Consider the following 60,948-nt stretch of genomic DNA (forward strand, 5'->3'; position numbering starts at 1 on the left):
GTGTGTGTGTGTGGGAGAATGTGTGTGTGTGTGTGTGAATGAATGTATGTGTGTATGGGAGTATGTGTATGTGTGTGACACCAGAGGTCCCCCCCAGTCAGTAACCCCCCCCCAGTCAGTAACCCCCCCCCCAGTCAGTCACCCCCCCCAGTTAGTAACCCCCCAGTCAGTAACCTCCCCCCAGTCAGGTCAGTCACCTCCCCCTGTCAGTCACCCCCCAGTCAGTGTCAGTCACCCCCCCAACCCCAGTCAGTGTCAGTCACCCCCCACCCCCAGTCAGTGTCAGTCACCCCCCCCACCCCCAGTCAGTGTCAGTCACCCCCCCACCCCCAGTCAGTGTCAGTCACCCCCCACTCCCAGTCAGTGTCAGTCACCCCCCCCACCCCCAGTCAGTGTCAGTCACCCCCCCACCCCCAGTCAGTGTCAGTCACCCCCCCACCCCCAGTCAGTGTCAGTCACCCCCCCACCCCAGGTCAGTGTCAGTCACCCCCCCAACCCCCAGTCAGTGTCAGTCACCCCCCCCACCCCCAGTCAGTGTCAGTCACCCCCCCACCCCCAGTCCAGTGTCAGTCACCCCCCCACCCCGTCAGTGTCAGTCAGCCCCCCACTCCCAGTCAGTGTCAGTCAGCCCCCACCCCCAGTCAGTGTCAGTCACCCCCCACCCAACCCCAGTCAGTGTCAGTCCACCCCCCCAACCCCAGTCAGTGTCAGTCACCCCCCCACCCCCAGTCAGTGTCAGTCACCCCCCCACCCCCAGTCAGTGTCAGTCACTCACCCACCCAGTCACCCCTGCCCCACCCAGCCACTCACCCAGCAAACCACTCAACCAGCCAGTCACTCACCCAGCCTCTCTCTCTGTTATCACCCACCGCTCTGTGTGTGTCACCCACCGTTTCTCTCCTCTGTCTCCCCCACACTCTCTCTCCCCCCCACACACTCTCTCTCCCCCCCACTCTCTCTCTCCCCCCCACACTCTCTCTCTCCCCCCCACACTCTCTCTCTCCCCCCCACACTCTCTCTCTCCCCCCCCACACTCTCTCTCTCCCCCCCCCACACTCTCTCTCCCTCTCTCCCCCACACTCTCTCTCCCTCTCTCCCCCACACTCTCTCTCCCTCTCTCCCCCACACTCTCTCTCCCTCTCTCCCCCACACTCTCTCTCTCTCTCCCCCACACTCTCTCTCCCTCTCTCCCCCACACTCTCTCTCCCCCACACTCTCTCTCTCCCTCTCTCCCCCACACTCTCTCTCTCCCTCTCTCCCTCTCTCCCCCCACACTCTCTCTCCCCCACACTCTCTCTCCCTCTCTCCCCACACTCTCTCCCCCTCTCCCCCACACTCTCTCTCCCTCTCCCCCACACTCTCTCTCTCCCCCCCACTCTCTCTCCCCCCCCCACTCTCTCTCTCTCCCCCACACTCTCTCTCTCCCCCACACTCTCTCTCTCTCCCCCACACACTCTCTCTCTCCCCCACACTCTCTCTCTCCCCCACACTCTCTCTCTCTCCCCCACACTCCTCTCTCTCTCCCCCACACTCTCTCTCTCTCTCCCCCACACTCTCTCTCCCTCTCTCCCCCACACTCTCTCTCCCTCTCCCCCACACTCTCTCTCCCTCTCTCCCCCACACTCTCTCTCCCTCTCTCCCCCACACTCTCTCTCCCTCTCCCCCACACTCTCTCTCCCTCTCTCCCCCACACTCTCTCTCCCTCTTCCCCACACTCTCTCTCTCTCTCTCCCCCACACTCTCTCTCTCTGTCACTCACACTCTGGATCTCTTATTTACCCTATATATCTTAACTGCCCTATACTACACCGAAATCTTAACTACCCTATACTGCTTTCTTTCAGATCTGCTCAAGCTTCACACGGAAGACATCGGAACCCCCCCCCTAACCCAGAAGACAGGTAATGAACACCTCCCCAATGTATAACATTGCGGGAATGAGGGGTACCTGGACATTGAGGGACTGCGGATCAGGTAAGATCCCAGGTGGGATTGCTGCTTTAGATATTGTGAAGCGGGGACGTCCAGACACTGGTTAAGGGGTTCAGGAAACTAGTCATTCACATCTGGCTTTTATTTCTAGATCTGACATTTACACACACACATGTAACAAGGACTAATTGTAGTATAATGTAATACAATAAATACATTTATGTCAAAAACGAATGTTGTTCTGACTAGGAATTTATTAAATGTATTTTATCTATATATTTTATTTTAAAGCGGGGTTGGGGGCGGGACTAGGGGCGGGGTTGGGGCGGGACTAGGGGCGGGACTAGGTGGCGAGTAGATTTTTTGGTTGGGCGAGTAGATTTTTGGGTGATTTGTCGAACACTGTATATATATATATGTAACGGTGTTCCCCCCCCCCCCCCCCCAATCTCATATTGGCCCCTTACGTGAGGAAACTGCCCGTTGTACTACAGTGTGGTGCACCTGCTGGCTTACAGGACTCCTGAGTCTCCCGCTTGATGGTATAGGGGAATACATTAGGACTGGCTCGTGAGGTAATGCTGAGAACTACTCAATTCTGATACAGCGCCTCCATCTCTTCCAGGTCCCCACGACAGCAGGGAGGAGTCTCTGGAAGAGAACCCCTGGGTGCAGCTTCTCCCTGAATGACTCCACTCTCAGGCAAGAAGGTTGTTTCAAACAGGACATTCTTTATTGGCATCTTGACTGGCAGACTGCCCATCATTGCGGCCGGTCTCTAGCCGCACATCATGAAGGTTGCCCACCTCAAGGAAGTCCCTGGACACCACTCTTAGTCAGGGCCCTAGAAGCAGTCCTTGCTCTTCCCTTACTCTCTAATAGAGTAAGGGGAATAATCTGCCCACCTCTCCCCTAAGGGAGGGCCACAATCCTCTGCCAGAGCCCTGCACTGTGTTGGGTCAGACAGTCACACACTGCAACACTTTCTCTTACACACTAAATTCAGGAAGTGATGCGTACTATATAGCTCCAGTAGGCACCACCCCTGTGTCACTGTAAGTGGACACAGCGCATGATGTCACTTCCTTCACTACACAATACACATCACAGGGGATGAGGGCAAACCTCATGATTACTCCTGGCAAACCTGCCCTCTTAACGGGGATTACTGCACAGGAGGAGAGAGGCATGTAACCCCAAAATTACACAGGGCTACATTTGTGGCCATTTGTTAGATTTTATGTTCATCCAATACATTTTTATTGTGGTAATGCACTAGGTGTGCGCCTGTTTCTTTTTTGTTCTTTTTTCCAGATATCACTAGGGACTGGTGATCCCTTTGAAACGGGCTGCAAGAAACCAAGGACATTTCCACTAGAACAGGACTTTATGTATTGAAGGTTTTTTATTATATTTTTATCTTTTGACAATTTTTTCTATATATTTTTTATTAATAAATACATTTTTTATATTTTTTATATTTTTTCCTTTAGGGTTTTTTGTCAGGAGATTGCATTGCCATTTGTTTATTTTAAAAGTTTTATCATAGTGTACTAGCCCTATCTAGCTGCCCCTTCAAGCCTATCCAATTAGCTATTGTCTCTCCCACTAGTAATTTATAATTAATATTTATAATTAACTGGTTATTTAGCGGCGCTACTTCATATTGTTTTTTTGATATATAAATATGTGTATATATATATCTTTATTTCTATAGCGCCCACAGCTGTACAAGAGACAATACAGTACAGGGAATTACAATACAATAAGTGCAACAAATAAGATCAGACAATAGGAAAGGAAATCCCTGCCCCGGAGAGCTTACAATCTAAGTGTGTTTCTATGTAATACTGCAATTGTATCTTGATTTGTCAGCGTAAATACGTTTATCATTAGGGTTTTAGGTTTTAACTGGTCATTTTTAACACTTTCTTTTAAATAAAATGAAAACACAGAAAAAACACAGAAAAAAAATATATATACACATATACTGATTTCACCAAAAATTAAACACTGAAAAATGGGAATCCATATATATATATATAATATTCTCATTCTGGCACTGTGATCAAGCTTGTTACATAGTTACTAACATGGCAATAAAGTCACTGGGAGTTCTGGGGCCGCTGGGTGATTTACCTACTTGTGATCCAACTCGAGTCTCATTAACTCAAACTATACGTTTCTAAGTTCTAACATTACCCAATATTAGGGGAGAAGTGTCAACAGATTTGTTTTCAGTGATCGTGTTTCACCCTTTCGGTGCCAGAAATGCAGCGCCATGGATTGCCAGCGCCTCAGGCAGTGAAAGGGTTAGTGGACAAGTTCCATGTTATTTTGACAAGCTTCCAGGAGCTGCTTTCCCCACTTCCCATCAATAATCTGCTGTTGTCTGCAAGAGTAAGGGGGTGCAGTGACCTAGATGTAAAAGCTCTTCTGGGACCTTTCACCTCTTTGGCCATGTGAGCTTTTCTAAGCCTGGACAGAATGGTGGGTTTCCCAGGATCAGCGAATCCGCGGCAGCCAGATTCAATAACACCACAACGATTACACTGGAAAAAAGCCTGGCTTCAATAACCGATTAACCCCCCAGTGCCAGAGCACCCCTGACACTGTAGGGGAATGTGTAGGAGTCCTATAATAGAAGTGCTTATTTTAGCTGGCACTGTACATTATTATTATGGTTTATTTGTAAAGCGCCAGCATATTCTGCGGCGCGGTACAGAGTGACATCAAGGACATAAACGCAATGGCATACAAATAAGGACAGGCAATCACAAACAGATACAGAAGGTAATGAGAGCCCTGATCCTGGGAGCTTATACTCTTGGTATAAGGGGTAATGTTGTCACAATGTAAAGTGGCTGCTCATTGTGGGACAGAGTATTTCTCAGGATGGAGTATGGTCCAGTTACACTGCTGATCCAATGAAGGTTTAGGGGTGTGGATGTTGGGGGGGTGTTAAGAGTGGAGTTTGGTCCAGCCGCACTCCTGGTCCCAATAGGGTTGGGCGGGGGATGTGAGATGTATGCCGGATAGGCTTCCTCACAAAGGTGAGCTTTTAAACATCTGAAAGCTGGGGGAGAGTCTGATGGTGCGTGGTAGGGAATTCCAGAGAGGGGCAGCAAGGGAGAAATCTGCAGGCGGGAGTGAGAGGAGGTGAGAAGGCGGATGTCGTGGGCAGAGCGGAGGGGGCGATTAGAGATATATTTGGGGTTGAGATGTAAAGGGGGACAGCATCATTGAGAGCTTTGTATGTCAGAACTAGGGTTTTAAATGTAATTGTAGACGGTATAGGAAGCCAGTGTGGGGATTTCGTAGTGGAGCAGTGGAAGTGGAGCGGTGAGTGAGCTAGATGAGTCTAGAAGCAGCATTTTGGATGGATTTGATTTGGGACAGGCGCACGAGGGGAATGCCAACCAGGAGAAGGATGCAGCAGTCAAGGTGGGACAGGATGAGTTAGTGAATTGGAACTTCATCATGAGTGAGAAAAAGGGCTTACCCTGCAGATATTTTGGAGGTGTCACCGGCAGGACTTAGGTCTAAGGGAGTGGTTAGAGTACGGGGAGGAGCGGAGGGACGGACAAGGGAAGGGACAGAAAGGGAAGGAGGACCTGAGAGGCAAAGCTGATGGGGAAGGGGCGTGCAGGGCATGTGCGTCACGTCCGAGGAGGCGGAGAATGGGAGAGGCGCACCGGAGGGTCCAGGAGCAGACAGAAGAAGGGGAGGAGCAGAGGGACGGACAGGGGAAGGGTCAGGTAAGGAGGGAGAACCGGGGAGGCAGAGCTGACGGGACCGGGACGGAGACACGCAAGGAGCGTGCGCCGCGTCAGCGGAGGCAGGTGCCCGGCGCCAACTAATGGCGGCTTGGGTGTGCGTGCGCCCGTAGGGCTGACGTGTGTGGGCTGGAGGTGCGGGGACAGCAGGCAAGAGCGGGGAATGCCGCCGGGGAGCCTGAACGGCCTATGAAAAAGGTAAGGATGCGCTGGACGCGGGTATACCCGCAGCGTGGATCCTTACACTACCCCCCCTCGAGGGTCGGACTCCGGACGAACCAACCACGGTTTGAGGCGAAATTTTTGGTGCAAACGTCTGAGTAGGGAAGGAGCATGAACATCCGTATGTGAAACCCATGAACGATCCTGAGGTCCGTATCCCTTCCAGTGGACCAAAAATTGGAGTTTGCCCCTGGAGATGCGAGAGTCAATGATAGACTGAATTTCAAAGTCCTGTTGTCCAGGTACAATGAGAGGAGGAGGGCGAAGGGAGGGATGAGCGAACCGTTTGCCTTGAATAAAAGGTTTCAAAAGGGAAACGTGGAAGACGGGTGAAATCTTCATAGAGGGAGGCTGTTGAAGTTGATAGGCCACAGGGTTAATCTGTCTCAGAATAGAAAAAGGGCCCAGGAACCTGGGAGACAATTTAGGGGTTGGGACCTTCAATTTGATATTTTTTGAAGAAAGACAGACCTTCTCTCCAGGGATGACCTTATGGCCCTCCTGACGGAGCCTATCTGCTTGTTTCTTCTGCCTTAACACGGATCTTTGAAGAACTGCTTGAATCCTTTTCCATGACTCCTGTAAGGAAGATATCCTCTCATCTGCTGCCGGAACTCCGGACCTGGAAGGATACATGGGAAGACAAAAAGGTCGGCCAAAGTACTGGAATTGGGTAGGCCCTTGAGGGGAAAAAAAATGAGCTTGCTTAGAGAATCTGTCGACAATTACAAGAATGGTAGTCATGCCATTAGATGGGGGAAGATCCACGATGAAGTCCATAGAAATATGACTCCACGGACGATCCGGTAACGGGAGAGGTTGAAGAAGACCGGAAGGTTTTTGACGGACAGATTTATTTTGTGCACAGACTGGGCACGAAGAGGTGAAAGCTCTGATGTCCTTCGACATGTTAGGCCACCAGAAGGTTCGCTGAATCAAATCATTCGTCTTCTTAAAGCCGGGATGGCCAGCAGATCTGGAGGAATGGCCCCATTCCAGAATTTTGAGATGAAAACGTGGAGCCGCGTAAAGACGACTATCGGGAACTTCCAACCCTTCGGGAACCTGAGTCTGAGATTCCAGAATTTTGTCTAGAATGTCAAAGGAAGCGGCAGAAATAAACAATTGGGGGGATAGAATATTCTCCGGGATGTCTTGTGAATTTTCCTCAGTGATGAACTGGCGGGAAAGTGCATCCGCTTTGATATTCTTTGTCCCAGGAATATAAGAGATGGTGAAGTTAAACCTCGAAAAGAACAGCACCCAGCGAGCTTGACGAGGACCAAGGCGACGAGCGCCTTCAATGTAAGAGAGATTTTTGTGGTCCGTCAGGATCGAAATGGGTTCTTTGGTATCTTCCAGGAGATGTCTCCACTCTTGTAAAGCCATCTTGATGGCTAACAATTCTCTATTCCCCACGTCATAATTTCTTTCTGCAGAAGAATTTTTTTTAGAAAAAACCCACAGGGGTGTAATTTGTCTTCGGGAGTAGTCCTTTGAGAGAGAACCGCACAAGCTCCTACGTCGGAGGCGTCAACTTCCAAAGTAAAGGGGAGGGTGGGGACGGGATGTCGCAGGATAGGAGCTGAGACAAAGGCTTTTTTAAGAGATTCAAAGGCCCGGGTGGCTTCCAATGGCCATGAGGACGGATCGACCCCTTTTTGGTAAGAGCCGTAATGGGTGCCACCAAAGTAGAAAAGCCAGCAATAAACTTCCTGTAATAGTTTGCGAAGCCGAGGAAACGCTGAATCGCTTTTAAGGAGTTAGGTTGAGGCCATTCGAGTACAGAATAGAGCTTCTCCGGATCCATGGTGAAGCCTTGATCCGAGACAATGTATCCCAGGAAGGTAGTAGAGGATTGATGAAAGACACACTTCTCCATCTTGGCATAGAGTTTGTTGGCCCGTAAACGAGAGAGCACCATCTTGGTATGAAGAATGTGTTCTTCGAGGGTTTTTGAAAAAATGAGGATATCATCCAAGTAGATAATTACACAAGAGTTCAATAGGTCACAAAAAACCTCATTCATAAAGTCTTGGAAGACTGCAGCGGTATTGCACAACCCGAACGGCATCACCAGGTACTCATAATGACCGTTGCGTGTGTTGAACGCGGTCTTCCATTCATCTCAACTGCGGATGCGAATCAGGTTGTATGCTCCTCGTAGGTCAAGTTTGAAGAAAATGGTCACGCCTTGCAGCCTATCGAAGAGCTCAGGAATAAGAGGCAAAGGGTAACGATTCTTTATGGTAATCGTGTTCAAGCCACGGAAATCGATGCAGGGGCGAAGCGTCCCATCCTTTTTCTTTACAAAAAAGAATCCTGCTCCAGCGGGAGAACTAGATTTCCGAATGAAGCCTATTGCAAGGTTTTCAGAGATATACTTGGACATGGCCTCAGTCTCAGGCAATGACAACGGATAAGACCTAGCTTTGGGAAATGGAGCACCCGGAATCAAGTCTATCGGGAAGTCGAAAGGGCGATGAGGGGGAAGCTCCTCGGATTTGGCCTTACTGAAGACATCCAGGAACTCCGAGTAGACGTCCGGAAAAGTGACATCTTGTGGGGACGTGGTCTCCAGGACGGCCAATACCGCTGCGGATGGAGCAGACACTCCTACTTGAGAGGATCTCCATAGAACAGGAACCTCGGCCGTCCAATTGATGATGAGATTGTGTAATTGCAGCCATGGTAAGCCCAGGATGATATGAACCGAAGGAGAGTGAATGACATCAAAAGAGATAATTTCAAAATGTCCATCATCCATAGAGAGTTCTAGAGGAAGTGTCTCCAAGGTAATAAAGGCTGGCTGCAGGGGTCGACCATCAATCGCCTCTAATCTGCTGTGATGCTGCCTTTACCATTTATATCTGCTGTGACTTCACTTCTTCTCAAATTATGCACTTCTTTCTACCAGCCTCAGTATGTCTCAAACTCTATTCATATATCTCCATCTCTCCTTCCTTCCCCACTTCTCAGTTCACATGAACTCCTTTCTTACCTGCGTCCTCTGACACCACACAGCTATATCCTCTGCACTAAAAAACACCCCTACAAATCATCCTCACACATCCTCTTTCTATCCATGCTTCTCCTCCTTGCTTCTGGGGATATCTCTCCCAATCCTGGTCTCTGCATTATTCATACATGCGCTCGTCCTCGCCTGCCAAATGCAAACTCTACTCCTTCTGGTGTCAACCCCTCCAACCTCATACCCATCCCCTGCCACCCTCCCTCCTCTCTCCCTTTCTCCTGTGCCCTTTGGAATGCTCGCTCCCTTTCTAACAAGTTCCTCTCTGTACATGACTTTTTTCTCTCTCACTCTCTGCTCCTATTTGCTATAACTGAGACCTGGCTCACTCAGTCTGACTCTGCTCTGGAAGCTGCCCTCTCCTATGGTGGCCTTTCCTTCTCCCACACTCCGCGCACTGATGGCAGGGGTGGAGGCGTGGGGCTCCTGCTCTCCCCCCTCTGCCATTACCGAACCCTTCCTATTCCTCCATCTCTTGCTTTTCCCTCCTTTGAGGCTCACACTGTCCAGATCTTCTCTCCTCTCCCTGTCCATGTGGCGGTCATCTATCGCCCACCTACCTCTACTCATCCCCTTTCTGCCTTTCTCTCTCACTTTGAATCCTGGCTCTCTTTCTTTCTCTCCTCAGACTCCCCTGTTCTTCTCCTTGGGGACTTCAATTGCCACATTGATGACCCCTCTCTCCCTTGGGCTTCCCGCTTTCTTTCTCTAACCTCTTCTTTTGGCCTTCAACAGTGGACTGCAGCCAGCACCCACAAGGATGGCCACTACTTAGACCTGGTTTTCACTAAAAACTCCATTTCCCCCTCTCTGACCATCATCTCATCTCATTCTCCCTATCTCGCTTCTCCCCTTCTCCACCTCCATCTACCCCCCTGTTCTGCAGAAACCTGCGCTCTATTCACTTACCTGACTTTGAGTCCACTTTAAGCTCCTCCCTCTCCTCTCTCAGCTCTGCTACAGACCCTGACAACCTGGTTAGGAACTACAACTTTGTCTTGTCCTCGTCTCTTGATCTACATGCCCCGCTTTCTCTCTGCTGCACTCGCCCTTCTAACCCTAGACCCTGGCTAAATTCCCACACGCGCATGCTGCGTTCCTCCACTTGTTCCTCTGAACGCCTCTGGAGGAAGTCTCGCACTCTCGCACACTTCCTTCACTACAAATTTATGCTATCCTGTTTCAACTCTGTCCTCTCGCAAGCTAAGCTAGCCTACTTTTCTTCACTAATCAACATGCACAAGTTTAACCCACGCCGACTGTTCTCTGTCTTTGATACTCTACTCAAACCACCCTCAGCTGAATCTCCTTCCTCCATCTCCGCTCAGGACTTTGGTGACTATTTTAAGGAAAAGGTGGAATCCATACGGCAGAACATCCCCTCTGTTTCTTCTTCCCATCCTACACCTCTTCCTAACTCTCCTCCTGCCTTCCTTGACTCTTTTTCCTCTGTCTCAGAGGATGTGTCGCTGTTGATTGCCTCTTCTCCCTCTACCACTTGCCCTCTTGACCCCATTCCCTCCCATCTCCTAAAACCTCTAGCTCCTACTATAATCCCTACGCTCACACACATTTTTAACTCCTCCCTCTGCTCTGGAACCTTTCCATCCTCCTTCAAACATGCAACAGTCATACCATTACTCAAAAACAGCAAGCTTGACCCTACCTGTCTTTCTAACTATCGACCTGTCTCCCTCCTGCCTTTTGCCTCAAAACTCCTTGAACGTCTTGTATTCTCTCGCTTGCTCCATTTTCTCAACACCTATTCTCTCCTAGACCCTCTACAATCTGGCTTCCGCACTGCTCACTCCACGGAAACAGCCCTCACTAAAATAACTGACAACCTCCATGCTGCCAAAGACAGAGGTCATTACACTCTGCTCATATTACTCGACCTCTCTGCAGCATTTGACACCGTGGACCACCCTCTTCTCCTCCACATTCTCAATACTCTTGGTATTCGGAACAAAGCTCTATCCTGGATCTCATCCTACCTCTCCCATCGTACTTTCAGTGTCTCTTCTGCTAACACCTCTTCCTACTCTATTAATCTCTCTGTGGTGGTACCCCAGGGCTCTGTCCTGGGACCTCTTCTATTTTCTCTGTACACACTCTCTCTAGGTGACCTAATAACATCTTTTGGGTTTAATTATCACCTCTATGCCGACGACACACAAATATACTTTTCAACACCTGACCTTACACCTGCTATACAAACCAAAGTTTCTGAATGTCTCTCTGCTATATCATCCTGGATGGCCCTCCGACGCCTTAAACTCAACATGGCTAAAACAGAGCTCCTCATACTTCCTCCCAAACCTGGCCCTACTACCTCCTTCCACATTAGTGTTGGAACTACAATCATTCACCCAGTAGCCCAAGCACGCTGCCTAGGGGTCACACTCGACTCCTCTCTCACATTCGCCCCTCACATTCAAAACATTTCTAAAACTTGTCGCTTTTTCCTCCGCAATATTACAAAGATTCGCCCTTTTCTCTGTTGCTCGACTGCTAAAACTCTGACTCAGGCCCTCATTCTCTCCCGTCTTGATTACTGTAACCTCCTGCTGTCCGGCCTTCCTGCCTCTCACCTGTCTCCCCTACAATCTGTCCTAAATGCTGCTGCCAGAATCACTCTACTCTTTCCTAGATCTGTCTCAGCATCTCCCCTCATGAAATCCCTCTCCTGGCTTCCGATCAAATCCCGCATCTCACACTCCATTCTTCTCCTCACTTTTAAAGCTTTACATTCTTCTGCCCCTCCTTACATCTTACATCTCAGCCCTAATTTCTCGTTATCCACCATCCAGACTCTTGCGTTCTTCTCAAGGATGTCTTCTTTCTACCCCCTTTGTATCTAAAGCCCTCTCCCGCCTTAAACCTTTTTCATTGACTGCCCCTCACCTCTGGAATGCCCTTCCCCTCAGTACCCGACTAGCACCCTCTCTATCCACCTTTAAGACCCACCTTAAGACACACTTGCTTAAAGAAGCATATGAATAGCACGGTGGATATTCTGAACACATGATGCATAAAGCTTGGCCCCCTGCAGACGCACTTACCAGAACTCCCTCCTAATGTCTCTGTACATTCTACCTACCTACCAATTAGACTGTAAGCTCCTCTGGGCAGGGACTCCTCTTCCGAAATGTTACTTTTATGTCTAAAGCACTTATTCCCATGATCTGTTATTTATATTATCTGTTATTTATTTGATTACCACATGTATTACTACTGTGAAGCGCTATGTACATTAATGGCGCTATATAAATAAAGACATACAATACAATCTGACCGGAAAGGCCTTCTCCCGGAGAGGAATGTTATGCTGAGTAGCAAACGCCTGGTTTATGAAATTTCCTCCGGAACCGGAATCAAGGAAGGCCTGAGCAGGAGTCTGGATATTCGCGTGCTTAAGGAGTACCGACAATAGGAGACGTTTAGGGAGATGCTGTGAGAGAAGAGAAGAAGCAGAGATGGTACCCAGTGAGATTCCCCCATACCTCACTGGGCGTTGGCATTTCCCGGCTTCGAAGGACAGCGTGGTAGGATGTGCCCAGGAGAACCACAATAGAAGCACAGACCCTCATTCCTCCGACGTAGTTGCTCTGTAGAAGGGAGGTGATGTGTGCCCAGTTGCATGGGTTCCGGGGCTTCCAGTACGGGTGGTACAGGAAGAGGAGATCTGGAATTAGAAAACAAAGAAGTAGCAGTACGAAGACGTTGACGTTCAGCCCACCTCTCCAGAAGTCTTTGATCCACCCAAATGCACAGAGTGATCAGGGCCTCTAGGGAGGATGGCCTCTCACGAGCCGCCAATTCGTCTTTTAAGGTTTCCGAAAGCCCCTGCAAGAAGACGGCGGAGAGAGCCCCATCGTTCCAGTCCGTCTCCGCTGCGATAGTCCGGAACTCCAGAGCGTAACGTGCCACTGATCTCCTACCCTGCGAAATATGTAACAAAGAAGATGCCGCCATATCACTGCGTCCAGGAGTGTCAAACACTAACCGGAATTCTCTTTTGAAATTGGCAAAATTGTAAGTGAGTTCGGGTCTCAGTTCCCAGATTGGTGAGGCCCAGGCTAAGGCGTCTCCGGTGAGGAGGGAATACACGTAGGCTACCTTTGTACGATCCGTGGGGAAGCGAGAAGGTGACAGCTCAAATTGTATCTCGCACTGGTTCAAGAAACCGCGACATGCAAGCGGATCTCCCGCGTATTTACTGGGGGTAGGTATCCGCAAGTCTGAGGGGCCTGATCCTTCACGGGATACTATGGAGGAGGAAGTGGGGACATTGCCCTGGGGAATCTGAAGAGAGAGGGTATTAACTTGCTGGTTAAGAGAGGAGACTTGGTTGTCCAAAAAATTTAAGTGTTTGGAAATGGTGGTTAAGGTATCTTCCACTTCAGGGGGGTCTGGGTCTGTTGGGCTCTGCATAATGTAACGCTCGGCCTGCCCACAAGCCAGATGAGACCCCGGGACTGAGGTGGAAAGGGTAAAACCACACACCTAGCAGCAAACGGGGGCACGGCCGGAGTGTGGAAGTAGCGTAGGTGGTCCGGGTAACAGAATGTAAATGATACCGTACTTGACAGCTCCGGCGTAGAAGGGTTAAGTTCGTATGCCAAGGGTCGTGGGTTGGATAGGGCAGCGTAATCGATTGTCCGTAAGCCTGGGTCGTGGAGTTGAGAGAGCAGCGTAGTAGATTGTCGGTGTGCCGTGTTCAAGGGTTGTAGAAGTCTACAGCGTAGAAAGTCCAAAGCGAGGTCCAAAGGGTTCCAGAAAGTAGCGTAGTAGAGTCCAAAGCAAAAGGTCAAATCCAGGGAGGTCAGCAGAAATTCCAGGGACAGGAGCAAGCACTGAAAAGACAAGAGAGGCCAGGCAAGAGCAGACAGCACCAAGGTACAGAAGCTATGCAGAGCAAATAGGAAATGGTGAAGGGGGATTATATAGGGGGCTGGGACCAATCAGAGAAAGGGGAGTGACAGAGGAGTGGCCCGAAGAAGGACCTAATAAGAGAGCAGAGTGTGAAAGTTTGGGACCAATGGGAGTGGGAGGGGGGAACAGAGGAGTGACCAAGGTAAGACCCAGATAGAGGAGAATTGCTAGAGGCTAAGGGAGTGGTTAGAGTACGGGGAGGAGCGGAGGGACGGACAAGGGAAGGGTCAGAAAGGGAAGGAGGACCTAAGAGGCAAAGCTGATGGGGAAGTAGCGTGCCGGGCATGTGCGTGACGTCCGAGGAGGCGGAGCATGGGAGAGGCGCACCGGAGGGTCCAGGAGCAGACAGAAGAAGGGGAGGAGCAGAGGGACGGACAGGGGAAGGGTCAGGTAAGGAGGGAGAAGCGGGGAGGCGGAGCTGACAGGACCGGGACGGAGCCACGCAGGGAGCGTGCGCCGCGTCAGCGGAGGCGGAGTCAGGCGCCAACTAATGGCGGCATGGGTGTGCGCGCGCCCGTAGGGCTGACGCGCGTGGGCTGGAGGTGCGGGGACAGCAGCCAGGAGCGGGGAATGCCGCCGGGAGCTGATTCCTTTCAAGATCGGTTGCAGGACAGTGAAGCATTGCTGTTTCCATGATACATCAATCGTCGTTCCTTTAAGATAGAAATTAGTTAAAATTAATTTTAATACTATAATGTTTTATTGATTAGTGATTTCTGTGTATAATAATAAAATTGTATTTATAATCCTACTATGATTCCTCTCTTATGTATTTAAAGAGAGAATCTTTTTATTAGAATATTTTATGAATTATATAAAATTTCTTGCACTTAAAACCGCACCTACATATATGGGATAGATATGATAGCTGCCCAAAAGCTAGGGTGTTTTAAACAGTTAACCTTTTGGAGGAGGGGTTAATAGTAAAGTTCCAGTGGGTATAAAAAGACCCCTAGAGCAGGTCACAAGCACTCCTGATGAAGACGTCATTTTAGAGCGTCGAAACGCGTTGAGTGTGACCCTGAGACTGAGAGAGAGAGAACGTTGAGCCCGTGACGTCATCTCCAACCGGCCGGAATTCCGGAAGTGACGTGACGGCTGTTCGAGACACAGTCGGGTGGCGCGCAGCAGCAGCAGTGATCGGTGATGTGAAGTGATCGGAAGATCATATACTCCCTATGCTGTTTATCCTTTTGGATCCTGTAAGCCTCCAATTCATTCGTTTGTGGATAAAAGTGTTTGTTTTATCCCTGTGTTTTGTCTCTACTTGAGATCTTAGCTCCTCCTGTGGTTTTACCACATTGTTTGGTTGGTTATATGTGTTATAGCCTCCTCTTTTAGTTTTCTAAGTTTCTTAGAAACCACTTCATTGTGCTAACAATATCACACTATGTAGATTTTGTTTTTATTTTTAAGGTGCAACCGCTCCCCTGGTTTTTCCTGTGCATACTGTTTCTGGACCTTGAAACAGTCCATCTAAGGGTTTGAGTGATTTATTGTAGCCATACTTGCACTTGTTGATTTTTACCTTATTATCACATTGCACTTTTGTATCTTATACTATATTAGTGAAAGCACTGTATGTTTGCCTGCCTGCCTGCATGCATGCATGCCTGCCTGCCTGCCTGGATGTCCGGTGTCCCCTAGGGGAAATCTCATTGGTCCCTTGGCCCGCCCCCGCACACCTCTCATTGGCCTGTGGCGGAGTGACGGGCCAAAGGACACACAGGGACACACACACACACACACACACACAGGGACACACACACACAGGGGACACACACACACACAGGGACACACACACAGGGACACACACACGGAGACACACACACACACACACACACACACACACACAGGGCTCACCGTGTTAGCAGCACCCGCGCGCACCTCCTCCTCTCCCCGTGTCTCCCGCGCTTTCACACCGAACCCCCCCCCCCTCCCCCGGCGCCGCTACAGTCAGCGGGACACACACACACACTATTATTAGCCCTTCAGCGCCCCCCCCCCCCCACCCAGTGTCAGCGGCTGTGCGAGACCCCCCCCTCTATATCTCCCACCTCTTTTTCCCCCTTTCCCCTCCCACCCCCTCCTCTAACCCTTCCCCCCCTCCTCTAACCCTTCCCCCCCCTCCTCTAACCCTTCCCCCCCCTCCTCTAACCCTTCCCCCCCCCTCCTCTAACCCTTCCCCCCCCCTCCTCTAACCCTTCCCCCCCCCTCCTCTAACCCTTCCCCCCCCCTCCTCTAACCCTTCCCCCCCCTCCTCTAACCCTTCCCCCCCCTCCTCTAACCCTTCCCCCCCCTCCTCTAACCCTTCCCCCCCCCTCCCTCTAACCCCTTCCCCCCCCTCCTCTAACCCTTCCCCCCCTCCTCTCCACCCCTTGCCCCCCTCCTCCACCCCTTGCCCCCCTCCTCCACCCCCCTCCTCCCCCTTCCCGCCGCCCTTCGCCTTCATGCCCGCCTTACCGCCTCCCCACCCCGCCTCTGCCTTTCACCCGCCCTTACTCCGGCCGCCTCTGCCTTTCACCCACCGCCTCACAGCCGCTACACGCACTCAACAGACACCCGCCACACTCGACACATACCTGCCGCCACACACACCTGCTGCCTCCCGCCCCTACGCACCGACATCACTGACCCACCGCCTCACACCCTAGCAGGACCCCCCACTCACAGACAGCACTCACAACCCACGCACCACCCGCCGCCTCACACCCTTGCAGGACCCCCACTCACAGACAGCACTCACAACCCACGCGCCACTCGCCGCCTCACACCCTTGCAGGACCCCCACTCACAGACAGCACTCACAACCCACGCACCACCCGCCGCCTCACACCCTAGCAGGACCCCAACTCGCACACAGCACTCACAACCCACGCGCCACCCGCCGCCTCACACCCTAGCAGGACACACGACTCAGATTTTTACATCACTTATGGCACCAAAATATACATTGTACTGTGGTGTGGTTACAATAAACCATTTTTATACAACATCGTATTACATTTTCTTCCATCTTTCTTTTCAATATTATTATCCAACCTTTACAACAAACAGTCACCTATTGTTCCACGATTTATAAATAATACTACCTATTACGCATTTACATCCGGGCAACGCCGGGTCTCTCAGCTAGTATCATATATATATACTACTAGCTGAGAGACCCGGCGTTGCCCGGGATGTAATGTTTCCCGTTCCTCTCTCTCCTCCCCCCTCTCTCTGTTTGTCCCCCATTCACATCAATCCAGTCCCCCCCCCTCCCTCCCTCCTTTACAGCTTCATGTAGCGTGTGTGCGTCAGTCACTGTGTGTTTGCTCGCGCGTCAGTGAGTCTGAGGCAGAAACACAAACACACACAGACTGACTGACGCACACACAGTCAGTGTGTGCCTCAGTCAGTGTGTGCGTGCGTCAGTCAGGCTTTGTGTGCGCGTCAGTCAGTGTGTGCGTGCGTGCGGCAGTCAGTCAGTGTGTGCGCACGGGGCGTCAAAGGCAGGGGGGGGCGTCAAAGGGAGGGGGGGGGCGTCAAAGGGAGGGGGGGGGGCGTCAAAGGGAGGGGGGGGGGGCGTCAAAGGGAGGGGGGGGGGCGTCAAAGGGAGGGGGGGGGCGTCAAAGGGAGGGGGGGGGCGTCAAAGGGAGGGGGGGGGGGCGTCAAAGGGAGGGGGGGGGCGTCAAAGGGAGGGGGGGGGCGTCAAAGAGGGGGGGGGGGAGTCAAAGGGAGGGGGGGGGCGTCAAAGGGAGGGGGGGGGGCGTCAAAGGGAGGGGGGGGGCGCCTCAAAGGCATGGATTCCCTCCCCCTGCATTTCCTGCAGTGGACAGGAGGGGGGGGGCCAGTGGACAGGAGGGGGGGGGGGGGCAGTGGACAGGAGGGGGGGGGCAGTGGACAGGAGGGGGGGGGCAGTGGACAGGAGGGGGGGGGGCAGTGGACAGGAGGGGGGGGGGCAGTGGACAGGAGGGGGGGGCAGTGGACAGGAGGGGGGGGGCAGTGGACAGGAGGGGGGGGGGCAGTGGACAGGAGGGGGGGGGCAGTGGACAGGAGGGGGGGGGGCAGTGGACAGGAGGGGGGGGGCAGTGGACAGGAGGGGGGGGGGGGGGCAGTGGACAGGAGGGGGGGGCAGTGGACAGGAGGGGGGGGGGCAGTGGACAGGAGGGGGGGGGGGCAGTGGACAGGAGGGGGGGGGGGCAGTGGACAGGAGGGGGGGGGGCAGTGGACAGGAGGGGGGGGGCAGTGGACAGGAGGGGGGGGCAGTGGACAGGAGGGGGGGGGGCAGTGGACAGGAGGGGGGGGGGCAGTGGACAGGAGGGGGGGGGGCAGTGGACAGGAGGGGGGGGGGGCAGTGGACAGGAGGGAGGGGGCAGTGGACAGGAGGGGGGGGGCAGTGGACAGGAGGGGGGGGGCAGTGGACAGGAGGGGGGGGGGTAGTGGACAGGAGGGGGGGCAGTGGACAGGAGGGGGGGGGGCAGTGGACAGGAGGGGGGGGGCAGTGGACAGGAGGGGGGGGGCAGTGGACAGGAGGGGGGGGGGCAGTGGACAGGAGGGGGGGGCAGTGGACAGGAGGGGGGGGGCAGTGGACAGGAGGGGGGGGCAGTGGACAGGAGGGGGGGGCAGTGGACAGGAGGGAGGGGGCAGTGGACAGGAGGGGGGGGGCAGTGGACAGGAGGGGGGGGCAGTGGACAGGAGGGGGGGGGCAGTGGACAGGAGGGGGGGCAGTGGACAGGAGGGGGGGGGGGCAGTGGACAGGAGGGGGGGGGCAGTGGACAGGAGGGGGGGGGCAGTGGACAGGAGGGGGGGGGGCAGTGGACAGGAGGGGGGGGGGGCAGTGGACAGGAGGGGGGGACAGGAGGGGGGGACGCAGTGGACAGGAGGGGGGACGCAGTGGACAGGAGGGGGGGCAGTGGACAGGAGGGGGGGGGGCAGTGGACAGGAGGGGGGGGGCAGTGGATAGGAGGGGGGGGCAGTGGACAGTGACCACACACACACACACACACACACACACCTCAGTTGATGCGCCCTTTCTCAGTTCCGTTTGGCGCCGGAGGTGGGGAGCGACACCTACCTGTACTTCCGGGCGCCGCCACCGTCTGACTCGGCGCCGCGAGGGAGGAAGGGGGGTCCGCCATCTTACGCGCCGCGTGGCAGCTGCGGGAAGCGAGGTGATTTGGAGCGGGGGAGGGGGGAGAGGTGATTTGGAGCGGGGGGGAGAGGTGATTTGGAGCGGGGAGAGGTGATTTGGAGCGGGGAGAGGGGATGGAGCAGGTGAGGCGGGAGAGGTGATTTGGAGCGGTGAGGGGGAGAGGTGATTTGGAGCGGTGAGGGGGGAGAGGTGATGCCGCTGGGGAGGGGGAAAGGTGATTTGGAGCGGGGAGGGGGAGAGGTGATGCCGCCTGGGGAGGGGGAGAGGTGATGCCGCCTGGGGAGGGGGAAGAGGTGATGCCGCTGGGGAGGGGGAAGAGGTGATGCCGCTGGGGAGGGGGAAGAGGTGATGCCGCTGGGGAGGGGGAAGAGGTGATGCCGCTGGGGAGGGGGGAAGAGGTGATGCCGCTGGGGAGGGGGAAAAAGGTGATTTGGAGAGGGGAGAGAGGTGTGTGTGTGTGTGTGTGTGTGTGTGTGTGTGTGTTTTATTTATTTTTTTGGACCTTTGGCCCGTCACTCCGCCTCAGGCCAATGAGAGGTGTTGGGGGGCGGGCCAAGGGGGGTGGTGTGAGTGTGTGAGGCCAATGAGAGGTGTGCTGGGGGCGGGGCGGGCCAAGGGACCAATGAGATTGCCGCTAGGGACACCGGACATCCAGCAGGCAGGCATGCATGCAGGCAGGCAGGCAAACATACAGTGCTTTCACTAATATAGTATAAGATTCACTTTAATAATTTTAGTATTAGAGCGCCATCTACTGTTTGTTTGCTAAATGCCGCCGGGGGAGCCTGAACGGCCTGTGAAAAGGTAAGGATGCGCTGGACGCGGGTATACCCGCAGCGCGGATCCTTACAGTGATGTAAGAGAGGGGGTGAGGGGTTAAGAGTTAGACGAGGGAAATAGAGGGGGTTCGCAAGACCGCCGACATAGGGGCGGGGGGGGGGGGGATTGCCCGGTCATAACTCTAGTCCTGTGCCCGGGAAATCTGTCCTGCGGCCCCTGGCAACAGACATTATTTTCCCGAGTTTAACACATATCCACAAAGGTCATTATATGCAAAAACAAGCACTGCCTTGCATTGGCATTAAATAACATGGCTCCCATTACTCCCGTCTTACTTAAAGGTGGCATTACTACCATCCAGACTCTGAAATATCAGGGGGTGAGTGGGGGCGGGGGGCAGGGAGAACTATTTACACCTCCCCAGACACACCTTACTACATGTGGAGAGACAGCTGTGCACAAAAAGGCGCACCCCTGAGATACATGGGATATATGCTAATTGAATCCATTTAAATAGTTTGCATGTCCAAATTAGCATATATCCCAGCTATCTCCATTCTCTCACTGCCCCTCCCCAATCTCCCTCACCCTTCCTCCCCACTCTCCCTCCCCCTCCCCACTCTCTCCCTCCCCCTCCCCACTCTCTCTTCCTCCCTCTCCCCTCCTAACCCTCCCACTTTCTCTCCCTCCCCCTCCACCACTCTCCCCCTCCCTCCCCACTCTCTCCCTCTTCCTCCCCTCCCCACTTTCTCTCTCTGCCCCTCCCCACTCTCTCTCCCTCTGTGAGTTGCAATCCGGAGCCACCTAATGTGTAGGTTATCTGAGGACGCTGGCGAAACCTTCCCGTGGATGATTAGGGTTCGGCTCTGGATCCCAGAGGCTGGGTGACCTGGTTACAACCGATTCCCTCAAAAAAAGAATCAGAATAAACTCACCAGTTCACACGCTCTGTCACCAGATTTGCCCGCCGCACACACAAAATGGCGGCAGGGTCAGGGTCAGACATTGAAAGCATCCTTCAAGAGAAGCAAAAGTAGTCGAATTACAACCTCATACCCCCCACCTCCACCAATTTAGCAGGCACTTTACCTATTACACCAGGAGTGGCCAACGCCAGTCCTCAAGAGCCACCACCAGGTCAGGGTTTAAGGATATCCCTGCAAGGAGAAGGAGCGGCTCCGTGAGTAAAGACACTGACTGAAGCAGAGAAACCTGGTTCAATTCCCGGTGTCGGCTCTTTGTGACCTTGGGCAAGTCACCAAAAAAATATAGATTGTAAGCTCCCCCACCTCCTAATACGAGCCCTGACAAAGTGGTATCACGCAAAATGCGCGCTATTCTGAAAGCCAGGGTCATATGTAGATGATTAAGCCCAGATAGTGTCAACTCGGCCCTCTTTTCCAAGCACAACAAGTCTGTTTCTTTTCTTTACTTTATTTGTGGAAAGCAGGGTAAAAACAGGTACTTGTGTAGAGATGTACAGTAGATGTTGGGATAGTGTCTCTCTGTGTGTGCTTGGTAGTTAACGGCAGGTGAAAAGATAATCCTACCATACAGGAGTTTACAGCAGTGCTCACTCATCCAGAGGTAATGGTGGAAAAGGAAGTGCAGGGCAAGGGTCACACTAAAATGGAGTGAGACTGCACTACTGTCAGCAAAAAGACAGGGGAGAAAATGGGAAAGTCCATTAACTGGAGGACTGGAGATGTTGCCAGAGCAACCAGGGGTGTGACAGCTTGGAAGGAAAAAGGCCAAGGGAGAGGGTGGCTGAACAGAAAAGGCAGACGGGTATTTCTGTTCCATGACACGCGCGTTGGCGATCGTTCACATGCACGCGCATGCAGAGGCAGAACGTGAATTCAACTAACACTAGACACTAAGCTAGACTGCTGCTACATTGTTGCAGTTACCTGCCTCTTTGCCAAACAAGCTCATATAAAAGACACTACTCTCTCTCTGAGGGCTCACACAGGCTTATGTTTCAGTCAACCTAACCAAGTACTGAAGGAGATCTAATAATTATAAGTGTCTATGCTGAAGTGGTATACCTCAAGGAATATTCTGCAGACACCACCACTATACATATATACTAGTAGTTATGGTATTTCTTTCAATCACACAAAGTGAAAGTTATCAGACCACTATTCCAAGAACCCCTTTGGTAGTTCATATCTTTGACTCTTTTGGGGACATCTGGTCACAAGTTCATATACTGAGGCGCAGACACGAGTAATACTGGCTATTTTATTACATAATAGCCACGTGGAGCTTTCTCCAGTGCTACACTAATTGACCAGCTGGTTTCTTCTGGCTATGAGAGTTTACCTTCACTCATTATACTGGTGATTCAGCTAACACGAGTGGGAGTCTGGAAGCATTCTCTGTTATTACCACCATTACTATCTTTGGCATTGTGGTTCTTCCCCTTTATCCATTTGGGAGCGTATTTGGTGACCATATACTATTAACCCCCCTGATATTCATCAGTACATACTGGGGGATATTTAGGGTCATCTACTAGCATACAGACAATTAGGTTCTTACAAACAATTGCATTATTGGGAACTTTTTCCTGCTGCACCCCCTTATTAAGTTCATCTATAGAACTTATTTGGGGACTATTTGTATTCATCTCCACTCCTATATTTTAAAGCTGATACAATTATATACAGAGTTTTGATTTACACCATTGGGATATTGTGCCGAGTGTCTCTTACTATATGGGTTCCCCTTACCCAACAGTACACCACATTGAGACCTGGGAACACCAATATATATAGCCACTTTCATCTATATCCGTAGTGTATACCAGCTCTAGTATTATGCTTAAGGTGAAGGTTCTGTACATACCCGTATATTTCAATATTGTGTTCACCTACTTTGGGAACACTAGATCAACATTGTTTGATCCAGATCAATTCTTGATTTAGTGGATGAGTGACTGACATACTTACGTCACCACACAATACTAGTAATTGATCCAGAGTACAGGCTCAGCACTCTAACTAGGATCCCAGCTGTATCACAGTGTTTTTAATACCCATTATTTTAGTTTCTTGGTTGACATTAAAGATTATTTTAATATTATTCATCTTTACACTATCAGTCGAGTGCCCACACAATGTCTCTTTTTTCTTGTTCCTCGTTCTGATTGTAATCTCCACCTGTGCCTGCAAAATGTCTCTGTAAAGCGCTACGTAAGGCTGCGCTTATAGTGCAGGCGATTGTCGCGTCAAAACAAATGCATTGTCGTCATCGTCGGCGCTTATAGTGCAAGCGAAGACGACGGCACGATGGAGCGACAGTGCTGCCAAAAATCTGATACTCACTGTTATTTGATTTTGTTTGGCGACTGTGTCCCCTTGCGGCCAATCAGGAGTTTCTCCGTCCCTCTGCCATCCCCCTTTATGACGTCACCTAAATTTGAAATATAGCTATCGCAATGGCGACAGGTGACGTCATCGGTCGCGTAAAGCACGGCCTAAAAGTAGCAGCGCTATTAAAGAATATGCTATTATTATTATTATTATTCAGCACAGGTGCTTCAATCAGTGGCTCAGTAAATGACTGCACTGAGGCAGGGATATCCTTAAAACCTAACCTGTTAGTGGCCCTTGAGGACTGGAGTTGTATTATACCTCTTCCTGCCCATGTGAGTGCTGTCCCACTGCCGTTCTCCCATTGGTTGAAGCTCAGAACCTCCAGCTAATTGCAGCAGCTTAATGGCTAATTTGATAAGTGATCAGCAGATAATAGGAAAGTCATCCCAATTGCATGTATTCATTATTACATACAAAGGCAAAGAAATGCACATTAATAACACGAGCATTGCATGTGATATGGGGCCTGCATACAAACCTGTAAGCTTCTGTATTCCACATTGTCAGAGGTACTAACATTTTTGCATGTGCCCAATGTTGGTGACGTCTTGAATCCATGAGCCATAAATACATTGTGTACCACAAAGGTGGTTTTTGCGAACCATTCCTCAATATCATCCTAAAGTATCCTCTGTTTCCCATACAAATCGGGACATTACTAGGTGTCCTAACAGGGCCGTCTTAACAGCATTACAGGCCCCCGGGCAAAGCAGTGCACAGGCCCCCGGGCAAAGCAGTGCACTGGCCCCCGCCAACTCTCTGCTACAAGTCGTAATTTTTCTCCTTCTACCGAGTTAGCGGGACATTTGAATGTTGAGGCGGGTGATCGGAAAATTAGTGTTAAATTCTGGTCTGTGTGTAACACACTTACTCCCCCCCTCCCCCCCCCCCCCCCCCCCCCAATCGCAGATAGGGACCATGTGGGGAAATCTACAGATGTTACCAGGTGTGTGGTGCAATACCTGATAGGCTCACAGGAGGCCTGAACCTCCGCCACTGGGAGCCTGGGGTGTTCCCTGGAACGATATTTACAGCGCCTCCACCTGTGCAGGGATTCTAGTGGTTAGACTAACCCCTGGCACAGGAAACACATACAGTAACCACATACACAATGTATAGGTAAAACAGTTTACTGTATATGCAAAACAGAACAATAACATTAGCAACGGTGTCACTCTGTAACACTAATAGTACAACTGCCCGGTCGCCTCGCAGGGCTTTCACCCCACACCTTATTCTCCCACCAACACAGTGTACCGAGTCCTACAACCCCACCCAAGTGTGGATCAGCGGTGCCCACTAAGATGAGGTGTATAGTTGGTGCACATGTAGGGATGATAGTACCTGCCGGGTGTGTCCACACCCGGGCGCGCAGATGCTGTACTTAGATGATGGACCCAAAAGCATGATCCACGACGTCGCCTCCACTATGTGGGGTGGCGTCACGCCACAGTCCCACTATGAAGATACTCTCTATCTTGAGTGATGGTCTGAGTCCAGACACGATGATCAGGGCCACACAGCAGGTGAACTGTGTCCCTGAACTCAGCAAATAACTAAAGGGGCAGGGTCCCTACATAGTTTGTCCCTGTTGCAACCACAATCTGGGTTATGGATTCTATCTGGGGCCTAGGGGGGTAACCTGGCCTAGTGCAGGGGCTACTGCTCCCTGCACACACCCTTCCCTAACCTACTCCCAGCTCTGACTCACTCACCAACCCTGAACACGCCAAAATGTATCTCTTTGCAGGGGAATCTGGCTTATTGATTGACTCCCTGGCGTCAGGTGTGCGCATGCCCCTATGCAGCAAAAAGTATCCACACGGGAAAACGGAGCACAGCAACTGCAAAAATGAGGGGGCTAGATACCGGTAATTAAAAGTCCTTTATTCCATGGTAGACATCATGGCATGGGATAAAATAAAATCTCGTTACTGGGAGGTCAGAGATTTATTACTGACACTCACCAAACAGCACAGTTTCCCCACATATTAGGAGATATGCTTAGAGACACAAATCACATATGTTTTGCCAGAGTGGTGTTTTCCTGTTCTCCTCATTTAGAGGTTACATACTAGATGGTATCTAGTGATTTCCTACAGCTGAGCACGGTACACTAGGAACGCGGTTTCCTAGTATCTACACATGCCCCTATGCATCCTGGGGCTTGCAGTCCCTTGCAGACCTCTTTGACATTGGGGCCGTGTGCGCGATCGCAACTGCACATGCGCAAACTTCTAATGGTTGCCGCTGCCTGCAACTGTGCATGCGCGACTTCTGGGAGTCCCTGCGCTACGGAGTGCCTCTCCTGCCAATTCTCACTCTCGGTAATGGCCTCGAACACGGCCAAGATGGCGGCGCCCTGCAAAGTGTGCCGCTGGCCAGCCCATTGCCATCCGCATCGCTCCATAGCAGCGGAGGTACGGGGGGGGGGGGGGCAAACAGGAGACCACGGCACCAGGGTTACACTTGAATAGATTAGCATGGGGCCCCTATGCTCGTGGGGCCCCCGGGCAACTGCCCAGCGTGCCCATGCGTTAATACAGCACTGTGTCCTAATGCAAATAACACAAAGTAACAAGAACTACGTCCCGTAGCCGGGAGATGTCTGGCACCGGATCCCAAGCCCACAGAAATATTTACGACTAGAGCCCCAAAGACACGAGAGCGAGCTGGATAAAAGAAACCGTAGAACTTGTATATCAACAGATTGGGAGAGAGAGAAGAGGGGAGAGAGGAGAGGGAGAACGATAGAAGGGGGAAGAGAGAGAAGAGGGGGGAGAGAGAGGAGAGGGAGAACGACAGGAGGGGGGAGAGAGAAGAGGGAGAACGACAGGCGGGGAGAGAGAGGAGGGGGGGAGAGAGAGGAGGGGGAGAACGAAAGGAGGGGTGAGAGAGAAGTGGAGGAGTGAGAGAAAGAACAAGGGGAGAGAGATGAGAGGGAGAACGACAGGAGGGGGGAGAGAGATGAGAGGGAGAACGACAGGAGGTGGGAGAGAGAAGAGGGAGAACGACAGGAGGGGGGAGAGAAGTAGAGTAGTGAGAGAAATAACGGGGGAGAGAGAGGAGGGAGAACGACAGAAGGGGGAGAGAGAAGTGGGGGGAGGGGGAGGAGAGAAATGGGGGAGGGGGAAGTGAGAGAGAAAGAGGAGGGAAAGAAGATGGGGAGTAGGGAGAGCGAGAAGAGGGGGGGAGAGGAGAACGACAGGAGGGGGGGGGAGGTAAGGAGGAAAGAGAAGTGGGGGGGAGTGAGAGAGAAAGAAGTGGGGGAGAGAGCGAGAAGAGGGGGACAGAGGGAAGAAGAGGGAGAGATAGGAGATGGGAGAGAAATGGGAGGAGACAGAAGGGGGGAGAAATGGGGGAGAGAAGGCAGGAGAGAAAGGGGAAGAGAAAGTAGAGGGGACAGATAGGAGAGAAGGAGGGATAGAAGAGGGGGATAAAGACAGAAAGGGGAGAGGCAGAAATGGGGAGAAGATGGGAGTGAGAGAGAACTAGGGGAGAGAGAGAAGAGGGGGGAGACAGAAGATGGGGTGAAGATGGGGGTGAGACAGAAGTAGGGGAGAGAAGAGGGGGGAGACAGAAGGGGGGAGAGACAGAAGATGGGGTGAGAGAGAAGCAGGGGAGAGAAGAGGGGGAGACAGAAGATAGGGGGAAGCGAGATAGGCGATGAGGGGAGAGAAAAGGGGGGAGAGAAAAGAAGGGCAGTAGTAGACAGAGAGAGAGAAGATGGGGAGAGAGAGGAGGGGCGAGAGAGAATATGGGGGGGGAGAGGAGAACGACAGGAGGGGGGGGGAGGTAAGGAGGAAAGAGAAGTGGGGGGGAGTGAGAGAGAAAGAAGTGGGGGAGAGAGCGAGAAGAGGGGGACAGAGGGAAGAAGAGGGAGAGATAGGAGATGGGAGAGAAATGGGAGGAGACAGAAGGGGGGAGAAATGGGGGAGAGAAGGCAGGAGAGAAAGGGGAAGAGAAAGTAGAGGGGACAGATAGGAGAGAAGGAGGGATAGAAGAGGGGGATAAAGACAGAAAGGGGAGAGGCAGAAATGGGGAGAAGATGGGAGTGAGAGAGAACTAGGGGAGAGAGAGAAGAGGGGGGAGACAGAAGATGGGGAGAAGATGGGGGTGAGACAGAAGTAGGGGAGAGAAGAGGGGGGAGACAGAAGGGGGGAGAGACAGAAGATGGGGTGAGAGAGAAGCAGGGGAGAGAAGAGGGGGAGACAGAAGATAGGGGGAAGCGAGATAGGCGATGAGGGGAGAGAAAAGGGGGGAGAGAAAAGAAGGGCAGTAGTAGACAGAGAGAGAGAAGATGGGGAGAGAGAGGAGGGGCGAGAGAGAATATGGGGGGGGAGAGAGAGATGGGGGGGAAGAGGTATTCTCTTTTTTTGATGTGTTACTAAATAAAATAAAAAACACGGATCCTTTGGCTATACTCCTGGACCCTTCACTTTCAGATAAAAAAAGGGGGAAGAGATAAAGATGGCGCAGAGAGTGAGGCCTGCGCTGCTAGGCTCTGTGAGGAGGCGTCGAATGTGCGCGGGCACGAGAGGAGAAACTTTGCCCGCCCAAAAAAAAAAAAAAAAGAATCACCTCGCGCCAAATCCCGCGCACGCGCGCTCCTCCTCCCAACGGTCGCTAGGGGGCGCGGGACGCTTTTACACACATGCGCAGCGCCGCCCCTGCCCCGCACTCCCTGGCCTTCTACCTCTCCGCCTGCTTCCGCTGTTTGGCCGCGCACGTCGCGCCGCTGTGCTGGGAGGCGGTGGTGAGGAGGGCAGAGCGTGCGCGCCCCCGCGGGTGGAGGCCGGACAGTCGCAGCGCAGTCATGGCGGAGGGGGGAGGAGAACCGGCACGGCTCAACCGAACCGAGCGGGTAGCGGACCCAGCAGCCGACCCGGCTGGCAGCCTGGCGCCGGACACCGAGGTGCAGAAGGCGGAGCTGGTGGAGCTGCTGAAAGCGCCGCTCAGGAAAGGGGACGAGTGGTGAGGAGAGAGGGGGGTGAGGGAGCCTGGGGAGGGTATGCGGCGGGGGGAGCCCGGGGAGGTAGGCCGCGACCCTGACTGGAAGTGATGTGTCATGAGGCCTGGGCCGGAGTCACGAGGTGGGATAGCGGGGTCACGGAGGGTATGAGGCCTAGGGACTCATACTGTGTTGAGGGGACAGCAGGCGGGGTTATATGTAATGTAAGGTGACTTCCTGACTGCAGAGTAACAGGGACAGGATCACACAGTCCTGGGTGTATATGTAATGTAGGGTGACTTCCTGACTGCAGAGTAACAGGGACAGGATCACACAGTCCTGGGTGTATATGTAATGTAGGGTGACTTCCTGACTGCAGAGTATCAGGGACAGGATCACACAGTCCTGGGTGTATATGTAATGTAGGGGGACTTCCTGTCCCTGATACTCTGCAGTCAGGTAGTCACCCTCCATTACATATAAACCCAGGACTGTGAGATCCTGACTGCAGAATATCAGGGACAGGATGAGACAGTCCTGGGTTTATATCTAATGTAGGGTGACCTGACTGCTCTGTTGTGCATCTCACAAATGCCTGTTACCTGTTGATTCCGATTTGCAGTGTAAAATCAGATCGTTTTGCTTTCAGCTCCAGTTTCTTTTCCTCTTGAGGAAAAATCTTCCCAGTGATGTACGGTTGCTTGCGTTTACCTGTTGTTAAAATGCAGATTTCAGGTAGCAACAACCACATCTTCAAAGATGCCTCTCTAAGAATCAGCTAGCCAATACATGTAATCTCTGCACAACAACACAATGTCCTCTCCTCTGGCAGCCAAAGGGTTATATTTCCCAACATCTGACTTGATGAGCGTTTGAGTGACGGGGATATTGTGACCCTAACTTGGGTGGCATTAGATGCCAGTGACTCATCACGGAATACGAGAGGCATTGCGGTAATACAGGAAATATTACGGTGAACGTCATGTTAAAGTTGCAGTCCCACTTTGCAGCCCAGATTGGGGTGTAGTAAAGCTCGAGTTGACATTCTCTCCACTTTCATTATTTCAGAACGTGTTGTATGTTTAATGCGTCTTTTTAATACACACTTCTAGGCAGGATTTCACAGTTGTACACAATAAGGAAGACACATTTTAACATGCAGTGAAAAAATAGTGGTCTAATGGTACATACGCACTATGCCAGGAGTGACCACCTCCAGTCCTCAAGGGCCACCAACTGGTCAGGTTTTCAGGATATCCCTGCTTCAGCACAGGTGGTACAATGGGTCTTTCGACTGAGCCACTGATTGAGCAACCAGTGCTTAACGAGGGATATTCTGAAAACCTGACCTGTTGGTGGCCCTTGAGGACGGGAGGTGATCACCCCTGCACTATACAATCACTTTCTCTGGGCTGGTGAGAGGTTTTGAAACTTTTCTACCAACCAGATCACAGAGCGTCCCTGCAGATCCCATCTGCCCACTCTCTCTGCTTTTAGTCTGTACAGATTTCTGATTGGCTGTATGTGTTTTGGGAGTAATTCTGTTTTCTGACACCGCACACCCACCTGCCACAGATTGACAGGTGACTTTGTAATTGCGGATATTTTAGGAAACTGAAACACCTGCTTTGTGGCGGTGCCTGAATACTTTCCTAACTTAGACATTGTTTTGTTTTTTTAATATTCAGAGTCGCACGCTCTAGTTGAAAGGTCGCACAAGGTGTCTGCCTTTCATTATGGAATATGTTTGTTATTAAAACAACAAATCAAATTTTTTTTTTTTTTTTTAATGAAATGTAAGTAGCAGTTCTTATGAAATTAGGCGATGACAAAGCATGTTGCTAAAATAATGTTCTGGTGACTTATCAAGATGTCTCGGATTATGAATAAAACATGGTTTAACTTGTATGTACGTGGGTTTTACGTGTGTGTTTTGTATATGGTTTTGCACACTCGTGCGTGCGTGTGTGTGTGTGTGTGTGTGTGTGTGTGTGTGTGTGTGTGTGTACACACACTTTTTTTCATGTATGTATGGGAGTTCTTGGGTAGCTGGCGGAACGTTGCTTCATTGAATATCCTTCTGGCTGAGAGTCAGTTTTAAAGAACTTTTTATAATGAGAAAGCCACACTTTGCCTGGGAGATGCAATGCGCCCCAGCTAGTGAGTGCTTCCTTGTACTTCCAGTGGGGACATGTCATGTTGGAATGATAGGACATCTTGCATCCTGCGTTGTAATCATAGTTGCTAGTCATGCAGTGACATTGTTCCCTGACAGCGCAGACAAGCTGAAAGCTGCCGGCTCATGGTGGCCCAGAGCCACTTCAATAGAAGTGAGTAGAAACTAATGCTCTGGTGCTTGTGTAATCAGAGCTGGGGTTTCTTCATCTCCCAACCTGCCAATGAAGAAATACACATCACAGGCTGCTGATAATTCCACCAGGACATGTTCACACTTTTAATAGTTATAGTGTGAGTTGAATGGAAAGTTAAAGGCACTTAGTAATAAAGTGAGAAGGAGGAAGGTAATGCACAGTTAATGATGTAATTTAGATGAGTGCAAGTTACTGCATTATTATCTTGTGTCTCACTATTCGGAACAGTCGCATCTGCTTTAAAGAGCTTCAATATTACTCGGGTTCGATCATAAAATAATTTGGTAAAAGTGCAGTCCCGTTTCATCTCCCCCAAAATATTTATTCCTCCTTGTTTGTTCCTGTCAGATGTCTTTTAGTAGGTTTGAACTTTGACGAAATATTGATGTAAAACATTTGTGTAGGTGACTGAACTTTTTAGGTTCTCCATTTCAGCAGATATTATTCAGGGGGGCAAGCACTGAGGGCATAAAAAGGAATAAGAACAGAAACTAGTACAATACGTTTCAAAATTAGATCAGTTCAAGGAAAATAATCAATACACTATATATATAGAAAATCTTCAAACCGTCATGAATAGGATGACACTTTGTAGCTGTTGAATACATTACTGTGTGTTCAATGTTGTCCTCCAAAATCACCTCAGCAATACAGGAGGAAAATACATAGTGCAAAACAACCTTTACTTAAATACAAAAATAGAACTTCACAGTAGAAAACTCGCAAACATATGTGGGTTTCAGACGTGTTTTACACAGATTGAGAGTCCAAAACTGCTGGCTGCTGGTATTCATGTATAGGCGTCCTCCGCTTCTCCCAAGCTCAGACATACTGTTGAGTCTCGTTTGGTTTGCACAACCCCCCGCTCGATTAGAGGTGTTTATTCCAGTGATCTTTGCTTTCCTCCTCCTGTTCTGCCTTGTCTAACCATCCTACGCGTTTCTCTGCAAATGCAGCTTCCTCTGGGACTCCTGACGGTAGGGTGTTCCAGTCCCTTTTTTAAATTCTTACGCGCCGAGAGGTGATTTAAAGACACTTTCATCACCTACAAAATGACATCCTATTCTTGGAAAGGCTTGAACATTTCCTACACTTGTGAGTGTATTGGCTATTTTCCTAGAACTGATCTAATTTTGGAACGTACTGAAGTATTTTGTGTCCTCATTTCCATTCTCTCCTTCTTTTTTTTTTCTCCTCCATGCCGTGTGTTTGTTTGTTTGTTTGCCCTTGTTTATCTCCGAATCACAGGACATTTTGGAAAGTCTTCAGTTGGAGCTGCATTCGTTTTATCTTTTTTTCCCAATATCGTTAAAATGACAACACAGAGAGAGTATTGTTGTGAAGTCACGCTCGTTAAAACTTATTTTTGTGTCACAATCGTTTTATGCGTCAACAGTTTGATTGCATTTACTGGACCATTAAAAACCAGGGTTTGTTTTCAAAAAATCAGGGCGATTATTTATCAAAGCTGCTGTGACATAGCCAAAAAAAGGGGCTCATATTTTTATGATGAAATGAGGTATTGATGGCCTGCAGCACATTGCTGTGGGTAACAACCTGTACCTAATAGAAGACCGTCTTGTTGGTATTCACTGTGTCCTCCTGTGATATGCTCTTTCTAGCCTGCAGAAGGTGAGGCTGAGAAGTTGTTCTTGGCCGTAGCCAGAGTCTGCCTAGGGTGCGGCCTCAGTCTGTTCCTGTACAGATATTCATATTTTGGAAAGCGAAAGTGAAACTGAGAAATGACATTGGCAACAGAGAAATGCTATTCATATCTTTTCAGGTTGAGAAATTGTTTTTTCGCCACATACACCAGCGATTGGTAGACTGTCCTGGTTGCTTGCAGAATGTGCACTCATTTGCTTATCAGCACAGGGTTCCATTGTCCAGTGTTCAGCTCTTCATCAGGTTGATTGTTGAGTTGGGTAATGCTTTGGCTTCTTGACCCATAACAGTTCTTAGATATCGGTATAAACACAGTGCGGCCCTTGTAGAAGCGCATGGTGGGTATGACCACGGCATGGAAGGAGCTATGTTCTTTGCCATACACTCCTTTTTGTATGTGTTTGTATATGTGTGTGGTGGGTTCTGGCGTTTGCTGGGATTGTGTGTTTTATTAATTTAAATTTGAGTGGTGAATGATCAAGTGGCCAAACAGGTTGGCTGCTCACCTCCCATAATATCTAAAGTGGGACTTTGAAATATTAATCTTGTGGAAGAATTTTTTTTTTCCCGTCCCGTATTCTATCATCTCCGTATTTTCCTGTTTATTTGGCAGCTTATTTAACGGTTATAATAATACGTGTTTGAAGTGATACAACACACATAATTTTAATGGTTTAGGGACTCCTTAAAAGTTCTTGGTAACTTCAGAACACTCCTCACTTTTTTTAATACTATTCACCTTTTGCCCCTGCTTACATCTCTCACTATACACTCCTCTATCCCTCCTTACATCTCAGCCCTAATTTCTCGCTATACGCCCACCCAACTCTTACGTTCTGCTCAAGGATGTCTTCTGTCTACCCCTTTTGTATCTAAAGCCCTCTCCCGCCTAAAACTTTTCTCCCTCGTTGCCCCACAACTCGGAATTCCCTTCCCCCTCAATATCCGACTAGCGCCCTCTCTCTCCACCTTTAGGACCTTTCTTAAAACACACCTCCTTAACAAAGTTTATGGGTAGCTCCACTGGCGGATACTATACACCTCATACATCGACTTTGGTCCCTTGAAGACGCACTTAACAGAACACCCTCCTACTGTCCCTGTAAGTTCTTACCACTAAGATTGTAAGCTCTTTGGGACAGGGACTCTTTCCTATTGTTTTGTCTGAAGCACTTATTTCCATTGTTATAATATTATGTCATGTGTATTCTAAAGCGTTATGTTCCTGGCTGGCCATACATACTTTCATTCATTCATTTGAGGGGCTCCATATTAGAATAAATAGCAGAGACAAGCTAGGGACAGTAAATATGTTGGGATTTCCCCAGACTTGCTAACAGACCTGAACACGCAAACTCTAACCCTGTTTAATGTCTTCCAGGTATCTCATTGACAGCCGGTGGTTTAAGCAGTGGAAGAAGTATGTTGGTTTTGACTCGTGGGACACGTACAATGTCGGGGAGCGCAATCTTTTCCCAGGACCTGTAGATAACTCTGGCCTCTTTGCAGGTACAATAAGATGCATGGGGTCCCACATCTATTGTATCTCTAATTTAAATGGGCAGTCCTTCCTAGAACCAAAGTGAACTAATCACAGAGGTATGACCTAAAATTAGGTAATTTACCTCATTTTTGATATTTATCGAACCAGTATAGAATAATTGTACAAGGCTACATTGTATAAATACAGAAAGTTACATACTCGCCTTGCACTCCTGTTTGTTTTTGAGTAGAAAGATTTTCAGGATATTTAAACGGTGCTGAATATATAGATGGTGCAGTAACCCACTGGTTGTCGCTACATCAGATTTTGTCCAGAAATAGATGTACATACTCTTAAGGGTCTCTTAGACCAGTGGTGATCAACTCCAGTCCTTAAGACCCCCTCACCACACGCTCCCCCCCCCCCCCCCACCAGGTCAGGTTTTAAGGATATCCCTGCTTCAGCACAGGTGGCTGTCGACTGCACCACCTGTGCTGAAGCAGGGATATCCCTAATACCTGACCTGTTGGTGGCCCTTGAGGACTGGAGTTGGTTACCCCTGGATGATATATGTAACTTAATTTTTTATTTTAATCAGCTATGTAAGAATGTCCTTTTCAAGGATATTGTACCACTTTGCCTTTTTTTATAGCCGTTTTTATTAACCCCATCATTGCAAGTGACCAGCATTGCATTGTATCCGGCAGTGAAAGGGTTAACACTCCCTGGAGGAAGTGTAATATGCAGGTTTTGATGCGCAGAACCTCTTCCTATCTTCCCTTTCCTAGACCCCGAGACTCAGGCATTGAAGGACCACCTCATTGACGAACTAGATTATGTTCTAGTTCCCACAGAAGCATGGAACAAGCTGATGAGCTGGTATGAAAGCGTGGAAGGACAGCAACCCATAGTAAGAAAAGTGAGTATTCCCAAGCAGAGACGTGTCGCGCTGTATTTATTGGTAATGGTGGGATCCTTTTGCTGCCGTCGGAGCAGGCACAGAACCGTGTTGCAGGCTCTCTGGCAGCAGAGGCAAAACTCTGTAGTCACACTGGTGTTCTTGCAGGTGGTGGAGTATGGTCTGTTTGTGAAGCATTGCAAGGTAGAGGTTTACCTTATCGAGCTGAAGCTCTGTGACAACAGTGACCCAGACAATGTGATAACAGAGCACTTCAGCAAAGCTGACACCATAGGTAAGCTGCTCCGACACACACACACACACACACACACACACACACCCCCCCCCCCCCCCCAAGACTTACAGTCCTCTGTGCCGCTGCCACCGCGGGTCCCATTCAGAACCAAGACAGACACTTTCGTGTGCTGTGGACGTTTGCTTGTTTGTCCACGGGGCCAAGGACAGTAAGTCTTGCGACATCTTACTTTATTTTTACTCCCAGAGTTTCCCTTGTAATACTTTTTTTTTTAATTATACTTGTTTGTTGTTTCTTGTACAGAAACCCTAGAAAAGGAAGTGAAAAAGATCTTTAATATTCCTGAGGAGAAGGAGACCAGGTTGTGGAACAGATATATGAGCAACACGTACGAGCATCTCACCAAGCCGGATAACACTGTGCAAGACGCGGGCCTGTATCAGGGCCAGGTAATACATGTCCTGGCAAGGAGAAGTGGGGTCACGGGAAAAAAAAAATCTGTGTTGTGTGTGTGTCCCCACCCGGATTCTAAAACTTCGCAGATCAGCTTTTGTAGAAATATTGTCATTTCGGGGTTTAACGATTCCGAATTGGCTTTGTCTTCCGACTCCTTCCTGGTTAGTGCAGCTTTGTTATCCTTGCTGCTCACACATGGTGCTTGTGTGTGTCTGTCAGACGTGAACACGCAGTGATTGCGTTCATGTGAAACTGGTTTGACTGGCTGCTCTGCTTTTATTTCCTGATAGATGTTGGTCATAGAACAGAGGAATGAAGATGGTACGTGGCCCAGGCAATCCCAGACAAAGTGAGTGCGACATCCAACCTCTCTAACTTGCACTTGTGTTGAAGCAGAGTTTAGCATACCATTAACCAGGCATCCTCCCACAGAGCTACCTCCTCTGCAGCTTTAAATGCTATTTAAGTAACCACTGATGGTGGAGAAACCTCTTAATTAGTATCATTTTAACACTATAATTTGTATCTGTGGATGCTAAGCAAAGAAGGGATTCTGTCTTTTAGGGAGTAGGTTTGTGTATGTATGTCGGTCTGTCTAAAAGAGAGAGGGTAGAGACACAATCATTTATTAAAAATGTAGGTGGATTCTATACCCCCTTTTGGTTATGCACCGTGCCTTCATCTCTTCCTATCATCTCCATCTTCTACATGTGTATTGTACAATTCACAGTCTCCCATCCATTGTTATTTGCTGGCCAAGGTAGTCCTAGTTTCGACTTCTTCTTCTATCCCGTTTATCTTAATCTTGGCAGAATTGGCAAATTTGTTAAACATCATTTTGCTTTTGCTGAGATTTATATGGAGGCCCACTTTCTTTCTTACTTCGTCGAGTTCTTTGATTTGTTGCTGGAGGTCTTCAGGACTTGTGGCAAATATTATTTATTTATCAAATGTTTTACCAGGAAGTAATACTTCAAAACGAGAGGTAATTCCCAATGTATGTCCTGGGCACAGAATTAGGCAGAGCTTATACTACCTACACGACCGCGCGCACTCCTGCAGCCCCAGCGATATGTGAACGTAAACGCAGGCGATTGTGGGGGCGTATGGACGCGTCACGAAGCTGGTTCACCCTCATTGGCTCATTCGTCGTCACGCGGCAGACATGTCTCCTCAAAACGCATCAACGTGCCTCTTCGCCTGCAGGCACTTGGCTAACTGCTATAGCCAATAACAGATGTGTGCTTGACGTGTCTGTCTGCATGAGCGCAGCAACTCCTGCACTATAAGCTTGGCCTTATGAGGACATACAGGGTTAAACATAATACTTAGACATTTCATGAACATTTACAGATAATATACGATTATAGGCATATGAAATCATCAACAGTCTTTTGGAGTAAGATGTCAGGTTATAAGTGCTACATGTGGTAGGGGTGAGGCGCTTGTTCATATATGGGGCAGCTTGCCCAATAAGTATTTGACGGCAAGACAGGAAAGATTAACTGTGCGCCTAGACTCAAGTGATGACCGAAATAGTTCTTTGAGCATTTCGCAGTGATGTGTGTTGTAGTTACATTGGAGGGCAAAGTGGCATATTGAATTGTAGAGGGTGTCTAGTTTGGGGTGCTCTGCCATATACTATGTCCCCATGGTCTATAATTGGTATTGGCATCTGCTGTGCTATGTGCTTTCTGACCAGCAGACTAAGGCTGAGATTATACAACCTGCAATTGCCCTCGCGCACCAACCTCAAATTGATAAATGCCTATGAGGCCGCTCCGTGTGTGCGCATGATGGAGCGCGCTGGCGCGACCGCGATTTTGAAGAGAGAATTTTTTTTGTCTTTCCAAGCGTTGACGCGTCACGTGAGCTGGTTCAGCCAATGAGGGCAAACCAGCTTCGTGACGCCCCCGAATCGTCACCAGCACTATGAGCAGGGATCGCTTCTGCTCCAACCGCGCGGCAAGGTAAAAGCTCGCACTCTCGCGCGGAGTGTATGAGCTTAGCCTTAGGACGGATTTATTCCTAGAAAGTACACCACGTTCGACATAGATTTTGGATCTCGGGGTATCAATGTGCAATCCAAATGTTATATGGGACGCAAACCATATACCCAGATATTTGAAACTAGTGACAGGGGCTAGGATGGTATTGGAGTTGATTCTGATCTGGAGCTCCATCATTGGTAGCTTTAGAAGTTTAGCCTTGGTCCCAAATACCATTGTTAGTCTTGTCAGTGTTTAAAAACAAGTTTGTTTTGGGAAATCCAGTTTTCCAGTCTCAAAATATCAGATTGAAGTATGTGCTCAAGGTCGGAGAGGCTAGGGCTGTGTGCATATAAGATTGTCATCTGCATACATGTGTATTGAAGCTCCCTTACAAGCTGTAGGAAGATCGTTGATGAACACTAAGAAGAGTAGGGGCCCCAGAACCGAGCCTTGCGGGACACCGCAGGTGGTGTCCAAGGGGTTGGAGTTAGAGCCAGAGATGGACACATGTTGGGATCTACCTGATAGGTAGGATTGAAACAAGTTTAAAGCATGTTTCCCTATTCAGGAGCACTTAAGTTTGTTTAGCAAGATACCATGATCAACAGTATCAAAAGCCTTTGCAAAATCTAGGAATACTGCACCAGTGAGTTGTCCCTGTTCCGTTCCACACTGGATCTCATTGCAAACTTTAAGGAGGGTAGTTACAATGGGGTGTTTGGGGCGAAAGCCAGATTGGAATTGGCTAGGGAAATTGGTCTTGGTATAGTAATCGCTTAATTGGGAGTGAACACATTTTTCCATTACTTTGGGTAGTGTTAGGAGAAGAGAGATTGGCCTGTAGTTTGAAGCAGTGTTTTTGTCCCTGCTTTTGAAGATTGGGGTAACTTGTAGTTTTCCAGGTCTTGGTGATATAGCCTGCGGACAGAATAGTTGATTAGGGAAGCAAGCAATTTGGCAATGGCTGGGGCACCAAGTAGTAGGGACTTTGGTTGCAGCAGGTCAGGTCCGCATTGGCTGCTTGGTTTTAATTTGAGGAGAAATTGTGTAATCTCTCCAAATACTGCGACCAATTGAAAATGGGGGGTGGGGCTATAGGGGTTCTCCCAGATTGAGCTTCATTTTTGTAGTTTGGGTTGCGTTTTGTTAATAAGTTGGCACATCCGACAAAGTAATCATTCAATGCGTTTGCAATGTCAGTGGGACTTGTCAGAGTAATATCCTCCTTAATGATATTACATGGTTGTTAATGGCTTGAAGGCTGGAATATTTTGTTGATGACCTTCCAGAAGTGTGCTGGATTTGATGTATTCTGGCGAAGCTTGTCATTGTAGGATTGGGCTTTTGCGTGTCTTGTTTGCTTTGTGCATGTATTCTGCAGTTGAGATCCTTGGTAGTGCCAGTTACTTTGTAGCTTTTCCATAAGGCATACCTAAAATGGTAGAGCGCATGGTTGTAACCCACGGAAGGTGGGCCCCCCGTACTAGTCTGCGTAGTGGAGCAAGGGTATCAGAGTTTTAAGAACTCTGATTGGAAATAATTGAGCGTAGAAACAAGGTCGGGTATTAAGTCTATTCTGTACCAAGGGCAGTTGATAAGTTGACAAACTGCTGTGGGTTAAAGTTTCTAAATGTTCTAGTGAGGAGAACTTTAGGGCTTGATTAGGCTGGTTTGATTTTCCTTACACTGTACACTATTGCATGGTCGCTGAACATGTCGGGTAGGATGCCAGAGGAATGGATTTTGTTAATAGAGCAGGGGCGCGCAAACTATTTGAGCTGCGCCCCCCTTGCCTGCTTCCTCCCCCCCCCCTCTACCCCTCCATGCTCGCGCCCACCTTACCTCTTTTTGCCGGGGTCGAGTCACACCGGGCTCTGAATCCCGGCAAGTGAAGTTGCAGAGGCCTCACGTGATCTCCTCTCTTCCCCCCCCCCCCCCCCCAGCATGTAATTTAAATGCCTTGGGGAAGAACGTGGGGCCTCTGTAACCGCAGTGCCTGCCCAGAACAATTGCGCGCCCCCCAGCTTGCGCACACCTTGGCTAGAGGATAGAATCCAGTCTAGCAATGAATGGTTGTGCAAAGTAAGTAATCTGCAAATTGTTAGTGACTCGTAGTATTCGCCTATGATTTTGATATATATATTTTTTCTCCCAATTCAGTGTCTTGAACAACTCTTCAAGTGTTGCTGTGAAAAGCTTTGGTTACATGGTGTCTCCCTGTCACTCCTTTGCTTATCCTTATCTTGCTTGTATCTTCTTGTAATCCAACAGTGGTTATGGCTTTCTCGTAAATGTTCCTTGTAATATCGATGTACGTGTCTTAGTGTATCTGGGACCACGGAGGTGCAGACCAAATCAAATGCTTTTTCATCTACGAATCCTAAGCGGAGTGGTAGATAGTATTTATTACTTTGGGAAATCACAACTTGGATGGGGTCCATTGTGTGTTATCCACTGCAAAATCCTGCTTGTTCTCTAGTCTGGGCAAAGTTTTTGGTCTGTTGTAGCCAATTTAGCCAATTTAGTGAGTATCTTCGTAAAAAATCTTGTAAGTGATTGGAAGTAGACTGATTTGGTCTGTAGTTCTTGTTCCTTGTCTCCTTTCTTGTGGATGACGAGAACTATGGCATTTCACCATTGTTCTGGCATTTTCTTGTTCTTCAATCAGCATGTAAAGCGTTATGGATTTTCTCTACTTACCCAGTTCTTCAAGATTTCAGTTGTAATGCCATCTTCACCAGGAGTCTTGAAGGACGCTTGGTACATCATTGGTAGCTTCTTCTAGCTCTTCCTCTTCTGCACTGTCTGGTGTTATCTGTGTTCTCTTACAGTTGTAGAAGGAAGCCCTCAACTCTCTGATAAGTGCCCAGTCTTTTATTGGTGATCCATCGTCTTGTTTGAGTGCAGTGATTTACTTCTTTCCAACCGCAAGTCATTGCTTCGTCTTTAAGCTTTTGATATCTTTGCTAGTCTTCTCCACCATATCACGGTTACATTCTCTTACATCTTCAGCTAAAGTTTTTCGGATCGTCTTGGACAGCTTTGCGTATTTATTTCTTGGGATTGCTTCATTTCCTGTCCTCTCCTAACTTATTTTTCGTCTATTTTCTTATCCTGTTTTTTTTGTTGGCGATTCCTCCAGATTTCAGTGCTTTCAACAACATTATTCATGGGTTCTTCATGCATTCGTGTCCATGCATTTCGAGCAAGCTAAAGCGATTTCTCAACTAGTTGAAATTCTCTTCTGTAATTCTTGAGGTTCTTCTTGATTTGTTTGTCTCTTTAATCTGTTTTTTTTCCATCTTCACATTTACATGTAATTTGCAGCAAACCAATCGGGATCACTCCTTGTGTCAACACTGTTTAGGACTGTGCAGTCTCCTATCCCGTGTTTCCAGTTAGCTTGGATATATTCCATTTCATGTTCCATTGGGTCCACTGTCCATTTTCTATTTTAATTCTTTAAGAATGAATTCATGATGGCGAAGTTTTCACATTCTGCAAATTCTACCCGTCTGTCCCCACGTGACTTCCTGTTCACCGTAACCATACTTACCGACCGATGCTTCATCTTTCTGCTCCATACCAATCTTTGCATTGAAATCTCCCATCATGATCTTGTGGTGGCAATTTCCTTTAAGTTGGTTGATTTTCATGGTAGAAGACTTCCACTTCATTGTCTGTGTGATTTTTGTTTTTTAAGTTTGAGCATACACTTGTATTATTCGAAGCCTGGATCTTTGTCAAATGATTGACCATTCTTGCCTGCTCTTTCCGATGAGCTTTCGTACTCCACTGTTCCTCCATCTCTTGTTAACGATGAAGGCTACTCCACGTATTCTTCCATTTTCTGTATCTAATATAATAGGTGATCGCATTTGTGCGCATTGAGGTATTCAACTTTTCTTGCGTCACTAAAGCCAACAATATTCCATTCAATTTTTTTGTTTGCCTTCCTCTGAATCAATCTACTGTAAGTACGGATATAGGATAGAGCAGGCACTTCCGGTGCCTGCTGCTTGCGAGCGCGCGCAGTCCCGCTGTGATCGGAGGTGCATGGGGGTGGGGTGCAGGGGGGTGATGTGCAAGGGGTGCAGGGGGGGTGATGTGCAAGGGGATGGGGGGGTTGATGTGCAAGGGGATGGGGGGGTTGATGTGCAAGGGGAGGGGGGGTGATGTGCAGGGGGGGGTGATGTGCAAGGGGGGGGTGATGTGCAAGGGGAGGGGCAGGGTGATAGGGGAGGGGGGGTGATGTGCGGTGCAGGGGGGTCATTGGAGGTGCGGCGGGGGTCATTGAAGGTGCAGAGGGGGGTCATTGGAGGTTCAGAGGGGGGTCATTGGAGGTTCAGAGGGGGGTCATTGGAGGTTCAGAGGGGGGGTCATTGGAGGTTCAGAGGGGGGGTCATTGGAGGTGCAGAGGGGGGGTCATTGGAGGTGCAGAGGGGGGGTCATTGGAGGGGCAGAGGGGGGGGTCATCAGAGGGGGGGGTCATTGGAGGGGCAGAGGGGGGGGTCATTGGAGGGGCAGAGGGGGGGTCATTGGAGGGGCAGAGGGGGGGTCATTGGAGGGGCAGAGGGGGGGTCATTGGAGGGGCAGAGGGGGGGTCATCAGAGGGGGGGGTCATTGGAGGGGCAGAGGGGGGGGGTCATTGGAGGGGCAGAGGGGGGGGGTCATTGGAGGGGCAGAGGGGGGGGTCATTGGAGGGGCAGAGGGGGGGTCATTGGAGGGGCAGAGGGGGGGTCATTGGAGGGGCAGAGGGGGGGTCATTGGAGGGGCAGAGGGGGGGTCATCAGAGGGGGGGGTCATTGGAGGGGCAGAGGGGGGGGTCATTGGAGGGGCAGAGGGGGGGTCATTGGAGGGGCAGAGGGGGGGTCATTGGAGGGGCAGAGGGGGGGTCATTGGAGGTGCAGAGGGGGGTCATTGGAGGTTCAGAGGGGGGGGTCATTGGAGGTTCAGAGGGGGGGGTCATTGGAGGTTCAGAGGGGGGGTCATTGGAGGTTCAGAGGGGGGGTCATTGGAGGTGCAGAGGGGGGGTCATTGGAGGGGCAGAGGGGGGGTCATCAGAGGGGGGGGTCATTGGAGGGGCAGAGGGGGGGTCATTGGAGGGGCAGAGGGGGGGTCATTGGAGGGGCAGAGGGGGGGGTCATTGGAGGGGCAGAGGGGGGTCATTGGAGGGGCAGAGGGGGGGTCATTGGAGGGGCAGAGGGGGGGTCATTGGAGGGGCAGAGGGGGGGGTCATTGGAGGGGCTGAGGGGGGGGTCATTGGAGGGGCAGAGGGGGGGGTCATTGGAGGGGCAGAGGGGGGGGTCATTGGAGGGGCAGAGGGGGGGGTCATTGGAGGGGCAGAGGGGGGGGTCATTGGAGGGGCAGAGGGGGGGGTCATTGGAGGGGCAGAGGGGGGGGTCATTGGAGGTGCAGAGGGGGGGGTCATTGGAGGTGCAGAGGGGGGGTGGGATGTGTGTTTGATGTGGAGGGGGAGTATTGTGTGTTTGATGTGGAGGGGGGGTATTGTGTGTTTGATGTGGAGGGGGAGAGATGGGGGTATGAGATAGATGGGGAGTATCGCAAAGTTTGATAGTAAGGGGTTGCTTGGGGAGATATGAGGATGATGATGATTTTACCTGTGCGGCCCAAATTTTTTTTCCTTGGAGCAGTTCGGCCCTTCTTGCTTAACGAGTTGTGGAGGCCTGGGATAGAGTATCTTTTGTCTAAATTTAGCATAGGTTGAACTTGATGGATGTGTGGGTCTTTTCAACCTCATCTACTATGTAATCCTTTCAAATTCGCTACTTCACCTAAGAGTCCCTCGGGTATAGGTAGCCATGTGGATGTTTGAATCACTGCTTTTTGTTTGAACCTTTTGGGGTTCCTTAGCACTGCTCTGGAAGAATCCTGAACGCTGTCAGCCCAAGGACGTTCCGACCTGCGGGGAATGAGGGCCATTGCTTTCCAGGGTGTTCCATATTTGGGTGTTGAGGCCTTAGTTGCTATGCCAGCCTCATTTGCATGTTCCATGTTGCCACTTTAGCCGGGTATTATGCTCAAGCTTTCATAGTATGGTTAAACCTACAGCTACAAATGCCACTAGACCTCTTCTCAAACGCCCGCTGCCACCTTCCCACCGCTTATTTTTAAAATTGTATGTGTTTCCATTTTTATAGATCGAGCACTGCAACAAGTAGAAATGTTACTACTGCTACAAAATCATCGACGAGCTCTTACACCTCCACATCCCCCTCTTCTACCATCACAAACGGGGACAGCAGCAGCAGCAGCGGCAGCACCTCCTACGGGCTGAACAACAGCTCCAGCACAGGCAAAGGGTAACAGTGAGCTTGCATTGAACGATTACCCCACACTGACACCCCAAAAATCCAGCAAAAGAGGCCCAATGTCCTACATAGAAGAAATTGCATGTATATTTCTTTGAGCTTCCTCAACTGTAACTATGGGAATTGGTAACCATAAAAGAATGGAAGGCAGAGTGCCTTTCATAGCCAGAGGGCCCGACAAGGCGTGTGCACCTTTCATCGCCAGAGGGCCCGACAAGGCGTGTGTGCCTGGCCCACAGGGCAGTGAAGGGTTACGCAATCTGTTGCAGATATTTCACTCCTTCACAACCTGCTACAGTGTAACGGTTCCGCCTACACAAGTATACGTGGGAAAACATTGTTAATTTCAGCTTCTGGGATACTTGCCTGCCAAGGTGCCCACGATAACATCCCCCGCTAGGGTAAACAAACCTCTCCCGTGGCACGCACGCCAATGGGAAGTTAAAAGGTTGCCTGTCGCCGCATCCTGTTTGCCCGTGTGCTGCTGGAGATTTAAGAAGCTGGAAGTATCGGCAGCACCGAAGAAGGTAAGTATCTCGAAGCAGGTGGTCTGCGGAGCTGGAATTAACACGGTTGAACTCCCAAGACACCCTCCTGCTCCTGACCTATGCTGCAACAATAGGGGGTCGTTTACTTGGGATGCTCATTGAAACGTGACATCTCTCTGCGGTTTGGCGTAGGACTATTTTCGTGTAGATTTCACCTAATCTCCTTTTTTGTTTCCACTTCAGAGGTTACGGGTCCCCCTATAACTCGTACAATTACAAAGAGCCCCATTCTCAGAATCAGCCGGGTCTCTGCGGCCTCAGTAATCTTGGGAACACGTGTTTCATGAACTCTGCACTGCAGGTACGGCATGTAATGCTTCCGCGTGGGTCAATATAGTGGGTCAAATCCATATGGAATAAAACTGCCTGTCAACCCCTTCTGATTGCTTGGGTCAGTGAGTAGTAACTGGAGGTCCCGCCCCTTCCCCTTGCAGTGTTTGAGTAACACCCCACCTCTGACTGAGTACTTCCTGATGGATGAGTATGAGGCGGAGATTAACCGAGACAATCCGCTGGGAATGAAGGGGGAGATCGCGGAAGCCTATGCCGAGCTGATTCGCCAGATCTGGTCAGGGGCGCACTCTTACGTGGCCCCGCGGATGTTTAAAGTAAGTGGAAGCTTTAAAGGCGGAATTTATGATTTTTGACTAAAAAAAAAGAGCATTGACCCCCATTAATGAGCTGTGGGGACCCTGTGCTTCTTAAAATGCAGACCCTCCATAGGAGGTGCCAACATCTCGGCAAAGTTTAAAGCTCCCACGTCACGCGGGCCAATAGCAAGCTGAACCGGATGCCGTCACGGCTTCCTATTGACCCGCAGTGCGTGGGACTTTTGAAACGCCACCATGATGTGAACCCGGCAAGCAGAGCGGCTACCGGCACCTCCTACGGAGGTAAGAATTTCTGGAAGCGGGGTACCCGGGCGCTGATATGAATGGGGTTCAGCTCCGGAGACCCCCTGCTTCAAATCTGTTTAAATAAAAAAAGCCCGAGTGGATTGCCACTTTAATTACAACCAGCGTAGTCATGCGAACGGCTTCCAATTCCGATGGTTATGGTGCTTTATCTGCACGTTTAGATCATGTCATTGGGATGTAGCTGTCATGGGGAAAAAACAGCAGTCCACTGTACTCACCATAACAAATCAATCAATGTCTCTTCCCCGTAATGAAGTCCGGTCACTGCCGTCTTTAGCAACCTCGCCATTTTCTTTAAATGTTGTGGAGTCGAGTGGCTGATCTGCCTCGCCGGGCTGTTACAAAGGCCGCTTCCCTCGTCAGTGCAGGTTACCATGAAAGTGAGAACTTGGCAAAAAAGGAGAGAAATAAATAAGCCCAACATTATCTAAACCAGGGGTGTCCAACTCCAGTCCTCAAGGGCCACCAACAGGTCAGGTTTTAAGGATATCTACGAATGTGCCACCTGTGCTGAAGCAGGGATGTCCTTAACCTACCCTGTTGGTGGACCTGGAGTTGGACACTCCTGATCTAACAGTTTGTTCCGACATGGTGTTTTTGCTTTAAATATAATGATGAGCGTGTTCCTTAAAGTGAACCCCTGTCCTTTTCAGACACAGGTGGGCCGCTTTGCCCCCCAATTTTCCGGGTACCAGCAGCAGGACTCTCAGGAGCTCCTGGCGTTCCTCCTGGATGGTCTGCACGAGGATCTGAACCGAGTCAAGAAGAAGCCGTACTTGGAGCTCAAGGACGCCAACGGCAGGCGCGACTCGGTGAGACAATCGCAGCCCATCCGCACTGCAGCTCACCACGACTTGCTCTGAAATAATCTATTCAAAGAGCGTTGCGACCTAGTAACCCCTTTCAGTCCTGAGGCTCCTGTAACACATCGCTCTGCCCGTTTCATGTACACATTGCAACATGTCGCAGGGCCAGAACTGCAAGGGGTTTTGTCTGCTGTGCCCTGCGTAATGCAGCTGTTTAAACCTGTCGTGCACACGTCTTCACTTCCTCTCCTTCTTTTTCGTTTGTATTCGTGTGTCCTGAAAATGAAGGGTATATGCAAATACGTCATTCTTCCTGCCCCACGTAGGTCGTGGCCAAAGAAGCGTGGGACAATCACCTGCTGAGGAACAACTCCATCATCGTAGACATTTTCCACGGCCTTTTCAAGTCCACGCTGGTGTGCCCGGAATGTGCCAAGGTCTCTGTGACCTTTGACCCCTTTTGTTACCTGACCCTCCCCCTGCCCATGAAGAAAGACCGCACCATGGAGGTTTTCCTGGTCCGCGTTGAGCCGCAGTGCAGACCGACACAGGTAGAGAAAAGATTCTTGAGTTAATTAAAGTTATTGGTGATTAACTCGGACACTTTTAATGTTTAGTTAACCAGCCGCCTTGAAATGTCTTGTACGCAGTTGTCTTAATGATGCATAGGTCACAAATGTCTTACAACGTGCAGGACATTATAGTATTGCTGCGGGGGGAGGGGGGCTGATCTCCCACAGTCTCCGCAGGATCTAGGTAAATTCTGAGGACCTAATCTTACCCCCCAACATCATCCCGTTTTAAAGGATCCTATAACCAAAGGGAACTAATTGCTGTGACGTTCCATATGTCAAATGTACAATTGGTATACGAATCATACAAGCATAAGCATTGAAACATTTTTATTTCGTTCTTGTAAACGTAATGTCTGCATAGTGACCAATTTCTTAGGGGTATTTACCCAGTCTTCACCTAATCTCTCACGATTAGTACTGGTTGTAACTTATTCTATATGGACGGAGAGCCTCTGTGTAGTGTTTGATCACTGATGGCATATCTTGTTTAAAGATTGAGGTGGAATAAATGACCAGATTTTATCATTGGAATTAAGCAAACCCAGAGAGAAATGAAACTGACGACGAGAGGAACAGAAGTGCAAACTTTAGGTGGAATTGAATCCTAAGGATTTTTTTTATTGCAGTGATAAAGGGTGTTAAAAAGAAATAAACTTGGCTAACGAGTCCCGTGTTAATGGTTTGCGGTTTTCCTTTCTCACAGTACCGGGTGGTCGTCCCGAAGATGGGAGCCGTTTCTGACCTGAGTTCGGCGCTGTCAGCGCTCTCAGGAGTACCTGCTGAAAATGTAAGAACCGCTCGACCTTCTAGTTGGGGGCAAAGGGCAACTGTGATGCCTAACACCGCGCTTATAACCGCGCTTATAGTGCCGGCGACGCGACCGATGCCGTCGCCACCCGCGAAAGTTATAATTTAACTTTCAGCGTTGTCGCTAGCGATGGGGTCATTGGTTCAGAGACACACACGTGGCGACAGTCTGAAAAATCAAATTTACCGGCTTCCAAATTTTTGGTCGCCCCGTCGCGCTTACTTTAAGCACTCGCGACTGAGTCAATTGTTTTGAAGCGCCGTCGCCGGCACTATAAGCGCAGCCCAAGGAATGACAATATACACATCTCTTTGTTAACCGTGAGAAGCCGAAGAGCTTCAAGTGCCATGTCTTCAAACCGTTAACCCTTTGACTGCCACGGGGGCCTGAAACACCTTAAAGAGATTTACTTGAGGTCCCGTGTTGTCAGTCCCTTACACTTGGGTGGGATGGAGCCGGTTGGTCCCTGATTATGATTAGGTTTGTTTTTTAGATGGTGGTGACAGATGTTTATAACCATCGGTTTCACAAAATCTTCCAAATGGACGAAGCGCTGAGCCACATCATGGACAGGGACGATATTTTCGTGTAAGTAGTTTGAATGTGTCTGTGTGTGAACGTAGCTGCCCATTCCCTGCCTGTGTATAATAAGTTTGCAGTGTCGGTGCTGCTTTATCTGTGCGGCCATCACTACAGAGCATGCTTTGATTTGTCCTGGCTTTCCACTTCCTGTTGGGCAAAAGTAAAAAAGCAGATGAGCAGGAAGTGCAAACTTGTACTGTTTTTTATTTTATTGACGTGCTCAGGGATGGAATCTAGGTAGTGAAGCATGAAGCAGGGGTGCTCAACTCCAGTCCTCAACAGGTCTTTCAAGATATCCTTGCTTTAGCACAGTTTGCTCAATCAGAGGCTCATTCAAAAACTGATCCACCTGTGCTGCTGAAATGGGCTGATTGAGCCACCTGTACTGAAGCAGGGATATCCTGGAAAGCTGACCTGTTTGGGGACTCAAACTGCACACCCCTGTTTTTTTTAGAGAGAACTAGGACAAGAGGTCACGCTCTGAATCTGGAGGGTGGCATGCTCAAGGGAAATATGAGGAGGACTTTGTAGAAAGGGTGGTGGAGTCATGGAATAGTCTCCCAACAGAGGTGATGGGGGCTCGTGCAGTAATTGAAAGATACCTTGGCATAGACAGAAGGCTGAATCCTAAATATGAACGAAATGGAGTCTGAGGTTTTACTGCCGGTGGGAAAATGGGCGAGTCAAGTGGTTTTTATCTGCAGTCATATTCTGTTTCCATGTATAACCTTTTCTCTGTTTTTCTTGATCACCCCAATAAATGCAGGTGTCCTACCTATCTCCTGTTCTCGTTTGTACAACATCATCCAAAGCTTTCTCTCTCTCTTTGTTTGGCTTCCATCTCCCTAAATCCCCTTCTCTCCGGTGCAGCTATGAAGTCCGACCCCCGATTGGCGAGGATTCCGACTGGATCACGCTTCCCATCTGCTTCCGAGAGAGACGATTCCGGCAGTCCACCTCGGCTGGCACCGTCCTGTACGGGCAGCCCCTGCTGCTCTCCGTGCCGAAGCAAAACACCGCGCAACTGCTGTACAACATCGTGCTGGACAGAATTCAGTAAGTGGAGGCTGGATCCGACCGTAACAGCACATACCACACAACACAGTTCCCAGGTCACTGCATCCAAGCGGGGATTGTTCTGGAAAACCGCATGTGCGGCACTCTACACAAGAGGATCCCATAAAGTAACATGCTGAAGTTGTGTAACCTGGAATGCGTTTAGAAACGCAAACGCGTCGTACACATCTTTGCACTTCATTAATAATGGTCTTTATTTAATATGCTTTGCTGCTGCTTCCCCATGCTGGAAAACATTTGCGTCTACCTTGATTGAAGGTGATCTCTTCTCCAGCACTGAGAAGCAGCTTCACTCCTATTGAGTAAGAGCGGGGAAGGGCACGTTTTAGTTGTATAATGATGCAGAGTTTCTTTATTATCCTGCAATCCATCTTAAGTAGCCACAGAGATACTTCTCTTCGTTACATAGTTCCTGCGGCTAACTCGCTGTTATGTGAAGCGTTAATGTTTTGCCATTCCGAATACCACCTGTAAATAGTGTGGGGCAAACAAATCTGCATTTGCAAAGCTATTAACCACCTCTTAATCCTGTGACTATACATTGTAGTAAGAGCCAGTGCTAGGGATCCGTTTATTTTAATAGGAATACACATTGTTTTGCTTCCTAAAAAGAAACATTTGAATAAGAATTGTATTCTTTCTTCTCCAGGCGTTATGTGAAGTCCCCACTACCGGAGGAGTATTCCTGTTTAAATACAGACAGCGGGACATGTAACGGCTCTAATGGGATATATGAAGGTATATTGTGTAGTGTGTCTATATATCTGTTCTCCACTTTCCAGGGAGTCCCTGACTTTCCTAGCTGTCAGGCTAAATTGCAGGTTATACCTCTGATCTGACCCGGCAATCCCTGAACGTTCACACATGAACACGTTTCCATGTGAAGGGAGTATTGGTGCTTTATCCCAAAGTTTCCTGATACTCCCGGGGGGGCAGTCTTGACGTTATGACTATGCACGGACTGGAGACTGCACGGAAGCGATATTTCCCTGTGTGGAAAAATCACGGACTTCCAAATGGGAGGGTGGGGGGGGTATGGTTGGGCTATAACAGAAACTCCCATGATAACGATATCAATACATTTATTGCGATAAATATTTTAATTTTTATTTTTAAAGCCCGAAAATGTTTTAGTAAATCGAAAGTGTTCAAAATAAATTCCCAATCCCTTTCCTTGTCTGCACGTCGCCACCTTTTCTCACCTACGCTGCTCCTATCCCCCTCATCCCATCGCTCACCCTGGGATATTGTTAAAAATACATCAAATGTTTCATGTATTTGTAACATGTTCTAAACGAAAAGTGGGTGTTTTTTTTTTTAGGGAATATCTAAGGGTGAGAGGGGAGGGGAGCAGTGTCGGTTTGAAAATTAAGGGATTAACCCTTTTTGTTACGGTAGGGATTTGCATCCAACTTTCTTGCAATGTCCTGGTAGTGGAAGGTTTATAAAGGGCCAGAGGAGAAGGGTTAAGGGGTGAGAGGCGGAGAGGTTAAGGAGAAAGGGGAGGCGGCAGTTGTTGCGCACAGACACAGAGCTGTCAGGCTTCCCTCTCCCTCCCTGCAGTGAGAAGCGAGGAGGGAGTGAGAGAAGTGTCAGCCTGCAGCTCCGGTCACACACCGCAGCAAGTCCAAATCTGTTCCTACATCCTCACTCTGGCACCACGGTAATATCGCGATAACATCTCCCATATCCGTATACCGTGGGATGTTGTCATTATGATATCGGTATATCGCACATACCCTAGTGGGGGTTCTAGATCGATTTTCACATCTCACTTCAGGCACCAAACGGTGAAATTCACAGTGCAGCTGCTAACGCGAGTTCTAAAACTGGCTAACCTATGGTTGCCTGCACAGGGATGAGGTCGGTGGCTAAAGTTTCCGACTTTCTCTTCTTTCCTTGTGCCCCATCACAGATGAGGAGATGGATCACCAAGAGGAGGTGAAGGAGGAGGAGCAGGACGAATCCCACGAGGAGTCCAACGGGCGGTCAGAGGACAGCCTGGAGGACGAGAGCTCCGAGGGGGGGAGCAGCCCCTGCAACAAGATGCCAAAGAAAGCCCAGGACTGCCACAAGAGGCTGTTCACCTTCAGCTTGGTGAACTCGTACGCCACGTCGGACGTGGGCTCCATGCCCACCGAGGGCTCCTTCCTGAAACTCAAATGTAAGCTGCGCTCGGAGGGGTGGAGGGACTTTGTTGGTTTCCTGTTTCAGGGTACACCGTCTCAGGCAGCTTTAAATGCTTATTCGCTACCTCCCCCATGTCAGAATGAGACGTGTCTTTGAACAATGTTGCACCCTACTTCTGTATCCCCCTGTCTTTGGAAGTGGTCTGGTCGGTGGGGTTTGCATTGTAATTGCCAATATTTGGAGATTTCTTTATCCACCCTCCTGTCATTATCTCCACCTCCCTCATTGTTAATGAATACATGGGGACCATGTTGGACAGTCATTGGGTCACTCTGGTCCTAAGTGGGACTGCACCTGTAATATAACCCACGTTTGTCCCGAGTGACACAGACTCGTCCTTGTCTCGCGCAGCTTATTCCACCGTCGCAATTGACTGGGACTCGGAGACGAAAAAACTGTGTTACGACGATCAGGAGGCAGAGGTGAGAACCGGAGCTTGTGCTTCCCGAATCCACTCCGTAGCTAGAAACTCCTCTTGGCCTCTTCACTGCCAGAGGGTTCTGGAGATATTTGCTAACGTTCTGTGGTCGGAGGCGGAGTTGTATGAAGATACTCTGCCTCGTCATACTGTGCACCATCTCTGGTCAGTGGGTGTGGGAATTTTCTGTGAAACTATTCCTGAAATCGGTGAATATTAGGAACAGATTATTAAGGCCATCTCCCAATCCTGGCGTTCTGCAATATGGTCCCGGAAATGAGCTGGGTGCAGCTGGCAGTGTGAGGTCTGTGTGCTGCCAGTTGGTGGCGCTCATGCATTAGTGCAGAGCCTTTGAACGTCGGGGCACGTTTGAGCAGAGCAGCCGGAGTTTCTCACAGACTAGTGTACAATATACAGAGCTCACAAGTTTCTTACTGAAGTATATTGACAAACCGTGCACTTGGATGCTTGGAAAGCTCTGTACACTATAATCTAACTCCAGTCCTCAAGGGCCACCAACAGGTCAGGTTTTAAGGCTATCCCGGCTTCACCACATGTGGCCAGTCAACAACTCCACCACCTGTGCTGAAGCAGGGATTTTCTTAAAACCTGACTTGTTGGTGGCCCTTGAGGACTGGCGTTGGCCACCTCTGCTCTACATAATCACAACCTACAACGAATATTCACTTCTCCATGGAAGGACCGTCTGCTAGAATTCTGTCATTAGTGGCACTGTCCGACTCCTAAATGTGACACTTCCCGCTACACATGCCATGTTTGCTTAAAACGATCTGTTTCCTTCGCCTCCATGTCTTACTGGGGCGGCTTGTTTTTGGTTTTTAAGGCTTTCGAAAAACACGAATCGATGATGCAGAACAAGAAAATCACCGTGGCCCTCACCGACTGTATACAGCTGTTTACCAAGACAGAAACTCTGGGGGAGCATGACCCCTGGTACGAAAAATCACACCCCTTATTTATAGGGACACACATTTAACCCTTTCACTTTGAGGGGCCAGCAAGCAACTTATTAATACAAGATTTTGCATAGTGCCTCAAGAAATTGGAACGGTTCAGTTCCACAAAATGCACTGCCAGTTCCCAACACCAATATACTAAATATCAGCTTGTTTTTTGTAAGTAGCAGTCACTTTTCCTGCAACAGTATATAGCGTCTGTGTGTTTTATTGTTTGGCACAAGCACAGACCATTTAAAGGTGCGGTTCCACTGACTCTTTGTTTTCCTCTCTCTCTCTCTCTTGGGAGTGATGGAGCAGGGGGGTCTCCGGAGCTGAGCAGTGTTAATTTCAGCTCTGGAGACCCCCTGCTTCCTGAGCTAGTTGCCTCCGGTGCTACCATCCCCCTTCTGGGTAAAACAAAATGGATTTGTATATCTCCCGCGACACCTGGTCCAATGCTTCCTACGGGGCCGCATGTCACGGGAGATTGGAGATCCAGGATGTACCGGGAACACCTACGGGAGGTATCGCGGGAAGCAGGGGGACTCTGAAGCGCAAATGAACGCTTCCCACCTCTGCTGGAAGGGGGGGACATAGACATGGAGTGCTCCTTCATGGGCCCCTATGAGGATAGGGACTGCTGTACAATGCATTAACATTACTATACATTATACTGGATAGGGGGTCATACTGGGTTGACGGCAGAATGAGTGCTGCTGTAAGGTGTCCATCTCTCTGGTGACTCTGTCCCCTTTCACAGGTACTGCCCCAACTGCAGGAAGCATCAGCGGGCCACCAAGAAGTTTGACCTGTGGTCCCTACCCAAAATCTTGGTGGTGCATTTAAAACGCTTCTCGTACAATCGCTTCTGGAGGGACAAGCTCGACGCCGTGGTGGAATTTCCCATCAGGTAAAGCGAAGCCGCGCGTTGCAGGCCCCGGGAAGGGGCTACATTATTAGAGGAGCAACAATTTTATTACCTTGCTGGAGGTGCTTGTACGTGGCGAGGCCACAGCGGGGGCGCTTGCACTGAAAAAACCCTGTCTGTGTGTTAGATAAAGAGTTGCCGTTGGCCTTAATCACCCTTTTATGCCCTTGGCATTTCTGTGACAGTAGCGTGGGCCGTAACCCACAATAAACTATTCGTGAATCTTTGTTTATACATAAGCCAATTTCACCAGAACTTCCTTGTTTGATTTTATTACCTTTTTATAATCGCTCCTAAAACACACCGAGCAACAGCGTGACTTCCCTGCCTTTCTGGTGATAACTGGTTCACCTATTCATGATGACTCAGTGTTTTTACTCCGTAACAGTAATCTCCTTGTTTATAAAACCGATTAATGTAAAACTCCTGGAAATTAGCTCATTTTTATGAGCTACTATTGTGTTCCAGGTGTAGACCTACTTAGTATTACTATACTGCTGCTGGGGGGGCGGGGTTAGAAACGCAACTGTCTGACAACTTTGAATAAGAACTGGAACGCAATGCTTTGCAAACAGCGTAGAGCTGACTCGGCGACACATTGTATGTTTTGCAAACACAGGACATCTGTATGTGAGCCGTAAAGTGATTTCACGGGTTAGTGACGCACGGTCGCACACTATAACGCCCACCCTTCCATACACTCACTAGAACACCCACCCTTCCCTGCACTCACAGCTTTTTCCCTTTGGGACCATGATGAAACCCCCTCTTCTGTCACATTTGCTGACGTGAGTTCCAAAGCAGCATTGCAAGCCCCCCCTGTTAATGTAGGGATTAGCTTCTTTGTTGCCAAACATCACTTTGCACGTGTATGTTGGTTAAGCGCCTCTTGGCAAAGAGATAAAAGGATTAGAGTTTTGGAAGCACATTCAGAACGGTGAATGCCCCTATTATTATACAGTTACATAGTAGATGAGGATGAAACACGCATGTCCATGGAGATGCGCATCCTATATGCGTACTTACAGTATATTGATCCAGAGGAAGACGAACAAAAACCCGAGTGACACATTATCCAATGGTGTCTCACAAGGGGAAAATTAAATTCCTTCCTGACTCCAATATTGGCGATCGGATTCCTCTCTAAATCAGCATCCTTCCCATGTTTACTTATTTGGTATATCCCTGTATACCTTTCCTTTCTATAAAGATGTCCGACTTGTGCATGTCTTGTGTGGTGAGCTGCCGGGTGGGGTGATGCAGGGTGGTGAGCTGCCGGGTGGGGTGGTGCAGGGTGGTGAGCTGCCGGGTGGGGTGGTGCAGGGTGGGGTGATGCCGGGTGGTGAGCTGCCGGGTGGGGTGGTGCAGGGTGGTGAGCTGCCGGGTGGGGTGGTGCAGGGTGGGGTGATGCCGGGTGGTGAGCTGCCGGGTGGGGTGATGCAGGGTAGGGTGGTGAGCTGCCGGGTGGGGTGGTGCAGGGTGGTGAGCTGCCGGGTGGGGTGGTGCAGGGTGGTGAGCTGCCGGGTGGGGTGGTGCAGGGTGGTGAGCTGCCGGGTGGGGTGGTGCAGGGTGGTGAGCTGCAGGGTGGTGAGCTGCCGGGTGGGGTGGTGAGCTGCCGGGTGGGGTGGTGAGCTGCCGGGTGGGGTGGTGCAGGGTGGTGAGCTGCAGGGTGGTGAGCTGCCGGGTGGGGTGGTGCAGGGTGGTGAGCTGCCGGGTGGGGTGGTGCAGGGTGGTGAGCTGCCGGGTGGGGTGGTGCAGGGTGGTGAGCTGCCGGGTGGGGTGGTGCAGGGTGGTGAGCTGCCGGGTGGGGTGGTGCAGGGTGGTGAGCTGCCGGGTGGGGTGGTGCAGGGTGGTGAGCTGCCGGGTGGGGTGATGCAGGGTGGTGAGCTGCCGGGTGGGGTGGTGAGCTGCCGGGTGGGGTGGTGAGCTGCCGGGTGGGGTGGTGCAGGGTGGTGAGCTGCCGGGTGGGGTGGTGCAGGGTGGTGAGCTGCCGGGTGGGGTGGTGCAGGGTGGTGAGCTGCCGGGTGGGGTGGTGCAGGGTGGTGAGCTGCCGGGTGGGGTGGTGCAGGGTGGTGAGCTGCCGGGTGGGGTGGTGCAGGGTGGTGAGCTGCCGGGTGGGGTGGTGCAGGGTGGTGAGCTGCCGGGTGGGGTGGTGCAGGGTGGTGAGCTGCCGGGTGGGGTGGTGCAGGGTGGTGAGCTGCCGGGTGTTTTTCTTTCAGGGACCTGAAAATGTCAGAGTTCGTTTGTGACCCAACTGCAGATCCGTACGTCTACGACCTCGTCGCTGTTTCAAACCACTATGGAGGGATGGGAGGAGGACATTGTAAGTAATAACATTACAGAAATGCATATACCTTTATACGGCATTTAGTCCTGGATTCAACCCCTTCACTGCTGTATCAGGAACCTCCTGTTACAGGATTAAACCGCTGATCTGCTTGTGATCTTTATGCATATTAACTATACTGGATATTATGTACGGTCGTAAATACAGATCCTGCCGTGCGTGGCCTTGTGCCCCAGAGGCTGACGTGTTTATTTCACCCCACAGATACAGCATACGCAAAGAACACAATTAACGGGAAGTGGCACTATTTTGATGACAGCAGCGTCTCCATAGCCTCTGAAGATCAGATTGTGGTAATATTATTATCATATTTTTAGAACACGCCAACCTATTCCACAGCGCAGTACAATAGCTCTCCTACCCCCTCCCCAGTGCAGAGGGAGCGAAGATGTTGCTGATGTTGCTGATGTGGGTTATAGCTTCTTCACGCATGTGTGATGTGCCGCCCTTGAAGTATATCATGATGTGCCTGCCACTGCTCTAGAGGATGTGGAGTAGTGGTTAAGGTGCTGGACTTGCATGCGCAGGATGTGGTTTAGTACCCGGTGATCGCAGCCTTTGTTTTCAAACAGGATTCTGGTTGGCAGCTGATCTGCAAACGGTGCAGATATTAATAAACTTGCCTCACTTCTACATTCTCATGCCTTTTATGTAATCACACATACAAATGTAGTTTTCTAAAGGGACATTTCATGACTAACTTCAGCTAAACCGTCTGACATGATGGCTACTGAAACGTTTCACAGCGGTTAAACTTGTCCTGATAACAAAGGTCATGTCTGCAGAAAGGTTTTCCCAAATTAAATGGCGTAACCCAGGGGTCCTCGACTCGTCCTCAAGAACCCCAAACAGGTCAGGTTTTCAGGCTATCCCTGCTTCAGTCGAAGACTGCACCGCCTGTGCTGAAGCAGAGATATCCTGAAAACCTGGGGGCGGGGGGTGTTGTGAGGACAGGAGTTGAGAACCCCTGGCATAACGGAAACATGTCCCCTCCACATTTCCTGCACACCCTTTGACCCGAGTGCTTTCTCCATCCCCTGATTACATTGCATGTCTGTGCAAACTCATTCAACAGATTGTCTTTTTTGGGTAATGCTCTTTTTTTCCCCCCCTAGACTAAAGCGGCCTATGTCCTGTTCTACCAGCTCCGAGACAGCGATATCTGTAAAGCCCCGTCGCCCTCGGCGTCCCTCAGCACACCCTCTGCCACGGAAGACTTGGAGGAGAAGGAAAGGGGGCAAGACTGTGACTCTATGGACACCAACTAGTGACCTGGCCGCGGGCAGCTGTGAAACTCTGGTGCTGCTACGGACACCGAAACACTTTCAAGTGATGTCTGGAACACCTTGATTTTGCTGTCTTTCTGCTTGGAGATGTACAATGCTGCCCCCTGAGACCCGAGAGGTGGTCCCACGTCAGCCTGGAACAGCAGAGAAAACGAAATTACTCTGGATTATTCTTTTCTGGAAGAGCGAGCGAGGGGTGGGGGGGAGGGGAGGGAGAATTTATAAAATATTTAATCCATGCAATACTCATTGCAGAGAAAACCATTGGCGTTTCTGGAATGTTTAACCCCTCAATGGGAGGATCAAAAGAAAGGGTTATATAGAGAAATGTACAGTATAAGAGGTATTGGTAAGAATAGGTTTGGTGAACCCTGTTTTGTGCTTGTCAAGGAGTATTTAATCCCCGGCTTTAAACACACTTTTTTTTCCTTTTTTTTTGCTCTCACCCCCCCTCCCCTGTTTAATTTGAACTAAAACACCAGCAGCCTTTGAAAAAGTATATTTTTTAATACAAAGTACTGTAGCACTTGATAAGAACTTTATCCCAGCTCGATCCGTGGAGGTCGGTGCTTCTCAGTCCTCTCCTGGGATGACCACTCTGACTGGCCCATGGATTCAGAGTAACGTGTGCGAGGCAGGCGGCACAACTTTGCAAAGACCATTAAAAGAGTAAATTAAAATGCATCTGTGTAGGAAGCAGGGCTTTTGCCTTTTTTTTTTTTGTGGGGGGTGGGCTGGGAGTTTATATTTATTGCTCTTCATTTCTTCATTTTAACAGGACAGTTTTCAAGTGTTTAAGGCACCACACCGCGTGTGTAACAGGAAGATCTGGTTTGCTGCCTTTAATGTGGATGCTCTGCGTGATTGCTATCGCTTTGTATTAATAAGTTAACAGATACACTGCCACCTAGCACAGCAATGCATTGCAAAGCAAAATGCGTTATTGGCCTCTGGAAATGACGGGGTTAAATTGTCACATTCAAAGCACCCTAGTAATAGTTACACAGAATATGGAGGCATTTCTCTCATTGCTATGAGTTCACATGTATGTGGTGCATCTGCAGCAGTGAAACTGTTAATGCAGAGATCAACGCCAGTCCTCAAGTCTTTGACTGAGCTACCTGTGCTGAAGCAGGGATATCCGTAAAACCTGACCTGTTGGGGGGGTGGTCTTGAGAACTAGAGTATCCCTGCATTAAGGGGAATCCTAAAAAGGCCAGATATTGTAATCTCCCCTCCCGGGTCCCACAGTATACAATGGGTTTCAGACACGCATCTTCTTCCCTGTCTACCTATCATGGCTGCACAGAATGAGTTATTCCAGTGCTGCAGGGATGGAAGAATATGTAATGGGTCTTACGAGATCCATTGCAGGGCGACTCGCCCTAGTTGTGCTGTGTTTAACCCTGGAACTGCCATTAATGTCTTCACCTCTGGTAGCAGGTGCCGTTAAACACTTGTTACCTGAGGGGTGTGTAACACGCTGCTTTGCAATATCTCTCTGGCAGAAATAGCGCTAATAAGCAAGCCATTCTTTATGCAACGACAGGATCCAATCCTGGCCTTTAAGGGATGTCGTCTTTTTTTCTGCCCCTTTCTGATCATACCCAGTAATGTTGCATCATTACTGCCGTGCCAGGGGCAACGCTGCGTCTGTCTCTTCCAAATTGAGAGGTGCACAACACTTGGTGTCTAGTTGTGTATTGCACGCGTGCTGAACACTGGTGTTTGGTAAGCCTACGTGTCTTGTGCGGTTCAGCCACAATTCATCAAGCATCGCAACTTGCTTTAAAACACAGATCCTCCAACCGTGGAAGATGCTAACCCGTGAGCAGCACCGGTGTCTCCGGATGAGTGGGTGAGCACATGGTGCTGGGTGTCAAAGGGTTTTGCCTCATTTTGAGTCATGTAAAAGCACACATGTAAGAGACGGAGGCTTACCGACATCTGGGGTGTTTAGCAGAGTGTGGGGGATGGAGGAGCTTCTAATAAACCAGGCGTAATGGCTTTAATCAGTCGCCATAAACCAGAGCATCCTCTGTTTTGGGAAGTACTACATACTAACAACATGCCTTCACAGGCCAGGCCCCGGCAGTGGCTGCTTTCATTGCAGTCTGCTTGCTCAAACACATTGTTTCTCTCCCTCTGCGTTGTGAGCATTCAGACATACTTCTCCTTGAGTCTTTGCCTCTTATTCCTGTTTTCTCTAATCTCGTCCTCGCTGTATAAAGGATTTAGTGTTTCAGATTGGCGTCGATTCCCAAAGAGGAGCGAGTTTGGTGCCTACAATATATTTTCTCTATGGTACATTGAATATATCATGCGATCACTACTGAGGGATTGGCTGAGTGGCTGTCTCTTGTCCACAGTGGGACATAATGATGGCTGCTACTGCAGGAGTCAGATAACCAGATTATAGGGCCACGCGGGAACCACATGCATGCAATACTGGCAAAGAAAGTGTTAATACACACTGGAGATAAATGTTAACCTATACAGCAATGTAATCGCAGCTGCTACCACTTTGCGAAGGCCATTGCAGGCCCCTCTGGCAGCTAAGGGGTTAATTTGCTCTTACCCCTCTCCTCTTCAATCTGAACAACTGCTGCGATGCCGTTACCCTGGTGGATTACACGGGTTTGTTTTGTGATGAGTAACCCTGGACCCGCGCACACGGTGGTGTTCTGATCTATTTCGCACAACCCTGCACCAGTTTCAATGTATTTCTGGTTTCTTAAGGTGGACACGGTCGCTTTTCATTTTAAGTGAGAGGGAAAAAAATAAAATCTTAGACTGGGATTTTAAGATCTGGTGTCCTAGAAACATTGAACTATTATTTTTCTGTTTATGACTTCGCTGCCAGAGAGGCACACATGCAGCGGCCGCCAGAGAGGCACACGCAGCATATATATATATATATATATATATATATATATAATCCCACTTGTGCTCTAGCCCCTTTATAACACCAAAACACACAGGCTGCAATCATTGGATCCGATGTAATGTTTCACATGTAGCTTTTAACATGAGGGAAGCGCATAAATCAGTATTTATTCACAATGCCATGTTCTTTTTGGGAGTGCGGCACAAGCACTACCTGCAGCTTTAAGCACGGTAAGAATCCGATAATGCTGTGTTTAAGGTGGAAGATGGGATTGTGTCCTCTGGAAGATTTAGCTGGGGATGTGTGTTCCAGGGGGGGAGAGGGTCATGGTGTGTATTGTATTGTATAACCTGAGACCTGTTTTTAAACCTGGCACTTTGCGAGCGTCTGGCTTTATTATATAATTAGAAATAAATGGGTTTGGCACCTGAATCCAGAGTCCCCTGGTATTTTGTGACGGCGTTGTGGGCACTTCACATGCCAATTGTTCTTCAACCCCTTCGTACCTTATCTGGGTAGGGGGTGCCGTATCTGCAGGAAGCAGCGCTGGGGCTAATGTAATGGCGGCTTTAAATGTCCTGCATCTTCTGGGCCAATAGGAAGCCGTGATGTCATCCCTTGCGGGTTCCTATTGGCCGGCATGATGAGGGACATTTAAACATGATGCATATACCGGCGCCCCCCTACTGAGGCATGTCTCACGCAGCAGGGGGCTTCCAGAGCTCGAATGAAGGCTGTTCAGCTCCGCAGACCCCCTGCTTCAATCCTATAATAACTAACAGGAAACAAACCAGTACAATCCCAGTTATACATATATTGGTGCTGTCTTGAAGTGAAAGAACTCAACCATTTAACATGTTATTTATTTTAGTATTTTAAACATTGAGTAAATAATAGCGCCTCATAATATCAGAAGTGATGTAAGGGCGCGGGTTACGAGAGACGGGTGATGTGGCTGGGAATTGACATTTGCAATGGTGACAAGTGTCAGTGACGTCGTGAACATACTTAACGTGTGTGCGT

At 49.7% G+C, this 60,948-nt stretch overlaps 1 protein-coding gene across 1 annotated transcript; it reads left to right on the plus strand.

Annotated features, from left to right (window-relative positions):
* The first annotated feature begins 27,840 nt into the window (after window positions 1–27,840).
* On the plus strand, window positions 27,841–60,357 carry USP4 (ubiquitin specific peptidase 4). The gene is made up of 22 exons (XM_075574066.1): window positions 27,841–28,167; window positions 33,563–33,690; window positions 34,453–34,583; window positions 34,731–34,857; window positions 35,122–35,267; window positions 35,565–35,623; window positions 43,427–43,588; window positions 44,329–44,446; window positions 44,580–44,753; window positions 45,716–45,874; window positions 46,195–46,419; window positions 47,147–47,230; window positions 47,745–47,839; window positions 48,704–48,889; window positions 49,560–49,648; window positions 50,826–51,074; window positions 51,452–51,522; window positions 52,363–52,472; window positions 53,238–53,387; window positions 55,625–55,728; window positions 55,957–56,045; window positions 56,868–60,357. Exons 1-22 carry the CDS (start codon window positions 27,848–27,850, stop codon window positions 57,018–57,020), a joined length of 3,129 nt encoding a protein of 1,042 aa, XP_075430181.1. The 5' UTR covers window positions 27,841–27,847; the 3' UTR covers window positions 57,021–60,357.
* The last annotated feature ends 591 nt before the right edge of the window (window positions 60,358–60,948 follow it).

This window comes from Ascaphus truei, chromosome 17 (genome assembly GCF_040206685.1).
Source record: "Ascaphus truei isolate aAscTru1 chromosome 17, aAscTru1.hap1, whole genome shotgun sequence".
NCBI lineage: Eukaryota > Metazoa > Chordata > Amphibia > Anura > Ascaphidae > Ascaphus > Ascaphus truei.

Coding starts and splice junctions, on each gene's coding strand:
- USP4 (XM_075574066.1), top strand. CDS start 27,848: ATGCGCAGCGCCGCCCCTGCCCCGCACTCCCTGGCCTTCTACCTCTCC. Junction 34,584..34,730: donor AGCAACCCATAGTAAGAAAA/GTGAGTATTCCC, acceptor GTGTTCTTGCAG/GTGGTGGAGTATGGTCTGTT. Junction 56,046..56,867: donor CCTCTGAAGATCAGATTGTG/GTAATATTATTA, acceptor TTCCCCCCCTAG/ACTAAAGCGGCCTATGTCCT.